Source organism: Mauremys reevesii, linkage group 15, assembly GCF_016161935.1.
Source record: "Mauremys reevesii isolate NIE-2019 linkage group 15, ASM1616193v1, whole genome shotgun sequence".
Classification (NCBI taxonomy): Eukaryota; Metazoa; Chordata; order Testudines; family Geoemydidae; genus Mauremys; species Mauremys reevesii.
The window spans coordinates 2,156,673-2,211,955 of record NC_052637.1 but is presented as its reverse complement, the minus strand read 5'-3'; the positions used below and the strand labels follow the sequence as shown (position 1 = coordinate 2,211,955).

Sequence of the window (55,283 nt, the reverse complement as noted above, 5' to 3'; positions counted from 1 at the left end):
GGGGCCAATGCTTCCCACTGCCATGCTGGAGCCTCCACATGTATGTACTGACCAGGGCCCAGGGGGCCGTCCACAAAGTGTGCAGCTATGTGGGGCACCAGGAAGTTTGGGGCACCAAAGCCCCTGCCCTAGTTTTGCCCCACCCCTCTTCCTGCCTGTGCCCCACCCCAGCCCCGCCCCTGAGGACTCTGCAGCAGGGCCTGGCCTACACTCACCGGTGGCAAGAAGTACAGAGACCTGGCCCCAGCCGTGCCCCCGGTGAGTGCTGGGGGGTGGTTCCTCCCTGTCTCCCAAGCCAACCCCCCTGTGGAGGCCTGGGGCTTCCCCCCACCATGGAGGTCTTCCCCCCGCCCACAGGGGGGTTGTGTAGGGGCCCAGAATAGCTAGGGACAGCCCTGGTATTGGCAAATAAAATGGACAAAAATTTAAAATATTGTGTACAGATTGTTGAAAGCCCTGGGGAATATGGCATGCTGGACAGTTGTGGGGTGGGGGGCTGTGAGGGGGTGCTGGGCAGTGTGGGGAGTCTGTGGGTGGGAGGCCACTGGGCATGGGGGTTGCTGGGCAAAAGGGGGTGGGGGCATGGGTGGCAAGTTTGTAGAAATTTTGGTGGTGCCCAGAACCCGCCTCCCAACTCTGTCCCCCCAAACTCCGCCCCCACCTGCCTAATGCTCTGGCAGGGGGCTCAGGAGGGGGAGGTCTGGGGTGCAGATCCTGGGCTGGGGATTAGGGTGCAGGAGGGGTGCAGGATGCAAGCTTTGGGATGGAGTTTGGATGCTGGGTGCAGGCTCTGGGCTGGGGCAGGGGTGGGTGTGCAGGAGGAGGTGAAGGGTGCAGGCTTTGGGACAGAGTTTGGGGTCGGCAAGGGGTATGTGGGAACGGGGAGGGAGTGCACCTTGTGGGGAGGGAGTTTGGGGATAGGAGGGAATACAGTGGTGAGGGCTGTGGGGCTGAGGATGAGGGATTCATGATGCAGGAGGGGGCTCAGGGCTGGGGCAGAGTATTAGGGTGCAGGGGGATGAGGGCTCTGGTTGGGGCTGAGGGTTTGGGGCGTTGGAGAGGCTCAGGGTAAGGGCAGCCTGCCTTGCCAATATTGGGGGGCAGGCACTAGGACCCTGGGGCAGAAGACAGCAGTACTGCTGGGAGCCCCTCTACTCCGACAGCATGAGGAAGAGGCTCGCCCTGCTTTCTGTCAGGCAGGGACGCAACATGGCGCAGGGGGAGGGGTGGCAGGTGGGGGCTGGGACCAGTGATTTCCCTACACCCCCCCTGAATTTTCCCAACACCCCCCCCCCCCAGTTTTGTGGGCTAGTTACATACCAATTTAGTGACTGTTTGGAAATCTGAATTTAAACTGAAACATTAATACACACTTTAAAAGCTTATACAGTGTATGATAAAGTATGTGTATCTGAAAAAGTATAATAATTTGAAAAGTATGAACATAGACTAGCTTCCTTGCTTCCTTATACAGGTGTTTTTTATTATGTCAGTGCATTCATTTCGGTGATGTTGGCCAACCTAATAATTTCAAATGATGATTTGTAAGCAAAGTCTAAGAGCATGGCTACACTTGCAAATTTGCAGCGCTGCAGCAGGGTGTGAAAACACACCCTCTCCAGCGCTGCAAATTGCGGTGCTGCAAAGCGCCAGTGTGGTCCAAAGCCCCAGCGCTGGGAGCACGGCTCCCAGCGCTGTACGTTATTCCCCACAGGGAGGTGGAGTACGGACAGCGCTGGGAGAGCTCTCTCCCAGCGCTGGCGCTTTGACTACACTTAGCGCTTCAAAGCGCTGCCGCGTGTAGCCATAGCCTAAATGAGCTCTCCCTGACAGCTAGTGATGAGCTGGGGGCTAAGGCTTCAGGGCCAGATTATATTTACATTCACACTTAATCTACCTAGGTATCCAGCAAACAGCTGTGTTGTTCAAGTGATAGATTTTGGCTGGGGTTGAGTTACAAACCACTTGAATGTGGGGGGATGAAATGTTGTTCTTATTATATGAGTAAAGGGCAGTAGAACTGTACTTAGTCTGTGATGATTTGAAGGCATCGAGAGAGAGGGTGGAGACCTGTCCCTCTCCACTGTTTAAAGACAGACCTGATTAGGCTCCAATAGATAGTCTTTTGTTCTGTTAAGTGACCACTGCAGCTGAAATCACTGACAATCAGGTCTAAGTGCTTAGTCCTGTTGTGGGGACAGTGTTCCTGTGGGTACAGTGTTTTTGTGTAAGAGACAGCCCAGACTGCACTAGCCGCGAGGTTCCTGCACTGAGGGCTCAGCTGAAATCACTGAGAGCTGGTGGAACCTCAAGAGACCAACTCTCAGAGGTCACAGTGGTAGGTGACAGCAGAAGGTGACTGTGCAGGGCCATTGGCAACAGAGTGGTGGAGTGAATGGTGGCAAAATGAACAGCCGTGGCCAGAGCAAACTGTGCCTTTTTGTCCCCCACCTGGAAGGTGTACTCACGTGAAAGCACCTCTGAACTCTGAGTCTCCACTGACCAAGGACAACACCGGTGAGTGGAGTGCGGTGGAGGGAAAAGTGAGGGGCACGTTAAATAAACATTTGTTTGTTGGACTATATTTTAGTCACTTTGCTCCAGAATGCTAGATTTGTGACTGGGAATGGAAATTTTTATAAATATGTTTCCCAGTAGGCCAAGATTTTTAAAATGCAGTATTTGCCAAGGTTGTTATCTCACATTGTTGCTATCTTGGGAGGTCATTATGTTGGGGAGTTTCTGTACTAAACATTTTTATTATAATTAATTTTTACATAAGAATGGTCATACTGGGTCAGACCCATGGTCCATATAGCCCAGTACCCTGTCTTACAACAATGGTCAAGGCCAGGTGCTTCAGAGGGAATGAATAGAACAGGGAATCATCAAGTGATCCATCCCCTGTTGCCCATTCCCAGCTTCTGGCAAACAGGCTAGGGACACTCAGAGCATGGCGTTGCATCCCTCTCATCCTGGCTAATAGCCACAGATGGATCTGTTCTCTAGGAATTTATCTAGTTCTTTTTAAAATCCTGTTATAGTTTTGGTCTTCACAGCATCCCCTAGCAAAGAGTTCCCTGGGTTGACTTTATATTGTGTGAAGAAATACTTCCTTTTGTTTTTTTTAAATCTGCTGCCTATTAATTTCATTGGGTGACTGCTAGTTCTTGTGTTATGTGAAGGATTAAATAAAATTTCCTTATTCACTTTCTTCGCACCAGTCAAGATTTTATAGACCTCTATCATATCCCCATTAGTCATCTCTTTTCTAAGCTGAAAATTCCCAGTCACTTTAATCTCTCCTCCTGTTTTATACCGCTCATCATTTTAGTTGCCCATCTCTGTACCTTTTCCAATTCCAATATATACATATTTTTAGGATGGGTGACCAGATCTGCACACACTATTCAGGGTGTGCACGTACCATAGATTTATATAGAGGCAATATGATATTTTCTGTCCCTTTCTTAATGATTCCCAACATTGTTTGCTTTTGTGACTGTTGCTGCACATGGAGTGGATGTTTTCAGAGAACTATCCACAATGACTCCAAGATCTCTTCCTTGAGTGTTAACAGCTAATTCAGATGCCATCATTTTGTATGTATAGTTGAGATTGCTTTCCAATGTGCATTACTTTGCATTTATCAACATTGAATTTAATTTGCCATTTTGTTGCCCAGTCACCCAGTTTTATGAGATCTCTTTGTAATTCTTCGCAGTCTGCTGGGACTTAACTATCTTGAATAGTTTTGTATCATCTGCAAATGTTGCCACCTCACTGTTTACCCATTTTTTCAGATGAATGTGTTGAATAGGACCCCTTGAGGGGTCCCAGTACTGACCCCTCAAGGATACCACTTTTATCTCTCTCCATTCTGAAAACTGATAATTTATTCCTACCCTTTGTTTCCCATCTTTTAACCAGTTACTGATCCATGAGAGGATCTTCCCTCTTACCCCATGATGGCTAACTTTTCAAAAGTCAATTTAAATTAAATACTTTTTTAAAATTATATATATTTTTAGAAATCTAGATCTGTTATGTGTTTTGGTGTAACTTGCATTTTCCTTATGTTAAATTTGCATTATCCTAACAAAACATTTACTTTATTCACTTTCTTCACATCAGTCAAGATTTTATAGACCTTTAGCATATCCCCCCTTAGTCGTCTCTTTTCTAAGCTGAAAATTCCCAGTCATTTTAATTTCTTCTCCTGTTTCATACCCCTAATCATTTTAGTTGCCCATCTCTGTACTTTTTGCATTTCCAGTATGTCTTTTTTGGGATGGGGTAACCAGATCTGCACACAGTATTCAAGGTGTACATGTGCCATGGATTTATATAGAGGCAATATGATATTTTCTGTCTTATTATCATAGAATGATAGAAACTCAGGGTTGGAAGGGACCTCAGGAGGTCATCTAGTCCAACCCCCTGCTCAAAGTAGGACCAAACCCAACTAAATCATCCCAGCCAGGGCTTTGTCAAGCCTGATCTTAAAAACCTCTAAGGAAGGAGATTCCACCACCTCCCTAGGTAACCCATTCCAGTTCTTCACCACCCTACTAGTGAAACAGTTTTTCCTAATGTCCAACCTAAACCTCCCCCTCTGCAACTTGAGACCATTACTCCTTGTTCTGTCATCTTCTACCACTGAGAACAGTCTAGATCCAACCTCTTTAGAACCCCTTTTCAGGTAGTTGAAAGCAGCTATCAAATCCCCCCTCATTCTTCTCTTCTGCAGACTAAACAATCCCAGTTCCCTCAGCCTCTCCTCATAAGTCTGCTCTAGCCCCCTAATCATTTTTGTTGCCCTCCGCTGGACACTCTCCAATTTATCCACATCCTTCTTGTAGTGTGGGGCCCAAAACTGGACACAGTACTCCAAATGAGGCCTCACCAGTGCTGAGTAGAGGAGAATGATCACATCCCTCGATCTGCTGGAAATGCCCCTACTTATACAACCCAAAATGCCATTAGCCTTCTTGGCAACAAGGGCACATTGTTGACTCATATTCAGCTTTTTGTCCACCGTAACCCCTAGGTCCTTTTCTGCAGAACTGCTGCCCAGCCATTCGGTCCCTAGTCTGTAGCAGTGCATGGGATTCTTCCATCCTAAGTGCAGGACTCTGCACTTGTCCTTGTTGAACCTCATCATATTTTTTTTGGCCCAATCCTCTAATTTGTCTAGATCCCTCTGTATCCTATCCCTACCCTCCAGCATATCAACCACTCCTCCCAGTTTAGTGTCATCTGCAAACTTGCTAAGGGTGCAGTCCACACCATCCTCCAGATCGTTAATGAAGATATTGAATAAAACCGGCCCCAGCACCAACCCTTGGGGCACTCTACTTGATACCGGCTGCCAACTAGACATGGAACCATTGATCACTACCCGTTGAGCCCGACCATCTAGCCAGTTTTCTATCCACCTTACCGTCCATTCATCCAGCCCATACCTCTTTAACTTGCTGGCAAGAATACTGTGGGAGACTGTATCAAAAGCTTTGCTAAAGTCCAGAAACAGCACATCCACTGCTTTCCCCTCATCCACAGAGCAGGTTATCTCATCATAGAAGGCAATTAGGTTAGTCAGGCATGACTTGCCCTTGGTGAATCCATGCTGACTGTTCCTGATCACTTTCCCCTCCTTTAAGTGGTTCAGAATTGATTCCTTGAGGACCTGTTCCATGATTTTTCCAGGGACTGAGGTGAGACTGACTGGCCTGTAGTTCCCTGGATGTTCGTTCTTCCCTTTTTTAAAGATGGGCACTACATTAGCTCTTTTCCAGTCATCTGGGACCTCCCCCGATCACCATGATTTTTCAAAGATAATGGCCAATGGCTCTGCAATCTCATCAGCCAACTCCTTTAGCACCCTCAGATGCAGTGCATCCGGCCCCATGGACTTGTGCTCGTCCAGCTTTTCTAAATAGTCCCGAACTACTTCTTTCTCCACAGAGAGCTGGTCACCTCCTCCCCATACCGTGCTGCAGAGTGCAGCTGTCTGGGAGCTGACCTTGTCTGTGAAGACAGAGGCAAAAAAAGCATTGAGTACACTAGCTTTTTCCACATCCTCTGTCACTAGGTTCCCTCCCTCATTCAGCAAGGGGCCCACACTTTCCTTGACTTTCTTCTTGTTGCTAACATACCTGAAGAAACCCTTCTTGTTACTCCTAACATCTCCGGCTAGCTGCAACTCCAAGTGTGATTTGGCCTTCCTAATTTCACTCCTGCATGCCTGAGCAATACTTTTATACTCCTCCCTGGTTATTTGTCCAATCTTCCACTTCTTGTAAGCTGTTCTTTTGTGTTTAAGACGAGCAAGGATTTCACTGTTAAGCCAAGCTGGTTGCCTGCCATATTTACTTTTCTTCCTACATATCGGGATGGTTTGTTCCTGCAACCTCAATAAGGTTTCTTTAAAATACAGCCAGCTTTCCTCGACTCCTTTCCCCATCATGTTATTCTCCCAGGGGACCTTGCCCATCAGTTCCCTGAGGGAGTTGAAGTCTGCTTTTCTGAAGTCCAGGGTCTCTGTTCTGCTGCTCTCCTTTCTTCCTTGTATCAGGATCCTGAACTCGACCATCTCATGGCCGTGTTAGTCTGTACTGCAAAAAGAACATAAGCTTTCGTGGGCTACATCCGATGAAGTGGACTGTAGCCCACGAAAGCTTATGCTCAAATAAATTTGTTAGTCTCTAAGGTGCCACAAGTGCTCCTGTTCTTTTTTAAAAAGCAAACAGAATGTTGGGAATCACTGACTGCCGCTGCACACTGAGAGGATGTTTTCAGAGAACTATCCACAATGACTGCAAGATCTTTCTTGAGTGTTAACAGCTAATTCAGACGCCTTCATTTTGTATGTATAGTTGAGATTGTTTTCCAGTGTACATTACTTTGCATTTATCAACATTAAATTTCATCTGCCATTTTTGTTGCCCAGTCACCCAGTTTTATGAGATCTCTTTGTAATTCTTCGCAGTCTGCTGGGACTTACCTATCTTGAATAGTTTTGTATCATCTGCAAATGTTGACACCTCACTGTTTACCCATTTTTCCAGATCATTTATGAATATGTTGAACAGCACTGGTCCCAGTACCGACCCCTCAGGGATACCACTATTTATCTCTCTCCATTCTGAAAACTGGTAATTTATTCCTACCCTTTGTTTCCCATCTTTTAACCAGTTACTGATCCATGAGAGGACTTTCCTCTTTCCCCATGATGGCTTACTTTTCAAAAGTCAATTTAAATTAAATCCTTTTTTAAAAAAATGTATATATTTTTAGAAATCTAGACCTGTTATGTGTTTTGGTGTAACTTGCATTATTCTTATGTTAAATTTGCATAATCCTAACAAAACATTTACTTTATTCATATCTCTTTTATATATCTCATTGGTCCTGACACCCCCCCTGTAAATTCGAACACCCCCCCCTAATTTCAATTCCTGGGGAAACCACTGGCTGGGACCTGCTCCAGGCAGGGATGCGGCGGGGTGGGGGAGGCCCGCGGGGGCTGGGCCCAATCCAGGCAGGCAGGGCCGGCTTTAGGAGGTGCGGGGCCCAATTCGAACAGTTTCGACGGGGCCCCAGCAGGGATCACTGAAAAAAAAAACATAAAAAAAGACACATGAGGCTTGTACTCACCTAGCAGTGCTCCGAGTCTTTGGCGGCACTTCGGCGGTGGGTCCTTCACTCACTCCAGGTCTTCAGCGGCACTGAAGGACCCACCGCCCAACTGCCGCTGAAGACCTGGAGTGCCACCGGGTGAGTAAAAATTAAAAAGGTGCCTCTAGCCAGGGAAGAGATTCTCACTGGGCGCGGGGCCCGATTTGGAGTAATTGGTGGAATAGGCCTAAAGCCGGCCCAGAGACCCAGCTCCAAACATTGCTGGAGCAGGGCACCGGGCCCTGAATATTCCTGGAGCCCGGGCACCGCAGGTCTATATAACGTGCGGCCCATGGGTGGGGGGACCCTGGCAGGACAATCGTGTGCCAGGCACACAGGCAGTGCAGGGCTGCAGTTGGAGGCGCAGGTGGCAGGGAAATGAAGGAGTTAAGGTGAAGGTGGCACTGTGGAGAGGTTGGGGTGAAGGTGGGAAAATGTAGGGGTTGGGGCACAGTGTAGGAGTTAGGGTGCAGAAACGGACAAGGATTAGTGGCAAAGGGGGTGCAGGATGGGGAGCCCGCAGGGACTAAGGGAAAAGGCCCTGAGGCCGGCCCTGCCCCCTGGTGGATATGAGGGTGGGTTTCTGCTGTCACCCTTCACCTCCGCCCCTTACTTCCTCTCTTTCTCCTTTTGCTTCTCTCTCCCAGGAGTCTGGCTCCGCCAGCTCCAACTTTTGCACCAGTGCTGGTAGGGTGACCAGATGTCCCAATTGAATAGGGTCAGTCCCGCTGCTTTGTCTTATACAGGTGCCTATTACTCCCATCCCCTCCTGATTTTTCACACTTGCTGTCTGGTCACCCAGTGCTGGTAACATGCGCCCAGAGATGCTGCATTGAGCTGGGTTGATCGCTAGGACCCAGGAGCAGCCGGGAGGCGGCTCCGGGCACCGAGCGCTGGGCTCCGGCCCGGCCGCAGGAAGTGACTCGCAGCCGCTGCGGTGACTCTGGCTCCCAGGCTCCTGGCGAGATCCCCGAGCCCCGGGGGGCGGCTGGTGCTGGGAGCCCGGAGCCCTGGCTGCAGCCGGGAGAGGGGAATCTCCAGCAGGGCCCTTCCCGCTGCTCCCCCCCCAGGAGCCTCTCCCAGGGCAGAGCCCCAGCCCGGCCTGGCCCTGCCCCGGGGGCCCCGCTCGGAGGGAAGGTGAGAGAGACCCGCCCCCCCGGCACCCCCGGGCTGCAGGGGGCGGAGGCTAAAGAGGTGCCGGGGGTGAGGGCAGGCGGGGGGAGCGGGGTGGGGGCAGGAGGCGGGTGCGGGGCTGCGGGGGGCAGGCTGGGATGGGGGCGGGGGCACTGAAGGGAAGATGGGGCGATCGGGGGGATTGTGGGGGTGAGGGGGGCGCGGCTGGACTGGGGGACGATGTGGGGGGCGCACTGCGAGGGAAGGGGGTGGGGAGGCGGGAGGGGGACAGAGGCAAAAACCCAGCCCCACACACCCCTCCCCCTGCTCCCAGTGTGTGTTATTGTCAGACACCCCCGGGCTGGCGGGGTCTGTGTCTCATGAGATTTGGGGTCTGCCCGGGGCCCTGGTCTGATTTCTGGGCAGGATTCACATCTCAGCCCCACCGGAGTCACTGCTGCTTTGGGCAGGCAGGGAGTGTGGATGGGCCACTGGGCTCAGCCTCTGCCTGCCTGTCCCTGGGGGCTGCTGCAGGAGTCCAGGGCAGCTCGTTCTTCAGGTGATGCCACCAGAGGGCTCCGTCTGTATCTCAGGGAGGGGAGTTTACAGGGCAGTGTGGGGAAATCCCCAAAAGTGGCCCCTTCAGTTCTGCTTTTTTTCTAGAATTTACCTTAGAGACGTCGTTACTGGGAGGGTCTGAAGCGCCTGGGGGGTATCGGGGGGTGACATGGACTGAAGCCCCTTTTGTAACCTCCCCCATCATCCGACAGTCTGAGGAATCACATCCATGTTTCCGTCCAGATGGGCCCGTCTTCCAGGACGCAGGGAAGGGAAATGTCTGTGACGGAGCCAGCTGGGGTCGGGGATTTTCAGGGAGCTCCTGGGCAGGGGCAGGGAGGAGACAGGGTGTGATAAACCTGCTGATTTTCTGAGTGGGCCCATTGGTGTTGGGGGAGGGGAGATGGGACATTCCCCCGTTTCTCAAACAGGATACAACCCCATTGCACAGGGCTGGGAACATTTTCAAGGCTCCCAGTGCTGGAGTGAGACCCCACTAGCCTGAGGCTGCTGTGAAATACGCAGGGAAGCTGTTGGGATTCCTGTCCCTGGCTCAGAGCTCTTCTTCCCGGATCAGCCTGTGGCTGGCAGGCGTGTGGGAAATGAGAAGACCCTGCCCTGCTCCGTGTGCTGGCGGGGACAAGGGGCTCTCACCTTCTCCCACCCCTTGAAGCCTCCTGGCTGCTCTGATCAGGGTGGGGGTGGGATTCTGCTACTCTGAACCTCCCAGAGCTTCCATTTCTTTATCCTTCCTGCCATGTGACTAGTGGGATTGTGGCTGGAGCAGGAGGTAATGACCGGGGCCTTTTGTTGTTTCAGATGCCGGTGACCTTCGAGGAGGTGGCTGTGTATTTCACCCAGGGGCAGGGGGCTCTGCTGGACCCCGCTCAGAGAGCCCTCTACAGGGACGTCATGCAGGAGAACTACGAGACAGTGACCTCACTGGGTAAGGGATTCCTGTCCCCTCAGATACTAGAAGCCATGTGGTCAGTGTGTCTATTTGTGGTCATGTTCTTCCCATGTCAGTTAGATCAGAGGTGAGTGGGTTCCATAATGCACAGCTGCCATGTGAGAGAGACTTGCATCTCCGTGCCCCCTCCTGTGGAACATGGGTGTCAAAACCCAATGGACAAGCTAAACCATCCCCACCCCTCCAGCTTTCAAAGGGGCATAAATCCAGCATTGTCCTGTCTGTGTTGTTTCTCAGCTGCACACACAATCTCTGTTCACTTCCCTCATTGGGACTAGCGCCAGCCGAGGGGAGGGCTCTGGGCTCTGCAGGTTTAGAAAGAGGCAGGGGTTTAAGTCCAGAGCCGTGTGTGAGTCAGCAAGGCCTCCAGAGCGCACAGATTCTGAGAACGGCTAGTGAAGGTGTAGTAATAATTCAACTCACCTCCCCAGACAACTTCCTCTGCGCTCAGTGGGCTCAGTGACCATTTTCCACTCCTCTTGGATTCCACGTTCCTCCAGCAGAGCACAGGGACAGGTCCCATTCACAGAATGTCCTTTCTGACAAATACTCCACCAATGCTCCATGCACCCTGATCTGGTCTGATTTCACCCTCTGCGCAGGATTCCCCCTTCCCAAACCTGAGCTGATTGTCCGGCTAGAACGAGGGGAAGAGCCATGGGTGCCCGATCTCCAGCCCTGGAAGGAAAGAAGGCTTCCGAGATGCACTCATACAGGTGAGGATTGACACATAAACCATCTAGGGAATGAAGGAAAAAATTGAGAATCCCCAAATACGGTGTGAGTAAGCACCCTCAGTTCTTCCTCATCTCAGTCAGGGCAGGGCTGCAGTCATCAGATATAGCTCACGCCATTCCACCCAGCCTGTTACCTGCAGGAGTTTGCTTTCCAGCTTTCCTTCCCTGTGAGTGTTTGGGTGGGATGTTGAGGCAGAGTCCAATTGCTCAGTCTTTGTGTTGGGTTTTCCCTCTGTGCTATTCCTCTTTCTCCCCAGCACAATGACTCCTATCTGGATTGTGTCTCTCCCAGCAGGTGCTGAGCGAGGGCGTGAGAATAAGGAGGGGAATTATCATGAGGAAGTTCCCGGGGAAGTGGAACCGCATGGGACCTTTGTGGACAGAGGTGAAGGGAATTTTTCCCAGTGCTTCGAACTCGAAGAGTCCTGGGGAAATTGGCACAGGTCAGAGAGGCTGCTGGGAAACCACCCAGGGAAGAAAGTGGATGAATCTATTCATGGTTGGGGAGGAGAGGAGGATCCCAGAGTGCAGCAGACAAATCCCAAGGAAGACTCACCCTGGCACTACCTTCAGTGTGGGAAAGGATTCATTGTGAGATCACAGCTTATGACACATCAGACAATCCATACTGGAGAGAAACCCCTTCAATGCTTGGACCATGGAGAAAGCTTTAATAAGCTCTCAGATCTTAATAACCACGGGAGAAGCCACAGTGGAGAAAAACCCTCTCAATCCCTCGAGTGCGGAAAATGTTTCATTTCGAAGACACAAATAATTAGACATGAGTTAAGCCACACAGGGGAGAGACCCCACAAGTGCTCGGACTGTGGGAAAAGTTTCATAAGAAAGTCAACCCTTGTTGAACATCAGGCAATCCACACAGGAGAGAGACCCCACAAGTGCTTGGAGTGTGGGAAAAGTTTCATAAGCAGGTCAAACCTTGTTCAACATCAGAGAATCCACACAGGAGAGAGACCCCACAAGTGCTTGGACTGTGGGAAATGTTTCACAGAGAGGTCAACCCTTGTTAAACATCAGACAATCCATACAGGAGTGAGACCCCACAAGTGCTTGGATTGTGGCAAAGGTTACAGACAAAAGTCAGCCCTTGTTGAACATCAGAGAATCCACACAGGAGAGAGACCCCACAAGTGCTTGGACTGTGGGAAATGTTTCACAGAGAGGTCAACCCTTGTTAAACATCAGGCAATCCATACAGGAGTAAGACCCCACAAGTGCTTGGATTGTGGCAAAGGTTACATACAAAGGTCAGAACTTGTTAAACATCAGTCAATCCACACAGGAGAGAAACCCCACAAGTGCGTGGACTGTGGGAAAGGTTACATACAAAGGTCAGACCTTGTTAACCATCAGGCAATCCACACAGGAGAGAGACCCCACAAGTGCTTGGACTGTGGGAAAGGTTACGTACAAAGGTCAGACCTTGTTAAACATCAGGCAATCCACACAGGAGAGAGACCCCACAAGTGCTTGGACTGTGGGAAAAGTTTCCTAAGAAGGTCAAACCTTGTTCAACATCAGAGAATCCACACAGGAGAGAGACCCCATAAGTGCTTGGTCTGTGGGAAATGTTTCACAGAGAAGTCAAATCTTGTTAAACATCAGGCAGTCCACACAGGAGAGAGACCCCACAAGTGCTTGGACTGTGGGAAAGGTTACATACAAAGGTCAGCCCTTGTTAAACATCAGTCAATCCACACAGGAGAGAGACCCCACAAGTGCTTGGACTGTGGGAAAGGTTTCATAAGCACGTCAGGCCTTGTTCAACATCAGAGAATCCACACAGGAGAGAGACCTCACAAGTGTTTGGACTGTGGGAAAGGTTATATACAAAGGTCACACCTTATTCAACATCAGGCAATCCACACAGGAGAGACTCCAGAGGTGCTTGGACTGCGGGAAAAGTTTCATATGGAAGTCTGACCTCATTAAACATGGAAGAATCCACACAGGATCTGAACTTCTGTGACACATGGCAAGAAAGGATTAAGCAAGTTGCATGTAATTGATTCGAGGGGGTAGGGGCTTGAAGATGGAGAGAATCTTTATAGGTGAAATCACCAAAATGTGTTTTGCCAGGGTAGTGTTAACTGGATCTGTTCCGTTCTCCTGCTTGGACATTTTGTGTGGTGATCCCGGAGATGGAAAGGAGCAGGTGTTACCATCTTGTCTACCAATCCCCATGGTGACTCTCTACACTAGCAATTCTCAAACTGTGTGCAGAGCCTCCCAATGGAGGGACAGGAATGTGTCAAGGGAGGCGTGATCATTGTGGGTTGTTTGTTTTTTAAAGAGCACTGGCTGTCGTCCCCAGGTGGTTGGGGCTCATGAAGAAGGAACAGGCCCATCTGGGAAGTGTGGATAAATGCTCAGGCTTTGAAACAAAGGTGGAGCAGCAGCACAGAAGTAGGTGTCAATGGGATGATAAGTCTGCTGTGAAGAGCGATATTGAGGAATATCACTTTTCACGTGGCCACCCTCACTTCTGTGCTTCTATTCAGGGGCGGCTCTACAAATTTGGCCGCCCCAAGCAATCATGCCCAGGAGGCGCCCCCGAGCCGCGGGAGCAGCGGACCTCCCGTGGGCATGACTGCGGAGGGTCCGCTGGTTGCGCGGCTCGGCTGGACCTCCCGCAGCTGCGGGCAGTTCGCTGGTCCGGCGGCTCCGGTTGAGCTGCCACAGGCATGCCTGCGGGAGGTCCAGCCGAGCCGCGGGACCAGCGAACCGTCCGCAGTCATGCCTGCAGGAGGTCCACTGGAGCCGCCGGCCGAGCGTCCCCTCCGCAGTCATTCCTGCGGCAGGTCCGCTGCTCCCGGGGCTCCGGTGGACCTCCCGTAGGCATGACTGCGGCAGGTCCGCCGGCCCAGCCTGCCGCCCCCCCGGGAAAGGGCCGCCCCAGGCGGGTGCTTGCCCCGCTGGGCTCTGGAGCTGGCCCTGCTGCTATTGGAGCACTTCAGAGCTGGGCACATCGCCAGCACCACGTTTACAAAATGATTAATCTTCTCCAAAGTATGTCCTGTGAGGTATCATAGGGAAAGTCATCGCCTGCTGAATATTATTGTCCCATTAAAATGTGTCTATCCGCGCTGTCCATGATGCTCGGAGAGTTTGCTGTATGTTTGTTACATGCTGTAAAGCTGGAAAACGCCCACAGAGGAGCTCCTCAGAGACAGCGGCACCTGCACACCAGCTAGGTGCTAAGTAGCCAGTAATTGCTCAGCTGATCCTTCACCAGCTGTGTAGCTGGGAACAAGAAAGTTACAATTCACCGGAAGGACGGCTGGACGCTCACTTAGGCCACAGACTGATTCTCGCCTGCCCCCCGGCTGGGGGGTGAACCTCAAAGAGGAGAGTGGTACAAAGGAACAAGAGAGAGTGGCCTCCATTTTCACCTCTCCTCTCCCATCTTTACAGAAGGCAAGATGACTTGAAAAGCAGCAGGGGCCGTGGAGTGGAGAGGACGGACCAAGGCTGGAAAGAAATGCAGCCTCGGTACTCAGAACTGTGAACTGCCTGCAACAGCAGGTGGGGTGCAGAAACCTCCTTGCTTCACATTTTCCTTAAATTGGTAAAATGTAGGATTTACAATGCATTTTATAATTTTGTAGTTTTAATCGGTTCTGAACTTTGACATCTTTCTCTCTCGTAATCCCTGAAAACCTCCTTGCTCCAGTTACTAAAGTGGTTTTAGTGTTTTGTCTGTTTGTTTTTATTGAAGTGTTTGGGGGATTTGACTGGAGAGAACAAGGTTGTGGCCTAATCCGGCCCCTCTGTGGGGGTGACCCACTAATGACTGAGTTTGTCCATCCCAGTGACCAGACTGAGCTGTCCAAGATGCACATTCCTGGGGCGCAAGGCTGGGAGGAGAAAACTGGCTGATGTTGCTGTGTCGTTTGGTAATTTCCTGAGTGTCTGGCTAGTCACCCTCAGTGCAGTGCAGCCAGGAGTGACTTTGAAGGCTGGTGGCTGTGTGTGAGCAGAGCGTGGAGGGGTTTGTTGTTCACACAGGGAAGCAGCAGGGTGGATTTGATTTAAATAACTAGTCAGGAAGACTGGATTTAATCATAGTTTTCTACATAAAAATGTATTCTTGTTGGGTATTATAACCTTAGTACATATTCTTCAAAACGCAGAGATAGATGTAGGGTTCATTTTTGGAAGGTTCACACTGTACATTTTTAAACAGTGATTTATTCTGAAAACTTTTCAGATGAGTTTTACAGCTATATCAGACAATGAATGTTTGGTTATTTCATTTCATTTAATTTTATTTGGTTATTTCATTGTTTGGTTATTTCATTCATGCCATGTTGTATTAGGAGGAGAACATCACCAGACAGACATTTAAATAACAGAAATCTGATTTTCTTGATTTTTTTTTTAAAGTCATTGATTTTTATTCACCCTGGGATAAAACATGCCCTGGGATGGAGAATTAGTCAGTTCAACAGTCCAGATTGTACCCTGGGGTATGTCTCACACCTGCTATCTCCTGGGACCCACATGGCACCATTGGTCTTTCATCATCCTGATCCTGAAAGGGAAGGTGAGCAGGGCAAAGCAGAGAAGAGGAACCAGCCGACATCCTTAATTGCTTCGGCTTCGGCTAAATCCTGAACTCCCCCTGGCATGTGAGACTTGAGGTTCTGCCGCTAGCCTTCCCGCCCTGCATCTGTTTCCTTCCCAATGATCAGGAGTGAAAGTAACTTAAAGGACTTAGCGATATGCTGGAGTCTTGAGCAGGGGGAGGGGCCTCAACTGGAATTGGTGGGATCTTTAAATCCCTGCGCCCTTTACATTGAGATTTAAAGGGCCCAGGACTCTGGCTGTGGTAGCGGTGGCTGGGAGCCCCAGGCTCTTTAAATCATGGGGGGAGCTCTGGCAGCGGCTGGGAGCCCTTGGGCTCTGGCAGTGATGTAAAAGGCCCAGGGCTCTGGTGCAGTAGCCGCGGCCTGAGCCCCTGGCCCTTTAAATCGCTGCCAGAGCTGTGCTGCCGGAGCCCTGGGGTAACAACAGCAGCCGGGAGCCCCAGGATTTGGGCGGTGATTTAAAGGGTCCAGGGCTCCATAAAACAGGAGGTTGAACCTGTCGAAGAAAAACTCAGTTCTCGCTTTCTGTTTGGGTGCAGCAAAATCAAATACTTGATTCTTTCTCTAGTAATTACAATAGAGGGAGGGAGTGTCCTAGGAAACAGGGTTGCCCCTTGTCCCGGACAGGTCTCTCTCAATTAGTAAACAATCACAGCAAGCATTTATACCTTTGTTACAGACAATAGCTAGCAATCCTGGAGACAGTAAAAAGAAAACATTTGCATTTGTTTATACATAAGCTTCTTTGCTATCTTATTTGTCTCACTACTAGAAAAAAACAAGACTGCATATTGCAAGGTCGTAATGACTTTTCACACAGTTCACTCTGTTCCACATTATCTTGCTTCTACAAATCTCACATCATTAGGGTCACAGCTAGCCTAACTCATGCTAACTTAACTAACATACATTTAAGATCCCTTCAAATCCTTATTAATTATTTCCTGGCCTCCACACTCCCCCCTTTTGTACTTCTAGTACAACAAATATTTCAAATCTCAATTTGCATTAAACCATGGATTTCAGATTCTACAGCAGATATGTCAACCTTAGGGGTTTTCATGGGATGTAATGACAATGCATGATTAGCATGAACATGAAAGGTATTATTACTATCAGTACGTCTTTTACAACAACAATAACATAATCCCATACCAACTAACAACACTACAAACAATAACATTCCCATAGAAATAAAATAGTGGGGTTGTACAATTTTGGTTACAAAGCACAATACATCATACTTAGTACATAAAGTAGACACTCTATAAGCTGTATGAAAGGCATCCAGTGAGACGATCAGATTGTCAGTAGCCCACACAGAAGGGAAAGGGGAGGGAAGATGGGTTCACACACTCCTAGACCCAGGCAGCTTCCGCGCCGGACTATGCCAGGCTGAGTCAGCCCACCGTGGGTCGGATCTCCTAAAGATCCACTAGTTACCGGGCTTGCGTTAGAGCAGTCCTGATCATTAGCTTCCGCTTCACAGGGTACTCTGGGCATCTTCCGATAACGATCACTCACACTGGTGTACACACACACACACACACACACCAAGGCCTCTTTTTCCCTTTTTTAACCCTTTTTAACCTTTTTATCTCTTTTTAAATTTCTTTTTTTTTTCTTTTTTTTTTTTTTTAAACCACGATGCATCTTTACCTGGTCCGGACCAATACCATGAGGTGGTATGACAACCCCTCTTGAGGCGGTAAAAACCACTCAGCACCGGTGCTTTCTAATGCATTTACCTATGCATTACCTTATGCATTACCTTATGCATTTACCTGTTGGCCAACTCAGCAGTTCCCAGTACTGCTAACCTTATTGGGGCCTCTCCCCAATACCACTCTGCATTTGATCCTGCTGCACAGTCAATAAGTTCAGATGGCGTGAGCCCAACAGAGACAGACGTCCCCACAGACAGTCCTCCTCCAACACCCCAATAGAGATTTCAAAAGGTCTCTTACCTCTATTGTGGCGCCATGGGGTTCGAAGGGGAACGATCCGTAGCAGCCGTCTGTGTGTCCGTGGGCGTTGCCATCCCGGACGAGCCCCCAAATTGTCGAAGAAAAACTCAGTTCTCGCTCTCTGTTTGGGTGCAGCAAAATCAAATACTTTATTCTTTCTCTAGTAATTACAATAGAGGGAGGGAGTGTCCTAGGAAACAGGGTTGTCCCTTGTCCCGGACAGGTCTCTCTCAATTAGTAAACAATCACAGCAAGCATTTATACCTTTGTTACAGACAATAGCTAGCAATCCTGGAGACAGTAAAAAGAAAACATTTGCATTTGTTTATACATAAGCTTCTTTGCCATCTTATTTGTCTCACTACTAGAAAAAAACAAGACTGCATATTGCAAGGTCGTAATGACTTTTCACACAGTTCACTCTGTTCCACATTATCTTGCTTCTACAAATCTCACATCATTAGGGTCACAGCTAGCCTAACTCATGCTAACTTAACTAACATACATTTAAGATCCCTTCAAATCCTTATTAATTATTTCCTGGCCTCCACAAACCTAAAGGTGGGAAACCTGGAGTATGAAAGGGGGTTCTGCAGTGAATAAGAAAACAGGAGAGGAAAAGTGGATACCTGAGAAACTGTAAAGAGAAGAGATCATTAACCTGTGTCAGTCTATGGCCCACCGAGGAATAGAAAATACTCTCTTTTAAGGTAAAAACAGTTTGGAATACGGCCTAAGGTGCGAGAGGATGTAGAATATTTGGTTAAAAACTGCATAAGATGGGCAGGAGACCGGAATAGACCACCGAATTTGGGATCCTTGTGGCACCAAAGACTTCCAGGTCCATGGAATAGAATACAGATTGATTATATTAAGACCCAAAGAGGGAATCAGTATTTATTAGTGATAACAGATTCTTTTTGTGGCTGGGTGGAGGCAGTTTCCACCAGGAATCGTTCTGCAGAGACGACCCCCAAGAAGTTGTGGAAAGTTCTGTTTAGTAGATATGGGATTCCACAAGTAATTGGTTCATATGATGGAGCAAATTTTATAGGAAAAGTAATTATAAAAATGTTAAAAGCTTTAGGAGTAAAGCAACAACTACATATCCCCTGCCATCCTCAGTCGTCAGGGACACTAGAAAGGATGGATCAGACTATCAAGCAAGCCCTTTCCAAAGTGGTGAACGTCGCTGGCAAAGGTTGGGACAATAAATTACCGATGGTGTTGGCAGCCATCCAGAGCAATGATGGATTGGATACTGACTACCAGCCGTATCACATTCTCTTTGGAAGGTCTATAACTTTGTGGAACTCTTTAGTGTGGAACCCTTTATTATATGGAGGAGATGGAGGAGTCTCTCTTGTCCTGGGCCTTCATCTGCAACTCCAAGGAGCCAGTCTTGAGCAGGAAGCCAGGATTCAAGGGGTGCCATTTTCTCCAGTTCTTACACACCTTTAAAGCCGTCCCGCTGGTGTTATTTCCTTTCTTGCCGATTCTTCATTTTTTTCCAGGGACATGACAAAACTGGTGTATTATAAACAGTTCTTTTTGACCAATTAATCCTTCAGTTCTCGCTATGGTTGCCAAATGCAAATCATGCACTCGTGTCGAAACACACTCCAGCCACACGTTACATGGATAGATGGATTATATATGTACATATCCCAACATTGCCTGCGTGTCCCAAGGAGGCTCAGTGACCCTGTTCCCATCCTCTGGAATTGAATTATCCCTCAGCTGGCTGGCTGAGGGCTCTGGCTCTACCCAGCGCCCTCCTCCCGGGAGCTCAGAGCTGCGCAGAGCCCCTCCCTGCCTGTGGTGGGGGCCCTAGAGACCAGCCAGAGCCAGGAGCAAAAGTTTGTAGCATGTGAGTGAGAAGGGCTGGGGGAGTCAGGCCCGGCAGGGGGGTTGAGCAAGGCTGGGAACAGGCTGTCATAAACAGACTGTTAAGGGTTAATGCCTCTTTTACCTGCAAAGGGTTAAGAAGTTCACCTAGCCTGGCTGACACCTGACTAGAGGAACCAATGGGGGAACAAGATGTTTCAAAAGGAAGGAGGGAAGTTTTCCTTTGTTTAGAGAGTCTCAGTTTCAGCGGGAGTGAAAAAGATCAAGGAACCAGCCTCTTGTCAGAGTAGTAAGTTTTAGAAAGGAATAAATAGGTTTATGTTTATTTCTTTTTAACCTGTCTTGTGCAATTAAAGGTAGAATCTAATTGGCTATTTGGATATTTTTCATTAGTGTACTAAGTTTTTGCCCAGGGGAACATCCTCTGTGTTTTGAATCTGTTGTCTGTAAGGGTACGTCTACACTAGGGGATTATTCCGATTCTACATAAACCGGTTTAGTAAAACAGATTGTATAAAGTCGAGTGCACGCGGCCACACTAAGCACATTAATTCGGTGGTGTGCATCCACGGTCCGAGGCTAGCATCGATTTCTGGAGCGTTGCACTGTGGGTAGCTATTCCGTAGCTATCCCATAGTTCCCGCAGTCTCCCCCACCGCTTGTAATTCTGGGTTTAGATCCCAGTGCCTGATGGGGCAAAAATCATTGTTGCGGGTGATTCTGGGTAAATGTCGTCAGTCACTCCTTCCTCTGGGAAAGCAACGGCAGACAATCATTTCACGCCCTTTTTCCCTGGATTGCCCTGGCAGACGCCATAGCATGGCAACCATGGAGCCTGTTTTGCCTTTTGTCACTGTCACCATATGTGTACTAGATGCCGCTGACAGAGGCGATTCAGCAGCGCTACACAGCAGCATTCATTTGCTTTTGCATGATAGCAGAGACGGTTATCAGCCGTTCTGTACCATCTGCTTCCATTGTAAATTGGCAATGAGATGACGGTTACCAGTCTTTCTGTACTGTACTGTCTGCTGCTGTCATGGGTACCCCTGGCTGAGGTCGGCCGGGGGCGCAAAAGACAAAAATGGGAATGACTCCCTGAGTCAGTCCCTCCTTTATGGTATCTAAAAATAGAATCCGTCCTGCCTAGAATATGTGTACTAGAGAACCAGTGTATCAGAGAACCAGCAGAAATGATGAGCTGCATGCCATTCACAGGGGGTGCCCCTGCAACAACCCCACCTGTTGCTTCCCTCCTTCCCCAGCCTTCCTGGGTTACCATTGCAGTGTCCCCCCATTTGTGTGATGAAGTAATAAAGAATGCAGGAATAAGAAACAGTGACTTGTTAGTGAGATAAAATGAGGGGAAGGCAGCCTCCAGCTGCTATGATAGTCCAGACAGGACATTAAGCAGTGTGGGGGAGAGGAGCCAAGCATCCTGCTGCTATGATAGTCCAGGCAGTACAGAATCTTTTCTTTACACATGAAGGGCGGGGGCTGATGGAGCTCAGCCCCCTGTTGCTATGATGAAGATGGTTACCAGCCGTTCTGTACTGTATTGTCTGCCATCAGGTTGATGATGACAATGGATGGCAGTCATATTGTACCATCAGCCACCAAGGAGGGGGGGCGAGGATGCTGCAGTTCACTGCCGCAGCATCATGTCTACCAGTAGCATTCAGTAGACATAGGGTGACATTTAAAAGAGTCGAGACGATTTTTTTCCCTTTTCCTTCTGGGAGTGGGTGGGGGGAGGGGAAAATTGATGAGCTATGCCCTGAATCACCCCGGACAATGTGTTTGACCCTACAGGCACTGGGAGCTCAGCCAAGAATGCAAATGCTTTTCGGAGACTGCAGGAAGTGTGGGATAGCTTGAGTCCTCAGTCCCCCCTCCCTCCCTCCCACCATGAGCGCCCATTTGATTCTTTGGCTTTCCATTACGCTTGTCACGCACCAGTGTGCTGAGTCCCTGCTGTGGCCTCTGTCTGGAGATTTTTTTAAAATGCTTTGGAATTTCATCTTCTGTAACGGAGCTCTGATAGAACAGATTTGTCTGCCCATACAGCGATCACATCCGTATGGTCCATGCTGGAGCTCTTTTTGGATTTGGGACTGCATCGCCACCCATGCTGATCGGAGCTTCACGCTGGCAAGCAGGAAATGATATTCAGAAGTTCACGGGGCTTTTCCTGTCTACCTGGCCACTACATCCGAGTTCTGATTGCTGTCCAGAGCGGTCACAGTCGTGCACTGTGGGATACCACCCGGAGGCCAATACCGTCGATTTGCGGCCACACTAACCCTAATCCGATATGGTAATACCAATATTAGCGCTACTCCTCTCGTTGGGGAGGAGTACAGAAACCAGTTTAAAGAGCCCTTTATATCGATATAAAGGGCCTCTTAGTGTGGACGGGTGCGGCGTTAAATTGGTTCAACACTCCTAAAATCGGTTTAAATGCGTAGTGTAGACCAGGCCTCAGAGTAGCTGGTATGTTAATGTCTCCCAGAGGGTTTTCTTTTACCTTTCTTTTCTTTAATTAAAAGCCTTTTTCTTAATACCCGATTGATTTTTTTCCTTGTTTTTAGATCCAAGGGGGTTGGATCTGGATCCACCAGGAGTTGGTGGGAGAAAGGAGGGGGGGTGGTTAATTTTTCCTTATTTTAAGATCCAAGGGATTGGATCTGGACTCACCAGGGAATTGGTGAAGGAGTCTCTCAAGGCTACCCAGGGAGGGGAAGGTTTTGCGGGGAAAGGGAGTGATCCAGGCACTGAAAATTCTGGATGGTGGCAGCGATACCAGATCTAAGCTGGTAATTAAGCTTAGAAGTGTCCATGCCGGTCCCCACATCTGTACCCTAAAGTTCAGAGTGGGGAAGGAACCTTGACATGGTGAGCAGCAGTGTGGGATTTTTAGGAACCAAAAGCCAGATTTTTTTTCCCTCTTTTGAGATGCTGGGGAAGCAGTGAAGGAGAGATACCCTGAAGGCAAACATATAAAGGTTTTTCTAACAAGGCTTTGTTAGAAAGGATTTCCAGCTGGGCTTAGTTGGAGGGTAATTAACAGTTTGCAAAAGACAAGTAACAAGCCAGTTTTTCTGGTCTCTTCTCATTCTGAGAAGTCCAGATAAAAGCTGTGGGGTTTTGTTTTTTTTACCTCTCAAACCAAGATAGCTCAGGCAGAGCAGGGAAACATGTCAAGCAAAGGAAAAAGAAACCACACTATAGGAGCAGGAATTAGCCAAACTCCGGGCTGAGGAGAGCCAAAAGGAACCTGACAGACAGATGGCCAGAGATGAGGCTGCCCACAAAAGAGCTATGGAGGAGAAACCAAAAGAGATGGAGGCGAGAGAAAAAGAGATGGAGGAGAGGGAAAGAGAGAGAAAGCATGAGCTGGAATTAGCAAGGGCTAAGCAAGAGTTACTAGCCAACCCTAACAACCCTTCTCCAGGTACTGCTTCCCATCTCAGAAAATTCCCCACCTACAATCAGGTGATGATGTGAGGCTTTCTTTGAAAATTTCGAAAGGGCCTGCCATGGGTACAGCATCTCTACAGACCAGCTCAGTGGACCCTTAGCAGAGGTGGCAGCTGAAATGCCTAAGGAACACATGAACGATTATAAACTTTTTCAAAACAAGGCCAGAATCAGAATGGGGCTAACACCTGAGCATGCCCGTCGGCGGTTCAGAGCCCTAAGGTGGAAACCAGATGTGTCATTTAGCTGACACGCCTACCAAATTGGAAAGAATTGGGATGCCTGGATATCAGGAGCAAGTGCTAAAGCTCCTGATGCAAATGGAGCAGTTCTTAGAGGGTGTTCCTGAGGAAATAGAAAGGTACATCCTAGATGGGAAACCCAAAACTGTATCCGAGGTGGGGGAGATCGGAGCCAAACGGGGGGAAGTGGCAGAAAAGAAAAAAACTACTAGCAGTTGGAGCGAATATCAGAGGGGGCAAACTGAAACCAAACCCTATCACCGTGGGCAACCCAAGGCCCCACCTACAACCCAAGGAAAGCCCCAGACACCTTATTGTCCCACCTCACCAATCTCCAGCAACCCACCTCGACCCAATGACCAGTCAGCTGGGCGATGTTTTCAATGTAATGAACTGGGACATATAAAGGCCCACTGCCCCAAGAACCCCAACCGATTACAGTTCATTACACCACAATCACACCAGAGATTCCCAGGCACAAATGTCTCTCAAATACCTTCGGATCAAAGGGAAACCTTGAGAGTGGGCGAAAAGAAGGTTATCGCGTGGAGAGACACCGGGGCACAAGTGTCAGCTATCCACCAATCCTTAGTGGACCCCAAATTCATCAACCCAAAGGCCCAAGTGACAATTCACCCATTCATGTCAAAATCTTTAAACTTGCCTACAGCTGAGTTGCCTGTCTAGTACAAGGGCTGGTCAGGAAAGTGGACTTTTGCAGTCTATGACAATGATCCCATCTCCATGCTACTGGGGGAAGACTTGGCCAACCATGTGAAGCTGGCCAAGAGGGTGGGAATGGTCACACGCAGCCAGGCCAAGCAAGCTTCCACACCCATCCGTGTTCCTGAGCCGTCCACCAGGGTCCCGTCTGTGTTACCAGAGACTCAGAGAGAGGTGGTGGAACTGGATCTTCTACCCATGAATGCTACAGGCCTAGTGAATCCAGTCCCAGAACCGGAACTGGCAAAGCAACCAGCACCAGAACCGTTGCCAGCACTGACGCCAGCGCTTGCAAACCCATCTACAACGCCAGAGGGCACCAGCGGGCCTGAACTGGCAGAAGCAGCAGACAACTCTACCCAAGAGGCTCAGCCAGAGCCTGAAATATTACGTAGTGCACCAGCGGAGAGCAGTTCACAATCAGCGAAAAGCCCAAGTCCATAGTCTAAGGAGGAACTGGTGTCTCCAGCCTCAAGGCAACAGTTCCAGACTGAGCAGGAAGCAGATGACAGCCTTAAGAAAGCTTGGGCGGTGGCACGGAGCACACCACCGCCTCTCTGCTCTTCTAACCAATCCCAGTTTGTTGTAGAACAAGGACTTTTATACAAGGAGACTCTTTCTGGTGGACACCAGGAAGACTGGTGTCCTCAAAGACAGTTGGCAGTTCCAACTAAGTACCTGGTAAAGCTCTTGAGCTTATCCCATGGTCATCCCAGTGACCATTCCAGAGTGAACAGAACCAAGGACCGGTTGGGGAAGTCTTTCCACTGGGAGGGAATGGGCAAGGACGTTGCTAATTATGTCCGGTCTTGTGAGGTGTGCCAACGAGTGGGAAAGCCCCAAGACCAGGTCAAAGCCCCTCTTCAGCCACCCCCCGTAATTGAGGAGCCATTTCAGCGAGTAGCTGTGGATATTCTGGATCCTTTCAAAAAGATCCTTACCAGAGGAAAGCACTACATACTGACTTTCATGGATTTTGCTACCTGATGGCCGGAAGCAGTAGCTTTAAGCAACACCAGGGCTAAAAGTGTGTGCCAGGCATTAGCAGACATTTTTCCCAGGGTAGGTTGGCCTCCGACATCCTTACAGATTCGGGAACTAATTTCCTGGCAGGGACAATGAAAAACCTGTGGGAAGCTGATGGGGTGAATCACTTGGTTCCACCCCTTACCACCATCAAACCAATGGCCTGGTGGAGAGGTTTAATGGAACTTTGGGGCCCTGATATGTAAATTTGTAAATGAACAATCCAATGATTGGGATCTAGTGTTGCAGCAGTTGCTTTTTGCCTACAGGGCTGTACTACATCCCAGTTTAGGGTTTTCACCATTTGAACTTGTGTATGGCCACCAGGTTAAGGGGCCATTACAGTTGGTGAAGCAGCAATGGGAAGGCTTCAGGGTGACCTCCCACCTCCGTGCAGCCAGGGGCCAATGCTTCCCACTGCCATGCTGGAGCCTCCACATGTACTGACCTGGGCCCAGGGGGCCATTCACAAAGTGTGCAGCTACGTGGGGTACCAGGAAGTTTGGGGCACCAAAGCCCCTGCCCTGGCTTTGCCCCACCCCGCCTCTTCCTGTCCCTGATCCACCCCAGCCCCGCCCCTGAGGACTCTGTAGCAGGGCCTGGCCTACACTCACCGGTGGCAAGAAGTACAGAGACCTGGCCCCAGCCGTGCCCCCGGTGAGTGCTGGGGGGTGGTTCCTCCCTGTCTCCCAAGCCAACCCCCCTGTGGAGGCCTGGTCTTCCCCCCTCCCCCAGGGGGGTTGTGTAGGGGCCCAGAATAGCTAGGGACGGCCCTGGTATTGACAAATAATATGGACAGAATTTTAAAATATTGTGCACAGAATTTTTAATTTGTTGGTTCTGAAAGCCCTTGGGAATATGGCAGGCTGGACAGTTGTGGGGTGGGGACTGTGAAGGGGTGCTGGGCAGTGTGGGGAGTCTGTGGGTGGGAGGCCAGTGGGCATGGGGGTTGCTGGGCATAAGGGGGTGAGGGGAACTGGGCAGGACAATCATGTGGCAGGCACACAGGCAGCGCAGGGCTGGGGTTGGGGGCCCAGGTGGCAGGGAAGTGCAGGGGTTAAGGTGAAGGTGGCACTGTGGAGAGGTTGGGGTGAAGGTGAAAAAATGTAGGGATTGGGGCACAGTGTAGGAGTTAGGGTGCAGAAGGGGGCAAGGATTAGTGGCAAAGGGGGGGCAGGATGGGGAGCCTGCAGGGGCTAAGGGAAAAGGCCCTGAGGCCGGCCCTGCCCCCTGGTGGATATGAGGGTGGGTTTCTGCTGTCACCCTTCCCCTCCCCCTTACTTCCTCTCTTTCTCCTTTTGCTTCTCTCTCCCAGGAGTCTGGCTCCCCCAGCCCAGCCAGCTCCAGCGTTTGCACCACTGCTGGTAGGGTGACCAGATGTCCCAATTGAATAGGGTCAGTCCTGCTGTTTGGGGCTTTGTCTTATATAGGTGCCTATTACCCCCCATCCCCGCCTGATTTTTCACACTTGCTGTCTGGTCATGCAGTGCTGGTAACATGCGCCCAGAGATGCTGCAACTCGATCGCTTGATCGCTTGACCCGGGAGGCGGCTCCGGGCAGCGAGCGCTGGGCTCCGGCCCGGCCGCAGGAAGTGACTCGCAGCCGCTGCGGTGACTCTGGCTCCCAGGCTCCTGGCGAGATCCCCGAGCCCCGGGGGGCGGCTGGTGCTGGGAGCCCGGAGCCCTGGCTGCAGCCGGGAGAGGGGAATCTCCAGCAGGGCCCTTCCCGCTGCTCCCCCCCGCAGGAGCCTCTCCCAGGGCAGAGCCCCCAGCCCAGCCCGGCCCCTGCCCCGGGGGCCCCGCTCGGAGGGAAGGTGAGAGAGACCCGCCACCCCATCACCCCCGGGCTGCAGGGGGCGGAGGCTAAAGAGGTGCAGGGGGTGAGGGCAGGCGGGGAGAGCGGAGTGGAGGCGGGTGCGGGGCTGCGGAGGGCAGGCTGGGATGGGGTTGGGGGCTCACTGAAGGGAAGATGGGGCGATGCGGGAGGATCGGGGGGATTGTGGGGCTGAGGGGAGCGAGGCTGGAATGGGGGAAGATGTGGGGGCACTGCGAGGAAGGGGGTGTGGGAGGCGGGAGGGGACAGCCTCCCACCCTGCTCCCAGTGTGTGTTATTGTCAGACACCCCCGTGCTGGCGGGGTCTGTGTCTCATGACTTTTGGGGTCTGCTCGGGGCCCTGGTCTGATTTCTGGGCAGGATTCACATCCCAGCCCCACCGGAGTCACTGCTGCTTTGGGCAGGCAGGGAGTGTGGATGGGCCATTGGGCTCAGCCTCTGCCTGCCTGTCCCTGGGGGCTGCTGCAGGAGTCCCGGGCAGCTCGTTCTTCAGGTGATGCCACCAGAGGGCTCCGGCTGTTCCTCAGGAAGAGGAGTTTACAGGGCAGTGCGTGGAAATCCCCCAAAGTGACCCCTTTAGTTCTGCTCTTTTTCTAGCATTTGCCTCAGAGATACTGTTACTGGGAGGGTTTTTAGAGCCTGGGGGGAATCGGGGGGTGACATGGACTGAAGCCCCTTCTGGTACCTTCCCCATCACCCGACAGGCTCAGGAATCACGTCCATGTTTCGGTCCAGATGGGCCCGTCTTCCAGGACGCAGGGAAGGGAAATGTCTGTGATGGAGCCAGCTGGGGTAGGGGATTTTCAGGGAGTTCCTGGGGGGACGGGGGCAGGAAGGAGACAGGGTGTGATAAACCTGCTGATTTTCTGAGTGGGCCCATTGGTTATGGGGGAGGGGAGACGGGACATTCCCCAATTTCTCAAACAGGATACAACCCCCTTGCACTGGGCTGGGAACATTTTCAAGGCTCCCAGTGCTGGAGTGAGACCGTGCTAGCCTGAGGCTGCTGTGAAATACGCAGGGAAACTGTTGGGATTCCTGTCCCTGTCCCTGATTCAGAGCTCTGATTCCCGTATCAGCCTGTGTCTGGCAAGCGTGTGGAAAATGAGAAGACCCTGCCCTGCTCTGTGTGCTGGGGGGACAAGGAGCTCTCACCTTCTCCCACCCCCTGAAGCCTCCTGGCTGCTCCGAGCAGGGTGGGGGCGGGATTCTGCTACTCTGACCCTCCCAGAGCTTCCATTTCTTTATCCTTCCTCCCATGTGACTAGTGGGATTGTGGCTGGAGCAGCAGGTAATGACCGGAGCCTTTTGGTGCTTCAGATGCCGGTGACCTTCGAGGAGGTGGCTGTGTATTTCACCCAGGGGCAGGGGGCTCTGCTGGACCCCGCTCAGAGAGCCCTCTACAGGGACGTCATGCAGGAGAACTATGAGACAGTGACCTCGCTGGGTAAGGGATTCCCGTCCCCTCAGATACTAGAAGCCGTGGGATCTGCATGTCTGAATCTGGTCATGTTCTTCCCATATCAGTTAGATAAGAGGTGAGTTCCATAATGCACAGCTGCCATGTGAGAGAGACTTGCATCTCCGTGCCCCCTCCAGTGGGACATCGGTGTCAACACCCAATGGACAAGCTAAACCATCCCTACCCCTCCACCTTTCAAAGGGGCATAAATCCAGCATTGTCCTGTCTGTGTTGTTTCTCAGCTGCAGACACAATCCCTGTTCACTTCCCTCGTTAGGACTAGCTTCAGCCCTGGGGAGGGCTCTGGGATCTTGCAGGTTTAGAAAGAGGCAGGGGTTTAAGTCCAGAGCCGTGTGTGAGTCACCAAGGCCCCCAGAGCGCACAGATCCTGGGAACGCCTAGTGAGGGTGTAATAATAATTCAACTCACCTCCCCAGACAACTTCCTCTGCACAAGGGGGCTCAGTGACCATTTTCCTGTCTTCTTGGATTCCACGTTCCTCCAGCAGAGCACAGGGACAGGTTCTGCTCACAGAATGTCCTTTCTGACAAATACTCCACTAATGCTCTATGCACCCTGATCTGGTCTGATTTCACCCTCTGTGCAGGATTCCCCCTTGCCAAACCTGAACTGATTGTCCAGCTGGAACGAGGTGAAGAGCCTTGGTTGCCTGATCTCCAGACCTGCAAGGAAAGAAGGCTTCCGAGATGCCCCCATACGGGTGAGGCCCGACACAGAAACCATCTAGGGAATGAAGGAAAAAGTTGAGAATCCCCAAATATGGTGTGAGTAAGCACCCTCAGTTCTTCCTCGTTTCAGCCACGACAGGGCTGCAGTCATTAGATATAGCTCAGGCCATTCCACCCAGCTTCTTACCTGCAGGAGTTTGTTTCCCAGCTTTCCTTCCCTGTGAGTGTTTGGGTGGGATGTGGAGGAGGAGTCCAATTGCTGAGTCTTTGTGTTGGGTTTTCCCTCTGTGCTATTCCTCTGTCTCCCCAGCACACTGACTCCTGTCTGGATCGTGTCTCTCCCAGCAGGGAGAAGTGAGAATGAGGAGGGGAATCATCATGAGGAAGCTCCTGGGGAAGTGGAACCGGTGGGGACATTTGTGGGAAGAGCTGAAGGGAATTTTTCCCATTGCTTCGAACTCGAAGAAGCCTGTGGAAATTGGTACAGGTCAGAGAGGCTGTTGGGAAGCCACCCAAGGAAGAAAGTGGATGAATCTATTAATGGTGGGGGAGGAGAAGAGGATCCCAGATTGCAGCAGACAAATCCCAAGGAAGAGACACCCTGGCACTACCTTCAGTGTGGGAAAGGATTCATTGTGAGATCAAAGCTTGTGACACATCAGACAATCCTTACTGGAGAGAAACCCCTTCAATGGTTGGACCATAGGGAAAGCTTGAATAAGCTCTCAGATCTTAATAACCATGGGAGAAGCCACAGTGGAGAAAAACCCTCTCAATCCCTCAAGTGCGGGAAATGTTTCATTTCCAAGACACAAATAATTAGACATCAGTTAAGCCACACAGGGGAGAGACCCCACAAGTGCTTGGACTGAGGGAAATGTTTCATATGGAGGTCTGACCTGATTAAACATGGAAGAATCCACTCAGGATCTAAACTTCTGTGACACATGGCAAAAAAGGATTAAGCAAGTTGCATGTAATTGATTCGCTGTGGGTAGGGGCTGAAGGATGGAGAGAATGTTTATAGCTGAAATCACCAAAATGTGTTTTGCAAGGTTAGTGTTAATTGGATCTGTTCCTCTCTCCTCCTTGGACATTTTCTGTGGGGATCCCAGAGATGGAAAGGAGCAGGTGTTACCATCCTGGCTACCAATCCCCATGGTGACTCTCTACACTAGCAATTATCAAACTGTGGGCAGAGCCTCCCAATGGAGGCTCAGGAATGTGTCAAGGGAGGCGTGATCAGTGTGGGTTGTTTGTTTTTTAAAGAGCACTGGCTGTTGGCCCCAGGTGGTTGGGGCTCATAAAGGAGAAACAGGCCAATCTGGGAGGGGGTGATAAATGCTCAGGTTCTGAAACCCAGGTGTAGAAGCAGCACAGAAGTAGGTGTCAATGGGGTGATAAGTCTGCTGTGAACAGCGATATTGAGGAACATCACTTTCCACGTGGCCACCCTCAGCTGCTGTTGGAGGGCTTCAGAGCTGGGCGCATCGCCAGCACCACGTTTACAAAATGATAAATCTTCTCCAAAGTATGTCCTGTGAGGTACCATAGGGAAAGTCATCACCTGCTGAATATTGTTGTCCCATTAAATTATGTCTGTCAGCACTGTCCATGGAGCTCGGAGAGTTTGCTGTAGGTTTGTTACATGCTTTAGAGCTGGAAAACGCCCGCAGACGATCTCCTCAGAGACAGCAGCACCTGCACACCAGCTAAGTGCTAAGTGCCCAGTAATTGCTCAGCTGGCCCTTCAGCAGCTGTGGAGCCGGGAACAAGAGAGTTACAATTCACCGGAAGGACGGCTGGACGCTCACTTAGGCCACAGACTGACTGTCCCCTGCCCCCCGGCTGGGGAGTGAACCTCAAAGAGGAGAGTGGTACAAAAGCACAAGGGAGAATTACCTCCATTTTCACCTCTCCTCTCCCTTCTCTACAGAAGGCAAGAAGATGACTTGAAAGGCAGCAGGGGCCGTGGAGTGGAGAGGATGGACCAAGGCTGAAAGGAAATCCAGCCTGGATACTCAGAACTGTGAACTGCCTGCAACAGCAGGTGGGGTGCAGAAACCTCTTTGCGTCACATTTTCCTTAAATTGGTAAAATTTAGGATTTAAAATGCATTTTATAGTTTTAACTAGTTCTGACCTTTGACATCTTTCTCCCTTGTAATCTCTGAAAACCTCCTTGCTCTAGTTACTAAAGTGGTTTTAGTGTTTTGTCTGGACCTTTTTGTTTTCATTGAAGTGTTTGGGGGATTTGACTGGAGAGAACAAGGCTGTGGCCTAATTCAGCCCCTCTGTGGGGGTGACCCACTAATGACTGAGTTTGTCCATCCCAGTGACCAGACTGAGCTGTCCAAGATGCACATTCCTGGGGCGCAAGGATGGGAGGAGAAAACTGGTTCATGTTGCTGTGTCGTTTGGTAAGTTCCTGAGTGTCTGGCTAGTCGCACTCAGTACAGTGCAGCCAGGAGTGACTTTGAAGGCTGGTGGCTGTGTGTGAGCAGAGCGTGGAGGGGTTTGTTGTTCACACAGGGAAGCAGCAGGGTGGATTTGATTTAAATCAGGAAGACTCGATTTAATCATGGTTTTCTACATAAAAGTGTATTCTTGTTGGTTGTTATAACCTTAGTACATATTCTTCACAATGCGGAGATAGATGTAGGTTTCATTTTTGGAAGGTACACACTATACATTTTTAAACAATGATTTATTTTAAAAACTTTTCAGATGAGTTTTACAGCTATATCAGACAATGAATGTTTGATTATTTCATTTCATTTAATTTCATTTAGTTATTTCATTGCTTGGTTATTTCTTTCATGCCATGTTGCATTAGGAGACGAACATCACCAGACAGACATTTAAATAACAGAAATCTGATGTTCTTGATTTTTTTTTTATAAGTCATTGATTTTTATTCACTCTGCGAAGCAGTGTAAAACATGGCCTGGGATGGAGAATTAGTCAGTTCAACAGTCCAGATTGTACCCTGGGGTATGTCTCACACCCGCTGTCTCCTGGGACCCATATGGCACCGTTGGGCTTTCATCATCCTGATCCTGAAAGGGAAGCTGAGCAGGGCAAAGCAGAGAAGAGGAACCAGCCGACATCCTCAACTGCTTTGGCTTTGGCTAAATCCTGAACTCCCCGGGATGTGAGACTTGAGGGCCTGCCTCCAGCCTTCCCGCCCTGCATCTGTTTCCTTCCCAATGGTCAGGAGTGAAAATAACTGAAAGGACTTAGCGATATGCCGGAGTCTTGAGCAGGGGGAGGGGCCTCAAGTGGAATTGGTGGGATCTTTAAATCCCTGGGCCCTTTACATTGAGATTTAAAGGGCCCAGGACGCTGGCTGCTGTAGCAGTGGCTGGGAGCCCCAGGCTCTTTAAACCATGGCGGGAGCTGCGGCAGCGGCCGGGAGTCCCGGGGCTCTGGCAGCGATGTAAAAGGCCCAGGGCTCTGGTGCAGTAGCGGTGGCCAGAGTCCCTGGCCCTTTAAATCGCTGCCGGAGCCCTGCTGCCGGAGCCCCGGGGTAGCAGCAGCAGCCGGGAGCCCCAGGATTTGGGCGGTGATTTAAAGGGTCCAGGGCTCCATAAAAAAGGAGGTGAAACCTAAAGATGGAGAACCTGGAGTATGAAAGGGGGTTCTGCAGTGAATAAGAAAACAGGAGAGGAAAAGTGGGTACCTGAGAAACTGTAAAGAGAAGAGATCATTAACCTGTGTCAGTCTATGGCCCACCGAGGAATAGAAAATACTCTCTTTTAAGGTAAAACCAGTTTGGAATACGGCCTAAGGTGCGAGAGGACGTAGAAAATTTGGTTAAAAGCAGCATAAGGTGTGCAGCAGATGGGAATAGACCACCGAATTTGGGACTCTTGTGGCACCAAAGACTTGCAGGGCCATGGAGTAGAATACAGGCTGATTATATTAAGACTCAAAGAGGGAATCAGTATTTATTAGTGATAATAGATTCTTTTTCTGGCTGGGTGGAGGCAGTTTCCACCAGGAATCATTCTGCAGAGACCACCCCCAAGAAGTTGTGGAAATTTCTGTTTAGTAGATACGGGGCTCCAAAAGTAATTGGTTCAGATGATGGAGCACATTTTATAGGAAAAGTAATTATAAAAATGTTAAAAGCTTTAGGAGTAAAGCAACAACTGCCTATCCCCCACCATCCTCAATCATCAGGGACAGTGGAAAGGATGGATCAAACTATCAAGCAAGCCCTTCGCAAAATGGTGCACGTCGCTGGCAAAGGTTGGGACAATAAATTACCGATGGTGTTGGCAGCCATCCGGAGCAATAATGGATTGGATACTGACTCCCAGCAGTATCACATTCTCTTTGGAAGGTCTATGAGCTTGTGGAACCCTTTAGTGTGGAACCCTTTATTATATGGAGGAGGAGGAGGAGGAGTCTCTGTTGTCCTGGGCCTTCATCTGCAACTCCAAGGAGCCAGTCTTGGGCAGGAAGCCAGGATACAAGGGGTGCCATTTCCTCCAATTCTTACACAGTTTTAAAGCCGTCCCACTGGTGTTATTTCCTTTCTTACTGATTATTCATTTTTTGCCAGGGACATGACAAAACTGGTGTATTATAAACAGTTCTTTTTGACCAATTCACCCTTCAGTTCTCGCTTTGCTTGCCAAAATGCAAATCATGCACTCATGTCGAAACACACTCCAGCCACACTTTGTCGCAAGACCTATAACATGTTACATGGATAGATGGGTTATATAGGTACATATCCCAACATTGCCTGCGTCTCCCAAGGGGGCTCAGTGACCCTGTTCCCATCCTCTGGAATTGAATTATCCCTCAGCTGGCTGGCTGAGGGCTCTGTCTCTACCCAGCGCCCCCCTCACTTCCTCGTGGGAGCTCTGGGCCTACATTCTGCGGGCACTGGTGTTCTTTGTCCCCGGCAGGCACAGCGGTGCAGCTTCTCTCCGGCTTTTCCGGGGCTGCAGGCTGCGGGCACCGGTGTTCTCGGTCCCCGGCAAGCACAGGGCTGCGGCTTAAGCCAGAGAGAAACCGTGTCACTGTGCTTGCGGAGGACAGAGAACTCCGGTGCTGCAGGCTTCATTCTATGTTAAAGTAAGAATAATAAATATATTTGGACCAGCAGTTCAACGTTTTACTTTTTAAAAAATAAGATGAAAACTGTTTATGATATTTATTTTGTAAAAACTCCTTAATTTTTCTTACAGGTAGATAAAAAAGAGCAAAATCACATAGTACGGTGAAAAAGTAATTGCCGAATAATTTAATTAATACCTCTCACTGCTTCTTTTACATGGTTCTTAAGCCATGATGGCTTTTTTTTAGTTCTTTTACTGTGTTTCTTAATTTGGGCTATACATTGAAGTTGGGCCTCTATTATGGTGTCTTTAAAAAGGACCCACGCAATTTGCAGGGATTTCACTTTAGTCACTGTACCTTTTAACTTTTGTTTAACTAACCCCCTCATTTTTGCATAGTTCCCCCTTTTGAAATTAAATGCCACAGTGTTGGGCTGTTGAGGTGTTCTTCCCACCACAGGGATGCTGAATGCTATTGTATTATGGTCACTATTTCCAAGCGGTCCTGCTATAGTTACCTCTTGGACCAGCTCCTGCGCTCCACTTAGCATTAAATCTAGAGTTGCCTCTCCCCTTGTGGGTTCCCGTACCAGCTGCTCCATGAAGCAGTCATTTAAAGTATCGAGAAATTTTATCTCTGCATTTCGTCCTGAAGTGAAATGTTCCCAGTCAATATGAGAATAATTGAAATCCCCCACTATTATTGGGTTCTTAATTTTGATAGCCTCTCTAATTTCCCTTAGCATTTCATCATCACTATTACTGTCCTGGTCAGGTGGTCGATAATAGATCCCTAATGTTATATTTTTATTAGAGCATGAAATTTCTATCCATAGAGATTCTATGGAACCTGTGGATTCACTTAAGATTTTTACTTCATTTGAATCTACATTTTCTTTCACATATAGTGCCACTCCTCCCCCTGTACGACCTGTTCTGTCCTTCCGATATATTTTGTACCCTGGAATGATTGTGTCCCATTGATTGCTCTCAGTCCACCAGGTTTCTGTGATGCCTATTATATCAATATCCTCCTTTATCACAAGGCACTGCAGTTCACCCATCTTATTATTTAGACTTCTAGCTTTTGTGTCCAAGCACTTTAAAAACTTGTCCCTGTTTATTTGTCTGCCCTTTTCTGATGTGCCAGATTCTTTTTTATGTGACTGTTTATCATCTGATCCAGCCCTTACATTATCCTCTTCTGTCCTCTGCTCCTGACTATAACCTGGAGATTCCCTGTCATCAGACTCTCCCCTAAGAGAAGTCTGTGTCTGATCCACACGCTCCTCTGCAGCAGTCGACTTTCCCCCATCTCCTAGTTTAAAAACTGCTCTACAACCTTTTTAATGTTTAGTGCCAGCAGTCTGGTTCCACCTTGGTTTAGGTGGAGCCCATCTCTCCTGTATAGGCTCCCCCCATACCAGAAGTTTCCCCAGTTCCTAATGAACATGAACCCCTCCTCTCTACACCATCGTCTCATCCATGCATTGAGACTCTGAAGCTCTGCCTGCCTACCTTTCTCTGCGCGTGGAACTGGGAGCATTTCTGAGAATGCCACCATAGAGGTCCTGGATTTCAGTCTCTTCCCTAGCAGCCTAAATTTGGCTTCCAGGACATCTCTCCTACCCTTCCCTATGTCATTGGTACCTACATGTACCACGACCACCGGCTCCTCCCCAGCACTACACATAAGTCTATCTAGATGCCTCGAGAGATCTGCAACCTTCACACCAGGCAGGCAAGTCACCATGCGGTTCTCCCGGTCATCCCAAACCCAGCTATCTACATTTCTAATAATCGAATCTCCCATTACTAACACCTGCCTTTTCCTAGAAACTGGAGTTTCCTCTCCCGGAGAGGTAACCTCAGTGCGAGAGGCAACCCCAGCACCATCTGGAAGGAGGGTCCCAACTATGGGAAGGTTTCCCTCTGCTCCCATTGACTGCTCTGCTTCCCTGGGCCTTTTTCCTCCTCAACAGCACAGGGGCTGTCTGAGCAGAGGTGGGCCAATTCTACAGTGTCCCAGAAAGCCTCCTCAACATACCTCTCTGCCTCTCTTAGTTCCTCCAGTTCCGCCACCCTGGCCTCCAAAGTCCATACATGGTCTCTGAGGGCCAGGAGCTCCTTGCACAGACTGCACACTTACACCACTCGCCCACAGGGCAGGTAATCATACATGCAACACTCAGCGCAATCAACTGGATAGCCCCCACTCTGCTGCTGGGCTTCTGCCTGCATTGTCTCCTAGTTAATGGAAGGGTGGTTTAAAGAGAGAGGTTTTGGAAAGTGGTTTGGATTAAAGGTTTTAAGGGGACTACAGGGGAAGAGAGAGGCTGACAAGGGACCCCTGCTCCCTTCCCACTCCCCTTCCAAAACTCCCTTGCAAAACTCCCTGTTAGCAGCCCCTGGTCGCAAAGCTCCCTGGTCACTTGTGTGTGGCTTTATAAAGCCCTGGCCTCAGTGAATGCCTGCTACCTGAAGCAGAAAAGCAGCAATCAGGGCTGCAGAATGTAAGGGAAGGAGCAACCTCTTAGCTGGGGAAGAAGGTGGATTCACTCTCAAGAAGGCTGGAGTAGCTGAACACTTTTATTTAGGGGAAAGGGACATTTTTTTTCTTCAGGGTCCAAGTATCTGCAGCTCTGTCTCTCCAGCTGGGAGCAGTTTGAACAAGGGAGAGTTCTAAACTGTGTAGAGTTGAGTGTAGGGTGACTAGACATCCCGAATTTATCAGACTATCCTGATATTTACTTGTTTGTCCTGCATCCCAACTGATCATTGGTCAGGACACGAACTGTCCCGATATTTTGCCCTCGTGCCCTCCTGCCCCGGCCGCGCCCCAACACTACCCCTCCCTCCCCCATTGGATCCCACCCCAAATTCCTGCCCTTGCCCCACCCCAGCCCCGCCCCCTCCCTCCCCCATTGCATCCATCCCCAAATTCCCGCCCTGGCCCCGCCTCTTCCCCAAGGACACTGCATTCCTCCTCCTCTTCACTCCTCCCTCCCAGGCTTGCGCTAATCAGCTGTATGGCGGCGCAAGCACTAGAGGGAAGGGGGAGAAGCAGGATGTGGCAGCCAGCCTAGGGGAGGTGGAGGCGCAGTGGAGGGGAGCTGGTGCAGGGGGGTGGGGGGTGGAGCTGCCGGTGGGTGCTATGCTCCGGCGGCCATTTTGCTTTTGTTTTTGTTTTTTCCTCCGCCGCCAGCTCTTGCTTTTTAGTTTTGTTTTTGCTCTGCCCGCACCCCCCCACCCCGCCCGCATCCTGATATTTCATGTCTCTCATCTGGTCACCCTAGTCAAGTGGGACTTTAAAGGGCCTTTCAAGAATGCAGCACATGCTTCCTCACCTATGGGAAAGACCTTTAAAAACTGCCTTAAATCAGCCTAACCAAGAGTCACTCTTCAAATGAGGCTTGGCCGGCACTGTTGAAAGCGTGTGCCGAGTTACCTAGTACAGCCCCACAGAGCCGTGTGTGGCAACCAGGTATGGGCTTGTCTACACTGCCAAGTTGTCGACAAAGTTCTTGTCTTTCCCGGGTACTTTAAAAAGCTCCCCCATCTGAAAGACAAATGTTTTGCCGCAGCAAGTAGCAGTGTGAACACAGCATGCTGCTCCAGCTCCTGCTCTGCCTCTTCCCCAGGACCCCTGCCCCTGCTCTGCCCCAGCCCTGCCCTCACTTCACCCCTTCCCAAAAGCTCCTGCCCTGGCTTTGCCCCACCCTGCCTCTTCCTGCCCCTGCTCCACCCCAGCCCCGCCCCTGAGGACTCTGCAGCAGGGCCTGGCCTACACTCACCAGTGGCAAGAAGTACAGAGACCTGGCTCCAGCCGTGCCCCCGGTGAGTGCTGGGGGGTGGTTCCTCCCTGTCTCCCAAGTCAACGCCCCTGTGGAGGCCTGGGGCTTCCCCCACCATAGAGGTCTGCCCTCCCCCCCCCCACAGGGGGGTTGTGTAGGGACCCAGAATAGCTAGGGACGGCCCTGGTATTGACAAATAAAATGGACAAAATTTTAAAATATTATATACAGAATTTTTAATTTTTTGGTGCTGAAAGCCCTCGGGAATATGGCAGGCTGGACAGTTGCGGGGTGGGGGGCTGTGAGGGGGTGCTGGGCAATGTGGGGACTCTGTGGGTGGGAGGGCACTGGGCATGGGAGTTGCTGGGCATAAGTGGCTGGGGGGACCTGGGCAGGACAGCGGTGTGACAGGCACACGGGCAGTAATAAAGGTAATAAAGGAGGCGCAGGTGGCAGGGAAGTGAAGGGCTTACGGTGAAGTTGGCACTGTGGAGAGGTTGGGGTGAAGGTGAAAAAATGTAGGGGTTAGGGGCTCAGTGTAGGAGTTAGGGTGCAGAAGGGGACAAGGGTTAGGGGCAAAGGGGGTGTAGGATGGGGAGCCCACGTGGCCAAGGGAAAAGGTCCTGAGGCCGGCCCTGCACTCTGGTGGATATGAGGGTGGGTTTCTGCTGTCACCCTTCCCCTCATGCATCATTTTCCTTCCCCCATCCTCCCCCTTACTTCCTCTCTTTCTGCTTTTGCTTCTCTTTCCCACAAGTCTGGCTCAGCCAGCCCAGCCAGCTCCAACTTTTGCACCAGTGCTGGTAGGGTGACCAGATGTCCCAATTGAATAGGGACAGTCCCGCTGTTTGGGGCTTTGTCTTCTATAGGTGCCTGTTACCCCCCCATCCCCTCCTGATTTTTCACACTTGCTGTCTGGTCACCCAGTGCTGGTAACATGCGCCCAGAGATGCTGCATTAGCAGGGTTAAGCGCTAGGACCCAGGAGCTGCCGCGAGGCGGCTCCGGGCAGCGAGCGCTGGGCTCCGGCCCGGCCGCAGGAAGTGACTCGCAGCCGCTGCGGTGACTCTGGCTCCCAGGCTCCTGGCGAGATCCCCGAGCCCCGGGGGGCGGCTGGTGCTGGGAGCCCGGAGCCCTGGCTGCAGCCGGGAGAGGGGAATCTCCAGCAGGGCCCTTCCCGCTGCTCCCCCCCAGGAGCCTCTCCCAGGGCAGAGCCCCCAGCCCGGCCCCTGCCCCGGGGGGCCCCGCTCGGAGGGAAGGTGAGAGAGACCCGCCCCCCCGGGACCCCCGGGCTGCAGGGGGCGGAGGCTAAAGAGGTGCAGGGGGTGAGGGCAGGCAGGGGAGCGGGGTGGGGGCAGGAGGCGGGTGCGGGGCTGCGGGGGACAGGCTGGGATGGGGGCGGGGCGCACTGAAGGGAAGATGGGGCGATGCGGGGGATCGGGGGGATTGTGGGGCTGAGGGGAGCGAGGCTGGAATGGGGGAAGATGTGGGGGGGGCACTGCGAGGGAAGGGGTGTGTGGGGAGGCGGAAGGGGGACAGCCCCCCCACCCTGCTCCCAGTGTGTGTTATTGTCAGACACCCCCGTGCTGGCGGGGTCTGTGTCTCATGAGTTTTGGGGTCTGCTCGGGGCCCTGGTCTGATTTCTGGGCAGGATTCACATCTCAGCCCCACCGGAGTCACTGCTGCTTTGGGCAGGCAGGGAGTGTGGATGGGCCACTGGGCTCAGCCTCTGCCTGCCTGTCCCTGGGGGCTGCTGCAGGAGTCCAGGGCAGCTCGTTCTTCAGGTGATGCCACCAGAGGGCTCTGGCTGTTCCTCGGGGAGAGGAGTTTACAGGGCAGTGCGGGGAAATCCCCCAAAGTGGCCCCTTTAGTTCTGCTCTTTTTCTAGCATTTGCCTCAGAGATGCCGTTACTGGGAGGGTCTGAAGAGTCTGGTGGAATCGGGGGGTGACACGGACTGAAGCCCCTTCTGGTACCTCCCCCATCACCCCAATAGGCTGAGGAATCACGTCCATGGTTCGGTCCAGATGGGCCCGTCTTCCAGGACGCAGGGAAGGGAAATGTCTGTGATGGAGCCAGCTGGGGTCGGGGATTTTCAGGGAGCTCCTGGGCAGGGGCAGGGAGGAGACAGGGAGTGATAAACCTGCTGGTTTTCTGAGTGGGCCCATTGGTGATGGAGGAGGGGAGATGGGATATTCCCCCATTTCTCAAAGAGGATACAACCCCCTTCCACTGGGCTGGGAAAATTTTCCGGTCTCCCAGTGCTGGAGTAAGACCCCACTAGCCTGACGCTGCTGTGAAATACGCAGGGAAGCTGTTGGGATTCCTGTCCCTGTCCTTGGCTCAGAGCTCTGCTTCCCGGATCAGCCTGTGTCTTGCAGGTGGGTGGGAAATGAGAAGACACTGCCCTGCTCCGTCTGCTGGTGGGACAAGGAGCTGTCACCTTCTCCCACCCCCTGAAGCATCCTGGCTGCCCTGAGCACGGTGGGGGTGGGATTCTGCTACTCTGACCCTCCCAGAGCTTCCATTTCTTTATCCTTCCTCCCATGTGACTAGTGGGATTGTGGCTGGAGCAGCAGCTAATGACAGGGGCCTTTTGGTGTTTCAGATGCCGGTGACATTCGAGGAGGTGGCTGTGTATTTCACCCAGGCACAGGGGGCTCTGCTGGACCCCGCTCAGAGAGCCCTCTACAGGGACGTCATGCAGGAGAACTACGAGACGGTGACCTCGCTGGGTAAGGGATTCCCGTCCCCTCAGATACTAGAAGCCGTGGGGTCTGTGTGTCTATATCTGGTCATGTTCTTCCCAGGTCAGTTAGATCAGAGGTGAGTGGGTTCCATAATGCACAGCTGCCATGTGAGAGAGACTTGCGTCTCTGTGCCCCCTCCAGTGGGACATCTGTGTCAATACCCAATAGACAAGGTAAACCATTCCCACCCACCCAGCTTTCAAAGGGTCATAAATCCAGCATTGTCCTGTCTGTGTTGTTTCTCAGCTGCACACACAATCCTGTTCACCTCCCTCGTTGGGACTAGCTCCAGCCCTGGGGAGGGCTCTGGGCTCTGCAGGTTTAGAAAGAGGCAGGGGTTTAAGTCCAGAGCTGTGTGTGAGTCACCAAGGCCCCCAGAGCACAGAGATCGTGGGAACACCTAGTGAGGGTGTAGTAATAATTCAATTCACCTCCCAAGACAACTTCCTCTTCACAAGGGGGCTCAGTGACCATTTTCCCATCCTCTTGGATTCGACGTTCCTCCAGCAGAGCACAGGGACAGGTTCCACTCACGGAATGTCCTTTCTGACAAATACTCCACCAATGCTCCATGCACCCTGATCTGGTCTGATTTCACCCTTGGCGCAGGATTCCCCCTTCCGAAACCTGAGCTGATTGTCCGGCTAGAACGAGGGGAAGAGCCATGGGTGCCCGATCTCCGGCCCTGGAAGGAAAGAAGGCTTCCGAGATGCACCCATACAGGTGAGGACTGACACAGAAACCATCTCGGGAATGAAGGAAAAAGTTGAGAATCCCCAAATATGGTGTGAGTGACGCCCTCAGTTCTTCTTCGTTTCAGCCAGGACAGGGCTGCAGTCATCAGATATCGCTCACGCCATTCCAACCAGCCTCTTACCTGCAGGAGTTTGCTTCCCAGCTTTCCTGCCCTGTGAGTGTTCGGGTGGGATGTGGAGGCGGAGTCCAATTGCTCAGTCTTTGTGTTGGGTTTTCCCTTTGTGCTATTCCTCTTTCTCCCCAGCACAATGACTCCTGTCTGGATTGTGTCTCTCCTGCAGGTGCTGAGCAAGGGAGTGAGAATAAGGAGGGGAATCATCATGAGGAAGTTCCTGGGGAAGTGGAACCGCAGGGGACCTTTGTGGGAAGAGGTGAAGGGAATTTTTCCCAGTGCTTCGAACTCGAAGAGGCCTGGGGAAATTGTCACAGGTCAGAGAGGCTGCTGGGAAACCACCCAGGGAAGAAAGTGGATGAATCTATTTATGGTGGGAGAGGAGAGGAGGATCCCACAGCGCAGCAGACAAATCCCAAGGAAGAGACACCCTGGTACTACCTTCAGTGTGGGAAAGGATTCATTGTGAGATCACAGCTTATGACACATCAGACAATCCATACTGGAGAGAAACCCCTTCGCTGCTTGGACCATGGGGAAAGCTTCAATAACCTCTCAGATCTTAATAACCACGGGAGAAGCCACAGTGGAGAAAAACCCTCTCAATCCCATGAGTGCGAGAAATGTTTCATTTCAAAGACAAAAATAGTTAGACATGAGTTAAGCCACACAGGGGAGAGACCCCACAAGTGCTTGGACTGTGGGAAAAGTTTTGTACAGAGGTCACACCTAGTTCGTCATCAGGCATTACACACAGGAGAGAGACCTCACAAGTGCTTGGCCTGTGGGAAAAGTTTCAAAAGAAAGTCAAAACTTGTTGAACATCAGGTAGTCCACACAGGAGAGAGACCCCACAAATGCTTGCACTGTGGGAAATGTTTCACAGAGAGGTCAACCCTTGTTAAACATCAGGCAATCCACACAGGAGAGAGACCCCACAAGTGCTTGTACTGTGGGAAAGGTTACATACAAAGGTCACACCTTGCTGAACATCAGGCAGTCCACACAGGAGAGAGACCCCACAAGTGCTTTGACTGTGGGAAATGTTTCAGAGAGAGGTCAACCCTTGTTAAACATCAGGCAATCCACACAGGAGAGAGACCCCACAAGTGCTTGAAGTGTGGGAAAGGTTACGTACAAAGGTCAGAGCTTGTTAAACATCAGGCAATCCACACAGGAGAGAGACCCCACAAGTGCTTGGACTGTGGGAAAAGTTTCCTAAGAAGGTCAAACCTTGTTCAACATCAGAGAATCCACACTGGAGAGAGACCCCACAAGTGCTTGGACTGTGGGAAATGTTTCACAGAGAGGTCAAACCTTGTTAAACATCAGGCAGTCCACACAGGAGAGAGACCCCACAAGTGCTTGGACTGTGGGAAAGGTTACATACAAAGGTCAGCCCTTGTTAAACATCAGTCAATCCACACCGGAGAGAGACCGCACAAGTGCTTGGAGTGTGGGAAAAGTTTCATAAGCAGGTCAGACCTTGTCCAACATCAGAGAATCCACACAGGAGAGAGACCCCACAAGTGCTTGGACTGTGGGAAAAGTTTCATAAGAAGGTCACAGCTCGTTTATCATCAGGCAATCCACACAGGAGAGAGACCCCACAAGTGCTTGGCCTGTGGGAAAGGTTACATACAAAGGTCACACCTTATTCAACATCAGGCAATCCACACAGGAGAGACTCCAGAGGTGCTTGGACTGTGAGAAAAGTTTCATATGGAAGTCTGACCTCATTAAACATGGAAGAATCCACACAGGATCTGAACAACTGTGACACATGGCAAGAAAGGATTAAGCAAGTTGCATGTAATTGATACAGTAGGGATAGGGGCTGAAAGATGGAGAGAATGTTTATAGCTGAAATCACCGAAATGTGTTTTGCAATGGTAGTGTTAACTGGATCTGTTCTGCTCTCCTGCTTGGACATTTTCTGTGGGGATCCCGGAGATGGAAAGGAGCAGGTGTTACCATCTTGGCTACCAATCCCCATGGTGACTCTCTACACTAGCAATTCTCAAACTGTGGGCGGAGTCTCCCAATGGAGGCTCAGGAATGTGTCAAGGGAGGCGTGATCAGTGTGGGTTGTTTGTTTTTTAAAGAGCACTGGCTGTTGTCCCCAGGTGGCTGGGGCTCATGAAGAAGGAACAGGCCCATTTGGGAGGTGGGGATAAATGCTCAGGCTCTCAAACCCAGGTGGAGCAGCAGCACAGAAGTAGGGGTGTCAATGGGGTGATAAGTCTGCTGTGAACAGTGATATTGAGGAATATCACTTTTCACGTGTCCACCCTCACTTCTGTACTGCTATTGGAGGACATCAGAGCTGGGCACATCGCCAGCACCATGTTTACAAAATGATTAATCTTCTCCAAAATATGTCCTGTGAAGTATCATAGGGAAAGTCATCGCCTGCTGAATATTATTGTCCCATTAAATTGTGTCTATGCACACTGTCCATGGATCTCAGAGAGTTTGCTGTATGTTTGGTCCATGCTGTAAAGCTGGAAAACCCCCACAGAGAAGCTCCTCATAGACAGTGGCACCTGAACACCAGCTGGGTGCTAAGTGGCGAGTAATTGCTCAGCCATTCCTTCACCAGCTGTGTAGCCCGGAACAAGAGAGTTACAATTCACCGGAAGGATGGCTGGACGCTCACTTAGGCCACATACTGATTGTCGCCTGCCCCCCGGCTTGGCGATGACCCTCAAAGAGAAGAGTGTTACAAAGCAACAAGGGAGAGTGGCCTCCATTTTCACCTCTCCTCTCCCTTCTTTACAGAAGGCAAGAAGATGACTTGAAAGGCAGCAGGGGCCGTGGAGTGGAGAGGACGGACCAAGGCTGGAAGGAAATCCAGCCTGGGTACTCAGAACTGTGAACTGCCTGCAACAGCAGGTGCGGTGCAAAAACCTCCTTGCTTCACATTTTCCTTAAATTGGTAAAATGTAGGATTTAAAATGCATTTTATAATTTTATAGTTTTAACCGGTTCTGACCTTTGACATCCTTCTCCCTCGTAATCCCTGAAAACCCCCTTGCTCCAGTTACTAAAGTGGTTTTAGTGTTTTGTCTGGACCTGTTTGTTTTCATTGAAGTGTTTGGGGGATTTGACTGGAGAGAACAAGGCTGTGGCCTAATCCGGCCCCTCTGTGGGGGTGACCCACTAATGACTGAGTTTGTCCATCCCAGTGACCAGACTGAGCTGTCCAAGATGCACATTCCTGGGGCACAAGGCTGGGAGTAGAAAACTGGCTGATGTTGCTGTGTCGTTTGGTAAGTTCCTGAGTGTCTGGCTAGTCACACTCAGTACAGTGCAACCAGGAGTGACTTTGAAGGCTGGTTGCTGTGTGAGCAGAGTGTGGAGGGGTTTGTTGTTTGCACAGAGAAGCAGCAGGGTGGATTTGATTTAAATCACTAGTCAGGATGACTCCATTTAATCATAGCTTTCTACATAAACATTTATTCTTGTTGGTTGTTATAACCTTAGGACATATTCTTCACAAGGCAGAGATAGATGTAGGTTTCATTTTTGGAAGGTTCACACTATACATTTTTAAACAGTGATTTATTCTGAAAACTTTTCAGATGAGTTTTACAGCTATATCAGACAATGAATGTTTGGTTATTTCATTTCATTTAATTTTAACTGGTTATTTCATTGTTTGGTTATTTCATTCATGCCATGTTGTATTAGGAGGAGAACATCACCAGACAGACATTTAAATAACAGAAATCTGATTTTCTTGATTTCTTTTTAAAGTCATTGATTTTTATTCACCCTGGCATAAAACTTGCCCTGGGATGGAGAATTAAGCAGTTCAACAGCCCAGATTGTACCCTGGGGTGTGTCTCACACCCGCTGTCTCCTGGGACCCACATGGCACCGTTGGGATTTCATCATCCTGACCCTGAAAGGGAAGCTGAGCAGGGCAAAGCAGAGAAGAGGAACCAGCTGACATCCTCAACTGCTTCGGCTTCGGCTAAATCCTGAACTCCCCCTGGCATGTGAGACTTGAGGTTCTGCCGCCAGCCTTCCCCCCATTCGTCTGTTTCTTCCCAATGGTCAGGAGTGAAAGTAACTGAAAGGACTTAGCGATATGCTGGAGTCTTGAGCAGGGGGAGGGTCCTCAACCGGAATTGGTGGGATCTTTAAATCCCTGGGCCCTTTACATTGAGATTTAAGGGGCCCGGGACTCTGGCTGCCGTAGCAGTGGCTGGGAGCCCCAGGCTCTTTAAATCATGGCGGGAGCTGCGGCAGCGTCCGGGAGCCACAGGGCTCTGGCAGTGATGTAAACGGCCCAGGGCTCTGCTGCAGTAGCGGCGGCCAGAGCCCCTGGTGGACGTCGCTTGCAAAGGTTGGGACAATAAATTACCAATGGTGTTGGCAGCCATCCAGAGCAATGATGGATTGGATACTGACTACCAGCCGTATCCCATTCTCTTTGGAAGGTCTATGAGCTTGTGGAACCCTTTAGTGTGGAACCCTTTATTATATGGAGGAGTCTCTGTTGTCCTGGGCCTTCATCTGCAACTCCAAGCAGCCAGTCTTGGGCAGGAAGCCAGGATCCAAGGGGTGCCATTTTCTCCAATTCTTACACAGTTTTAAAGCCGTCCCGCTGGTGTTATTTCCTTTCTTGCCGATTCTTCATTTTTTTCCAGGGACATGACAAAACTGGTGTATTATAAACAGTTCTTTTTGACCAATTCACCCTTCAGTTCTCGCTTTGGTTGCCGAATCAAATCATGCACTCGTGTCGAAACACACTCCAGCCACATGTTACATGGATAGATGGGTTATATATGTACATATCCCACCGTTGCCTGCGTCTCCCAAGGGGGCTCAGTGACCCTGTTCCCATCCTCTGGAATTGAATTATCCCTCAGCTGGCTGGCTGAGGGCTCTGGCTGTATCCAGCGCCCCCCTCACCTCCTCCCTGGAGCTCAGAGGTGCGCGGAGCCCCTCCCTGCCTGTGGTTGCGGCCCTAGAGACCAGCCAGAGCCAAGAACAAAAGTTTGTAGCATGTGAGTGAGCAGGGCTGGGGGAGTCAGGCCCGGCAGGGGGGTTGAGCAAGGCTGGGAACAGGCTGTCATAAACAGACAAAAGCCGACGAAGTGGGTATTCACCCACGAAAGCTCATGCTGCAAAACGTCTGTTAGTCTATAAGGTGCCACAGGATTCTTTGCTGCTTTTATAGAACCAGACTAACACGGCTACCTCTCTGATAATAAACAGACAGTTAATGGTTAATGCCTCTTTTACCTGCAAAGGGTTAAGAAGTTCACCTAGCCTGGCTGACACGTGACTAGAGGAACCAATGGGGGAACAAGATGTTTCAAAAGGAAGGAGAGAAGTTTCCTTTGTTTAGAGAGTCTCAGTTTCAGCCGGAGTGAAAAAGATCAAGGAACCAGCCTCTTATCAGAGTAGTAAGTTTTAGAAAGGAATAAATAGGTTTATGTTTATTTCTTTGTAACCTGTCTTGTGCAATTAGAGGTAGAATCTAATTGGCTATTTGGATATTTTTCATTAGTGTACTAAGTTTTTGCCCAGGGGAACATCCTCTGTGTTTTGATTCTGTTGTCTGTAAGGGTACGTCTACACTATGGGATTATTCCGATTTTACATAAACCGGTTTAGTAAAACAGATTGTATAAAGTCAAGTGCACGCGGCCACACTAAGCACATTAATTCGGTGGTGTGCATCCACGGTTCGAGGCTAGTGTTGATTTCTGGAGTGTTGCACTGTGGGTAGCTATTCCGTAGCTATCCCACAGTTTCTGCAGTCTCCCCCACCCCTTGTAATTCTGGGTTGAGATCCCAGTGCCTGATGGGGAAAAAATCATTGTTGCGGGTGATTCTGGGTAAATGTTGTCAGTCACTCCTTCCTCTGGGAAAGCAACAGCAGACAATCATTTCATGCCCTTTTTCCCTGGATTGCCCTGGCAGACGCCATAGCATGGCAACCATGGAGCCTGTTTTGCTTTTTGTCACTGTCACCATATGTGTACTAGATGCCGCTGACAGAGGCGATTCAGCAGCGCTACACAGCAGCATTCATTTCCTTTTGCATGATAGCAGAGACGGTTTTCAGCCGTTCTGTACCATCTGCTTCCAGTGTAAATTGGCAATGAGATGATGGTTACCAGTCTTTCTGTACTGTACTGTCTGCTGCTGTCATGGGTGCCCCGGCTGAGGTCATCTGGGGGCGCAAAAGACAAAACTGGGAATGACTCCCCGAGTCAATCCCTCCTTTATGGTATCTAAAAATAGAATCAGTCCTGCCTAGAATATGGGGCAAGTGTACTAGAGAACCAGCAGAAATGATGAGCTGCATGCCATTCACAGGAGGTGCCCCTGCAACAACCTCACCTGTTGCTTCCCTCCTCCCCCAGCCTTCCTGGGCTACCATTGCAGTGTCCCCCCATTTGTGTGATGAAGTAATAAAGAATGCAGGAATAAGAAACAGTGACTTGTTAGTGAGATAAAATGATGGGAAGGCAGCCTCCAGCTGCTATGATAGTCCAGGCAGTACAGAATCTTTTCTTTACACATGAAGGGCGGGGGCTGATGGAGCTCAGCCCCCTTTTGCTATGATGAAGACGGTTACCAGCCGTTCTGTACCATCTACTGGGAATGACCGGGAGGCCAGCCAGGAGCACTCATGGGCTGATGATGAGGACGGATACCATCTGCCACCAGATTGATGATGACGATGGATAGCAGTAATATTGTACCATCAGCCACCAAGGAGGGGGGGGCGAGGATGCTGCAGTTCACTGCCCCATCTGTACCATCTGCCACCAGGTTGATGATGACGATGGATAGCAGTAATATTGTACCATCAGCCACCAAGGAGGGGGGGCGAGGATGCTGCAGTTCACTGCCGCAGCATCGCGTCTACCAGCAGCATTCAGTACACATCCGGTGACATTTAAAAGAGTCAAAAGACAATTTTTTTTCACTTTTCCTTCTGGGGGTGGGGGCGGGGGGTAAATTGACGAGCTATGCCCTGAACCACCCCGGACAATGTGTTTGATCCTACAGGCATTGGGAGCTCAGCCAAGAATGCAAATGCTTTTCGGAGACTGCAGGAACTGTGGAATAGCTTGAGTCCTCAGTCCCCCCTCCCTCCTTTGCTCCATGAGCGTTCATTTGATTCTTTGGCTTTCCGTTACACTTGTCACACAGCAGTGTGCTGAGTCCCTGCTGTGGCCTCTGGCTGGAGATTTTTTAAAAATGCTTTGGAATTTCATCTTCTGTAACGGAGCTCTGATAGAACAGATTTGTCTGCCCATACAGCGATCACATCCGTACGGTCCATGCTGGAGCTCTTTTTGGATTTGGGACTGCATCGCCACCCGTGCTGATCGGAGCTTCACGCTGGGCAAGCAGGAAATGATATTCAGAAGTTCACGGGGCTTTTCTTGTCTACCTGGCCACTGCATCCAAGTTCTGATTGTTGTCCAGAGCGGTCACAGTGGTCCACTGTGGGATACCGCCCGGAGGCCAATACCGTCGATTTGCGGCCACGCTAACCCTAATCCGATATGGTAATACCGATATTAGCACTACTCCTCTTGTTGGGGAGGAGTACAGAAACCAGTTTAAAGAGCACTTTATATCGATGTAAAGGCCCTCTTAATGTGGACGGGTGCACCGTTAAATCGGTTCAACACTCCTAAAATCTGTTTAAACGCGTAGTGTAGACCAGGCCTGAGAGTAGCTGGTATGCTAATGTCTCCCAGAGGGTTTTCTTTTACCTTTCTTTTCTTGAATTAAAAGCCTTTTTCTTAATACCTGATTGATTTTTTCCTTGTTTTTAGATCCAAGGGGGTTGGATCTGGATCCACCAGGAGTTGGTGGGAGAAAGGAGGGGGGATGGTTAATTTCTCCTTGTTTTATGATCCAAGGGATTGGATCTGGACTCACCAGGGAATTGGTGAAGGAGTCTCTCAAGGCTACCCAGGGAGGGGAAGGTTTTGCGGGGAAAGGGAGTGATCCAGACACTGAAAATTCTGGATGGTGGCAGCGATACAAGATCTAAGCTAGTAATTAAGCTTAGAAGTGTCCATGCAGGTCCCCACATCTGTACCCTAAAGTTCAGAGTGGGGAAGGAACCTTGACACAGGCTCTGGAGGCTGGGAAGAAGGGGGTTGGAACCAAGCTTGGTAGAGCCGGGCGTGGGACTTTGTGAAGTGAAGGAGGAGGAACCGGGCTGGGGATGGCTGGGGCGAGCCAGACTGGGAAGGGAAAAGAACAAAGAGCGGTGTCTGTGTCTGACTCACTGAGCTAGCAGTCATAGAAGCTGACTTGTCGCTAAAACTGAGTCAGAGGAGAAAAAAAGGACTGGTGCCTGAAGAGAATTCCTGTTCTTCCTACACTGCGCACCCCAAGCACTGCTGGGCTGTTCAGGCCAAGAGGGAAATGTTCCATTATAGGGAGAATGAAAGGCCACTTGGGAGGTGATGGCCCAGAGCCCTGTCAGGCAAGGGCCTGGTGGGGGCTGGACTCAGCCATTGGTATCAGCTATTTTGGGTCCTGGCTGACATGCCAGCCATCATGTAAAATGCTTCCCTGTGGCCTTTTGACATGCACACCGAGGTATGTCACTGCCAAGTCCCTCTGCTAGGAGGGGAGGGGAGGGGGAAGGCTGCAGGGTGATCTCCCACCTCCATGTAGCCAGGGGCCAATGCTTCCCCCTGCCATTCTGGAGCCTCCACGTGTATGTACTGACCAGGGCCCAGGGGGCCGTCCACAAAGTGCGCAGCTATGTGGGGCACCAGGAAGTTTGGGGCACCAAAGCCCCTGCCCTGGCTTTGCCCCACCCCGCCTCTTCCTGCCCCTGATCCACCCCAGCCCTGCTCCTGAGGACTCTGGGCCTGGCCTACACTCACCAGTGACAAGAAGTACAGAGACCTGGCCCCAGCCGTGCCCCCGGTGAGTACTGGGGGGTGGTTCCTCCCTGTCTCCCAAGCCAACCCCCCTGTGGAAGCCTGGTCTTCCCTCCTCCCCCAGGGGGGTTCTGTAGGGGCTCAGAATAGCTAGGGACGGCCCTGGTATTGACAAATAAAATGGACAGAATTTTAAAATATTGTGCACAGAATTTTTAATTTGTTGGTTCTGAAAGCCCTCAGGAATATGGCAGGCTGGACAGTTGTGGGGTGGGGGGCTGTGAGGGGGTGCTAGGCTGTGTGGGGAGTCTGTGGGTGGAGTCCACTGGGCATGGGGGTTGCTGGGCATAAGAGGGTGGGGGGACCTCGGCAGGACAGCGGTGTGGGAGGCACACGGGCAGCACAGGGCTAGGGTTGGGGGCACAGGTGGGAGGGAAGTGCAGGGATTAAGGTGAAGGTGACACTGTGGAGAGGTTGGGGTGAATGTGGCAAAATGTAGGGGTTGGGGCACAGTGTAGGAGTTAGGGTGCAGAAGGGCATGAGGATTAGTGGCAAAGGGGGTGCAGGATGGGGAGCCCGCAGGGGCTAAGGGAAAAGGCCCTGAGGCCGGCCCTGCCCCCTGGTGGATATGAGGGTGGGTTTCTGCTGTCACCCTTCCCCTCCCCCTTACTTCCTCTCTTTCTCCTTTTGCTTCTCTCTCCCAGGAGTCTGGCTCAGCCAGCTCCAGCGTTTGCACCAGTGCTGGTAGGGTGACCAGATGTCCCAATTGAATAGGGACAGTCCCGCTATTTGGGGCTTTGTCTCATATAGGTGCCTATTACCCCCCATCCCCTCCTGATTTTTCACACTTGCTGTCTGGTCACCCAGTGCTGGTATCATGCGCCCAGAGGTGCTGCATGGAGCCGGCTTGATCGCTAGGACCCAGGAGCAGCCGGGAGGCGGCTCCGGGCAGCGAGCGCTGGGCTCCGGCCCGGCAGCAGGAAGTGACTCGCAGCCGCTGCGGTGACTCTGGCTCCCAGGCTCCTGGCGAGATCCCCGAGCCCCGGGGGGCGGCTGGTGCTGGGAGCCCGGAGCCCTGGCTGCAGCCGGGAGAGGGGAATCTCCAGCAGGGCCCTTCCCGCTGCAGAGCCCCCAGCCCGGCCCGGCCCCTGCCCCGGGGGGCCCCGCTCGGAGGGAAGGTGAGAGAGACCCGCCCCCCCCCCCGGCACCCCCGGGCTGCAGGGGGACGTTTGGCCCCGGGCTGCTCCCAGCGGCGTTGGCTGCGATTCCTGCCCGGGGCCCGGGAAAGCTGCCGCCAGCCCCGGTGGGGGCGGGGCGGGGGGAGCCCGGCTGGGCCGTGCTGGGGGCTGGGACAGCGGCATGTGGAGGGGATTGAGGGGGGAGAACTGGGGCACAGGCCCCGCCAGGCGGGCCGCAGGGGGAAACCCAGGACTAGGGAGGGCAGAGGGGAGAAAAGTTCCCCCAGATGGGCTGAGCCAGCTGCTGCTGTTGCATAAATGGGGGGCTTTTCCTTTACCAGGATCTCAGCTCCCATTTCCCAGGGCCGTGTCCTTAAAGGCCCAGTGCATCGCAGAGCGGGGACAGAGCCGCTCTCCCCCCTGTATAAGAAGTTACTGAGCTGCTAAAGGAGACTTGATCCAGTGAAATATTTGCAGACACCCCCACAAAGTTCTCACTGTCACACCTGCTTCGAGTGTTTAAAAGAATCCGGGTCTCAAGCCTGGTCTACACTAGGCGTTTAAATCGGTTTTAGGAGCGTAAAACCGATTTAATGCCACAACCATCCACACTAGGAGGCACCTTATATCGATTTTAATGGCTCTTTAAACCGGTTTCTGTACTCCTCCCTAACGAGAGGAGTAGCGCTAGTATCGGTATTACCATATCGGATTAGGGTTAGTGTGGCCGCTGATCGACGGTATTGGCCTCCGGGCAGTATCCCACAGTGCACCACTGACCGCTCTGGACAGCAATCTGAACTCGGATGCAGTGGCCAGGTAGACAGGAAAAGCCCCGCGAACTTTTGAATATTTCCTGTTTGCCCAGCATGGAACTCCGATCAGCACGTGTGGCGATGCAGTTAAAAATCAAAATAAAGAAAGAGCTCCCGCATGGACCATGCGGACGTGATCACTGTAAGGGCAGGCAAATCTGTTCTATCAGCGCTCCGTTACAGAAGACAAAATTCAAAATCATTTTTTTAAAATCTCCAGACAGAGCTCCAAATGCTTCTAGGGTCAAACACCGTGTCCGTGTTGGGTCAGGGCATAGCTCGGCAATTTTTGCCCCATCAGGCACTGGGATCTCAACCCGGAAGTTCCAAGGGGCGGGGGAGGCTGCGGGAACTATGGGATAGCTACGGAATAGCTACCCACAGTGCAACGCTCCAGAAATCGACACTAGCCTCGAACCGTGGACGCACACCACCGATTTAATGTGTTTAGTGTGGCCGCGCGCACTCGATTTTATAAAATCTATTTTACAAAACCGGTTTATGCAAATTCGGAATAGTCCCGTAGTGTAGACGTACCCTCAGTCCCTGTGTCTGCGTAAAGCCGCCCAGCGCTTCAAGCATCCGTGTGTCCTCGCCACTGTCCCTGTTCCTCTGAGTTTCACTCCTCTTGGAACCCAGTCTGGGAAGTTTCACTCCTTTTCATTAGTTCCTTATCAAAATATGATTTTCATTACTTTGAACTCTTCATCCTAAACTTTATTAACATTGTGCAGAGGGACGTCATTGTGCCCTGGAATTCATATTTTTAATGGCAAATCACCATGGGAAATATGAATAGTTGCGAGTAGCTTCAGCAATCACATCTCAGGGTGACACTGTAACAGTTCCCGTTTCTATTGCAGTGTTGTAGTTTGAGTTCAGTGCTGACTGATTCATGGGCTGGTCTGAAAACTTCAGTTTCCTTTGCTTTTAGCCAACTGTTATTTTGTCGCTCTCCAGCATGGTGGTGTTTTTTCCTCATGTCCCATTTGTGTATAGAACTTGGTTCCGAAATATTCACTAACAGACAGAAGTTTTAAGGTTGAAGGCACCTAGATATTTTTAAATGTTCGACTAGTGGCCTCAATCATTTAAAAAATCAGTTCCTAAGGGCCTTAGAGTGTCTCCTATAAAATGCTTTTCAAAAATAAATTTTTGTGGTATTTTTTTTTTTTTACTAATGACAGTTCTACATCCCCAAGATAGATTGGCAAACCCAAGAATCTGAACCCCATGAGTTATGCACCCAAAAGTCTAGGATTTAAATAAAGAATTAAACAATTTTTCTTTTTTTTTTAACCTTTTTGTGTCTGAGCCTTTGGGGTGTACTAGCTACGTAGGTTTACTGTTACCCCGTTCAAAGGATCCATATAGCTAGGATGGTTGTACAATCTCGTAACTGCCTATGCCATTTCTGGGAACATGTGATCCCCCTCCCCCACTTGCAATTGAAAATTGATTTTAAAACCCTATTTCTGTAGATACCCCCGCCCCCTCCTGCACACTCCAAAGTGCGCACTTGACTTTCCTGTGACTTCATTTATTGCATTTATTTTAACTGATCTAAGAAACATTGGTTGGCCAGATGGACAAACTGAATAATTAAGCCTCTGTTTAAAAAAAAAACCAAACACTTAAAAAACATTAAAAGGAAAAAAGGGATAAAATGTTTCCTAGTTTACGGAAATCCTCAGCCTAGCTCTGCCCTTGGGGTTTGGGGCTGGGGGCGCGGATTGCATGGTTCGCCTAGGGCACCTGGTGTAGGGCCGCCCCTGCGTTCTGATGTAGGACGGGGGTAACAGACGCTGCTGTCTGTCTAAGTCACATGTCCCTGGCAGAGCCTAGTTACAAGGGAACTATCCACAGGCAGCCCCCTCCCTTCCGGCGCACACACGCTGCTCTCAGGTTACACTGGATTTTTTTAAAAAGAGACACACTCATGATTGTTGGGGCTCTGATTCCTGAATGTTCAGGGCTGGCCTAGGTCTTGGTCTGATTTCCGTGCAGGATTCAGATCTCAGCCACACCGGAGTCACTGCTGGCTCTGACCAGGGAAGAGTGTGGATGGGCCACTGGGCTCAGCCTCTACCTGCCTGTCCCTGGGGGCTGCTGCAGGAGTCCAGGGCAGCTCGTTCTTCAGTGGGCTCCGGCTGTTGCTAAGGGGGAGGGGTTTACACTGCAGTGGGCAACAATCCCCCCAAAATGGCCCCTTTGATTCTGCTCTTTTCCTAGTGTTTGGCTCAGAGATGCTGTTACTGGGAGGATCTGAAGAACCTGGGGGAAATTGGGGTGTGACATGGACTGAAGCCCCTTCTGTAACCTCCCCTCTTGCCCCAACAGGCTGAAGAATCAGGTCCACATTTTGCTCCAGATCAGCCCATCTTCCAGGAGACAGGGAAGGGAAATGGCTGTGATGGAGCCAGCTCAGGTAGGGGATTTTCAGGGAGCTGCTGGGCGGGGGGAGGGAGAGGCAGGGAAGAGAGAGGGTGTGAGAAACCTGCTGATTTTCTGTGTAGGACCATTGGTGATGGGGAGGGAGGGACATTCGCCCATTTAAAAAACAGGAGACAACCCCCCTGCACAGGGATGGAACCTGAACCCAGTAGCCAGAGGCTGCTGTGAAATACGCAGAGAAGCTGTTGGGATTCCTGTCCCTGTCCCCGGCTCAGAGCTCTGCTTCCTGTATCAGCCTGTGGCTGGCAGGGGTATGAGAAATGAGAAGACCCTGCCCTGCTCCATGTGCTGGGGGCACAGGGAGCTCTCACCTTCTCCCACCCCTTGAAGCCTCCTGGCTGCTATGATGGGTAGGGGTCTGATTCGAGTTTTTCCCCCTTTCCCGTGACTAGTGGGATTGTGGCTGGGGCAGCAGGTGCTGAGTGGGGGACTCTTGTTGTTTCAGATGCCGGTGACCTTCGAGGAGGTGGCTGTGTATTTCACCCAGGGGCAGGGGGCTCTACTGGACCCTGCTCAGAGAGCTCT

General features: G+C 50.8%; 3 protein-coding genes across 3 annotated transcripts in view; all 3 read left to right on the top strand.

Annotated features, from left to right (window-relative positions):
* Positions 1–10,244: 10,244 nt before the first annotated feature.
* Positions 10,245–33,342, top strand: LOC120382931 (zinc finger protein 641-like). Its single transcript, XM_039500417.1, has 4 exons — positions 10,245–10,297; positions 10,924–11,037; positions 14,892–14,975; positions 33,287–33,342. The coding sequence occupies exons 1-4, from the start codon at positions 10,264–10,266 to the stop codon at positions 33,292–33,294; spliced, it is 240 nt and encodes a 79-aa protein (XP_039356351.1). The 5' UTR covers positions 10,245–10,263; the 3' UTR covers positions 33,295–33,342.
* Positions 33,343–40,492: 7,150 nt separating this feature from the next.
* On the top strand, positions 40,493–45,006 carry LOC120382876 (zinc finger protein 436-like). The gene is made up of 4 exons (XM_039500321.1): positions 40,493–40,540; positions 41,165–41,278; positions 41,376–41,465; positions 41,593–45,006. Exons 1-4 carry the CDS (start codon positions 40,507–40,509, stop codon positions 43,131–43,133), a joined length of 1,779 nt encoding a protein of 592 aa, XP_039356255.1. The 5' UTR covers positions 40,493–40,506; the 3' UTR covers positions 43,134–45,006.
* Positions 45,007–55,278: 10,272 nt separating this feature from the next.
* The window catches only part of LOC120382880 (zinc finger protein 501-like), a 2,825-nt gene continuing 2,820 nt past the window's right edge, over positions 55,279–55,283 (top strand). The window contains exon 1 of the mRNA XM_039500327.1: positions 55,279–55,283. This exon is cut by the window's right edge and continues 47 nt beyond it. The gene's annotated coding sequence lies outside the window, so the exon portion shown is untranslated.

Excerpts from the sequence above, each read along its gene's own strand:
- LOC120382931 (XM_039500417.1), top strand. The coding sequence starts at position 10,264 with ATGCAGGAGAACTACGAGACAGTGACCTCACTGG. Across the intron at positions 10,298-10,923 it reads CGAGACAGTGACCTCACTGG|GATTCCCCCTTCCCAAACCT; the intron begins GTAAGGGATTCC and ends CCCTCTGCGCAG. Across the intron at positions 11,038-14,891 it reads TCCGAGATGCACTCATACAG|TGACCAGACTGAGCTGTCCA; the intron begins GTGAGGATTGAC and ends TGTCCATCCCAG.
- LOC120382876 (XM_039500321.1), top strand. The coding sequence starts at position 40,507 with ATGCAGGAGAACTACGAGACGGTGACCTCGCTGG. Across the intron at positions 40,541-41,164 it reads CGAGACGGTGACCTCGCTGG|GATTCCCCCTTCCGAAACCT; the intron begins GTAAGGGATTCC and ends CCCTTGGCGCAG. Across the intron at positions 41,279-41,375 it reads TCCGAGATGCACCCATACAG|CCAGGACAGGGCTGCAGTCA; the intron begins GTGAGGACTGAC and ends TCTTCGTTTCAG.